Raw genomic sequence first — 72089 nt, forward strand, 5'->3', positions numbered from 1 at the left:
GTCCTTTAGATAAGGGATCGTACAGTCCTCTGTTTAGATATTGTGCGGACAATTTTTACGGAACTAATTATCCAGCAGTTGGTTTCTCGATCTCAGATTCATTTGACACAGAACTTAATTGAACACATCAATTCAGTCCTGACCGGGCCCGGCACATAAGTCAAATCAAATCATCGAGCGGCCGTGATATCGCTTTTACCCTCTTAGGATAGAAGTAACAGATAAACTTCGACTTATATGCATTTACTTATCCACTAATCAGCTATACACAACAATGCGTTTTATAACATCAATTTACTGATGCGGTTTCGCATTATCAATGCACAACCAATTAGTAAATAATAAACCATATATCTAGGTTTTAAGACCATATGATATTATCGTCTTGCGATCACTTTTGTCACGTTCCGTAAAGTGATTCCAGCAAGCGCGGGTTTATTCCAATGCTCAAAACTTGTTCATAAGCACTCATGAACGTTGTAGCAAACCTTTGCTATGTCTAATACCATTTAGACAATCTACACACCAATTCATGACAATCTTCATTCATACCTACTTCCAACATATGAACGATTGTGGACTATTTGAATAATTCGATTATTCCTAATAAACTCAATTATTCTGGAAGTCAAAACATGCAAAGTGAAACAATAGTTAAACAATTAACATAAGACAATAACTTTACTCATAAATAATACTCCTTTATTTAATCATCAAATGTCAATTACATTTATCTATTACATGTTTCTAAAACTATCTAATCTAAACTAGTATCATCCTTCAGCCCAATGCTCCTAGCGTGCTGCAAGTGCTTAACCCTACTCAGTCCCTTCGTAAGCGGATCTGCTGGGTTATCTTCTGATGATATCCTCTTAACCACGAGATGTCCTTCTTCTACTCGATGTCTAATAAAGTGATACTTTCTGTCGATATGTCGAGATCTACCATGATCCCTCGGTTCCTTGGTTAAGGCAACCGCTCCTTCATTATCACAGAAAATTTCCATAGGCTCCTGTATGGCAGGTACAACTCCAAGATCACCGATGAAGTTCTTCAACCATATTGCCTCCTTTGACGCTTCGCTTGCTGCAATATACTCTGATTCGCACGTTGAATCAGCTACTGTTTCCTGCTTGGAACTTTTCCAAGTAACTGCTCCTCCATTCAGGGTAAAGACCCAGCCCGACTGCGAACGGTAGTTGTCCCTGTCGGTCTGAAAACTGGCGTCACTATACCCTCGCACCTTCAAGTCATCACTCCCTCCGAGGACTAAAAACCATTCCTTCGTCCTCCGAAGGTACTTAAGTATATTCTTGAACGCGATCCAATGGGCTCTGCCAGGGTTCCCTTGATATCTACTGACCATGCTCAAAGCAAAGGCCACATCAGGGCGAGTACAAGTCATAGCATACATGATTGAGCCAACTGCGGAAGCGTAAGGTACTCGGCTCATCTCTGCTATCTCGGCTTCGGTACTCGGACTTTGAGTCTTACTCAACTTGGCATTACTCTGTATCGGTAGTTCTCCCTTCTTCGAGTTTTCCATACTAAAACGTTTTAGTACCTTATCCAAGTAAGTATTCTGATTAAGTCCTATTAGTCTCTTACTTCGATCTCTCACTATCCTTATTCCCAAAATATAGGAAGCCTCTCCGAGGTCCTTCATAGTGAAGCATTTCCCGAGCCAGGACTTAACATCCTGCAGTGTCGGGACGTCGTTTCCTATGAGTAGTATGTCATCGACATACAGAACGAGGAAGCTAACTATACTCCCACTGGCTTTGACATATACACATGATTCATCTTCGCTTCGTACAAATCCAAACTCTTTGACTTTCTCATCGAAACAAAGATTCCATCTGCGAGACGCTTGCTTAAGCCCATAAATGGACTTCTCAAGCTTACACACTCTATTCGGATGCTTCAGATCAACAAAACCCTCTGGCTGAGCCATGTAAACATCCTCAGCCAACTTTCCATTAAGGAAAGCGGTCTTGACATCCATTTGCCAAATCTCATAATCATGAAATGCGGCAATTGCTAGCATCACCCTAATAGACTTTATCTTAGCAACAGGTGAGAAGGTCTCATCATAGTCAACTCCGGGAGTTTGAGTAAAGCCCTTCGCGACCAATCGCGCCTTATATGTGTGTACATTTCCATCCACGTCGGTCTTCTTCTTGAAGATCCATTTGCACCCAACGGTCTTACGTCCGGGCACATTATCAACCAAATTCCAAACTTGGTTATCATACATGGATTGAATTTCCCTGTCCATTGCTTCCTTCCATTTCGCAGACTCCGGGCCTGCCATGGCTTCCTTATAGCTTTTAGGTTCATCTAGATTTATTAGTGTACCATCACTAATATACGTATCCCCTTCGGTAGTAATATGAAACCCATATAACTGGGGTTGAACTCTAACTCTTTCGGAACGTCTTAGAGGTAAGGACTTGTCAATTGGTTCAACCGGAGTTTCCTCCTCGGGTTGAGTGCCAGCGGTAGAGGTTCCTTCATCACTCGACTCTTGAATCTCTTCAAGCTTGATTTGCCTCCCACTGTCTCCTTGGCTTATGAGTTCTTGCTCTCGGAAAACCCCTCTCCTTGCAACGAAGACAACATTGTCACTTGGTCTATAGAAGAGATATCCAAAGGATTTCTGCGGGTAGCCGATGAAAATACATCGCTCACTACGAGGTTCGAGCTTGTCGTGAGTATCTCGTCTTACGAAAGCCTCGCAACCCCAAACCTTGATATGTGCCAACGAGGGAGCTTTCCCTGTCCACATCTCGTGAGGTGTTTTGGCAACCTTCTTCGTAGGGACTAGGTTAAGGATATGGGCGGCAGTCTCTAAGGCATACCCCCAGAAAGAGATAGGTAGTGAAGCACGACTCATCATAGAACGAACCATGTCCAACAAGGTTCGATTACGCCTTTCTGCCACACCATTCAACTGCGGTGTCCTAGTTGGCGTCAATTGCGAAACGATTCCGCATTCTTTAAGATAATCGTGGAATTCAAGACTTAGGTACTCTCCTCCTCGATCGGATCGAAGCATCTTGATTTTCCTGCCCAATTGATTCTCCACTTCATGTTTGAATTCTTTGAACTTTTCAAACGTTTCTGACTTTTGCTTGATTAAGTAAATATACCCATATCTACTATAATCATCGGTGAAAGTCACATAGAAGCGGTTCGCATCCTTTGTGGTGGATCTAAAGGGTCCACATACATCGGTATGTATGAGATCCAACAAACCCTCACCCCTTGCACAAGAACCAGTGAAGGGTGACTTGGTCATCTTTCCAAGTAAACAAGACTCACACGTGTCATCTTCCCTAAGGTCGAATGACTCCAACACTCCATCCTTTTGGAGTCGGGCTATGCGCTTCTTGTTGACATGTCCAAGACGACAATGCCACAAACATGCTTTATCCATACTATTGGACGAATCCATGCATAAAACATCATTTCCTAGGTTATCTACAATCATAACAGTTTCATAAATTCCATTACATGGCATTGCTTCAAAATATAAGACACCATTTAGATAAGCACAAATAGAACCATTCTCATTATTAAAAGAAAATCTAAATCCTTGTCTAAACAAACCATGAAATGAAATGATGTTTCTTGCCATTTCTGGCGAATAGCAACAATTATTCAAATCTAAACATAAACCATTCCTAAGCACTAGAGAATACACTCCAATCTTGGTCACATGCGACGATCTTCTGTTCCCCATGATTAGATTTATTCTTCCATGCTCCACATCCCTATTTCTTCTTAGTCCCTATAAATTAGAACAAATGTGGTAACCACACCCTGTATCAAGAACCCAAGAAATAGCATGAGATGAATCATTAGATTTAATTGTGTATATACCTGCAAAAGATGGCTTGATCTTTCCTTCCTTGATAGCTTACAGGTATTCTGGGCAGCTTCTCTTCCAATGCCCTATTTTGTGGCAATGGTGGCACTCTGCCTCCTTTGGGTTAGGACAGGGTTTAGCGGGATCAACTTTGGTCCCACTAGAAGAGGCACCATCTCGGGACTTAACCTTGTGATGGTTCTTAGACGAAGCCTTTCTCTTCTTTCCTCTTCCTTGCCCAATGGCCAAAACAGGAGCAGCGGGTGGATTGGGAGTGGGTGCAACAGACTTGTCCTTGAGGTTGCTCTCAGCAACCCTAAGGAGACCTTGGAGCTTACTTAGGGTGACCTCTTCCTTGTTCATGTGGTAGGTCATCCTAAATTGGTTGTAACACGAGGGCAAGGAGTGAAGAATAATGTCGATAGCCAAATCCTCCCCAAAGTTAGCATTTAACTTGCGAAGACGATCAACATATCTTTGCATCTTTTGCAAGTGCACGGTAAGAGACTCTCCACTTCCCATTTTAGCAGTGATCATATTCGTTATGATCTCATAGCGCTCTTGCCTCGCGCTTTGGTGATATCTCTCCATCAAGTCTATATGCATCTCATAAGGATACATGTCCTCATAGGACTTTTGGAATTCGGAGTTCATTGTGGCTATCATGATGCAATGAACCTTCGTTGCATCACGTTCATGGGTCTCAAAGACAGCCATTTCTTCGGGAGTAGCAATTTCTGGATTGATCTTCTCGAGCTTCTCGTCGAGGACATACTCTTTGTCCTCGTAACGCGCGATGGTGCGAATGTATCTTATCCATTCGCTAAAGTTCGATCCATCGAAAGTCACTTTTGGACAAAGACTCATTAGCGTGAATGAGTTAGCAGCAGCGTTGTTTGCGTTAGACATCTACAAATAGAAAAGGACAAAGTTTGATTAGAATTGAATCCCTAATTAAACACCCAAAATGAAAAATTAGGGCTAGGACCCAACAACATTATTTACATATTAGAAAAGGGATGCCGTAATCCAACACGCAAATAATTTGGAGGTAAGTGAATGACGATTCACTAATTCTTCACCATGAAAAACATAAGCTTAAGTTTTAAATGTATTGAGAATTCCTAGATTTTCTTGGAGATACATTGAACTTTTCAATGGCATGTTTGAATCTCGATATGCCCCTCTCGTTTGTGACTAGGATGCCGAGGATCACAAAGTGGGTGTGAATAACCATGCAAATCTACATGGTGCCTTCATTGTTACAATCACCTATTCGATGTGCCGGTAAACCACACACGCTCCATCGAACTATGATAAACAATGAATCACCCTTTGCCACCTTTGCTTAGAACCAATTAGTGTGCCGGTAAACCACACACGCTCCACTAACTTCTTTAGCAAGGGTGCAAAGTGTAATTTCATGGGATTGCATCAATTTCACTTTTGCCTAAAGTAACTAGGATTGGGAATTTGTAAAAACGTTTAGTTACTTTATTATACTTATTAATGAAGAGTGGATTGCCCTATCCTACCCGTTCGGCTAACGACCCTCCACCAGTCAAGCAAGCGGTGGGTGTGAGTGTACACCCATTAAGCGCCATTTTATAGGCAGCAACCTTATACCCACCTTATAGACGGGCTTCGTGAATGAGGCCTACTAACGGTAAGACTAGCCTTTTAATTATACATATATATTTATTAAGCTTGTAATAATATAACAGTATATGGTGTATTTTAGACATTTCAAAATACTAGGGTTTTAATCTTCAATTTAAAATTTTCAAATTTAATACCATTTAAATTAAAATTTTAAATATTAAAACAATTGATTTAATAATTATCTTAAATTAAACTATTAATTTAATTATCAAATCATAAGGGATTATCTAAATCATAAGGATAATTACCATTTAAACAATTAATTTATCCTAATCCCTTTAATCCCTCTAAATTTCGAAAATAAGGGGATGGGATAATTCCAAATCTTTGATTTAACATATTTAACCATTAAAAGATAATTACAAGATATGAGATTATCCTAATCCCTAAAATTTAGGATCTTATCTTGGGGAAGGAGGCAAATCTCGAAATCTAAGGGTTTGCAAACCCTAGATTTCGAAATCTTGGATTAAAAGGAAAGGATTCAAAAACCCTTTCAAGATTTTCGCAAATTAGGGTTAGGAAACCCTAATCTCGAAATCTATGGCCTCCTGGGGTTTATTGGCTATAAACCCTAATTTGTCAAGTTCATACAATTGAATAATACTAATTGAAAACAAGTTAACCAAAGGCTCTGATACCACTGATGGGTTTTAGACATACAATCCTATGTGTGCATGCAACCCTAGAATTGGATCTATGTTTTCACTATTAGATATACAACATTATGAACACATGAATAAAACCCTAATGTAGCTTGCTATTTTCGAAATTCATATATAAGGTTAGATCACATACCTCTTGTTGTTATATTGCAATAACAACTTAAATCTTCAAACCTTAAGTCTTGAAAGCAAGCACCACAAGTGTAGTGCCTCTAATGGCTCACAAACACCACAAGCAATTGGAGAGGCTATAGAGAGAGAAGGGATAAGGTAGAAATCGTCCTTAGATGCTCTAGGGATCAAGTGGACGAAATCCTAAGGCCTTAGGGGTCTTTATATAGGGTTGAGATTAGAGTTTCAGTCCTTATCCTTATCCAGTTACTTGCCCACCAAGCAACCACAAGATAAGCCTTGAAAAACCCTTATCTCTTGGACCTTGGACGATTTTAAGGATATCCTTATCCTTGAATTCGTCCATCCTTTAACAAGGATAACCATTGCCCTATTTTGCAACTATTACATAATTACAATTCAGCCCCTCTAGTTTAATTAATTACACTTGATCACAAAATTAATTCTTAATTAATTATTGACCAATATTAATTAAACAAATATGATTTCTCCTTTAATATATTATTCTTATAACATATTAATAAATCATAATAACCTCTCTCTCTATTTAATTTCTCCAGTCAAGTTGCTTTGGTGAAGGCAACCCAAAAGGACCATGCACAACCGGGTCAAGTATTTACCAAATATGGTTACGGGCTTAGACACTAATCCAACAATATGAGCCCTAATTTCTCATACTCAAAGGATCTATTCAATAAAACAGGAAAGGTAAGTGCTTCATACCCTGATCTAAAGCTGAAGATGGGGATGAAATAGATCCACACGCTCTCTTCTTGATCCTTGCAACACCCTTGATCTTCTCCCCAAGGAATGACCTCCAATGAGTCCCTTTCCCTCTCTTGCTCACCAATGACTCTAGGGTTTCTCTCAAGTGACGAATGATACTGATGGGGGGGGGATGTCAAGGAGGCTATAAGTGCCTTTAAATAGGCCTAGCCCCGGGAGAATTAGGGTTTCTGCCAACAACGCTGACTCGGCGAGTCATCTCTCCGACTCGTCGAGTCTATTCATTAACCACGTCGCCAAGTCACGACCCTACTCGACGAGCTGAGGCACCAACTCGTCGAGTCCCTCCAAAATCCTTGAATTAAATACTCAAAACAATATACATGGTAAATCGGATGTTACAGTTTTGTTCAAGTCTATCGTTACATTTGTTTCAGTAATGACTAAGAGGATGATTGTTATTCCGACCCTAGTGGTCATATCAAATCGAGTCCGACTAAGAAGAGTTTGTTACGTGGTTCAAAGAACCAAGATCGATGTAACATCTGACTTAAGCCAGAAGATTGAAGTGAAAGATAGTCGAAGCGATCAATAGAAGTATCGCGACCACTGTTAAAGTAAAAAGCTTGTAGCTAGAAGTGCTACATGCTAGATTGTGATTATATCACATTAGAATATGAAGAAAGGTATATTCCAATATGGAATTTGACTCTAAAAGACCTTAGTCTAAGCGTTGCATCATATGATGAGAGGTCGTTAGAACATGACCCATTGGTCTGTTACGATAAATAAAGGAAAGAGCTTATCTTAAGTATTTTAAGAATAAGAAGGAGTCTTCAATAAAGATTGATTTTGTAACTCGAAGGTTACGATTGAAAGTCCAATGCGAGATAGAGAGCGGGAGCAAGATTGAGCATCGTCTGCAGTCAAAAAGTCCAAGACTTAGATACTCATTCGAATGAACATAGAAGTTACGGTTATTACCTAGGATGAAGAGATAACGTATGGAGTCATTATACAAGCCCTTTTTCATTGATGATTTCGGGACGTAATCATCCTAAGGGGGATATAATTGTAACGCCCGCAGATTCGGGCTAGTCAATTTAGAGACGATAAGCGTCAAAAATGACTTTTTGATAGAGAATTATTTAGAATAAATAATCTTAACTAAGTTGTAGTATATGTCACAAGGTTCCCGTACATACAAAGAACACCGAAATCCGAGTTATAACGAATAAGTTATGACCTGTCGAAGTTTCACGACAAAACCTACACCACACCGGGAATCGTAAAAAGTGAGTTTATGATAAACTACTTTTTATCCTTAGGGGTCTAAATGAAATTTGTATAGTATGTTTCCACCTACGCGTGGATATAAAGAACGTAAAAAACGGAGCTCATATGCAAAAGTTATGGCCTTCCGAAGATGTAGCTGTCTGAGAGCATGACACGTGTCAGAAACCCTAATCTGATCGGACTCACGACGTGAGCATGATTTCTCACAACGCGAGGAGTCAAAACGCCACTTTTCAAGGCTAGAATGCAGATGGCAAGTCTACGTTTAAGGATCACGACGTGAGGAGTCAAACAGACACTAATCGATGCTAGAAAACACCTGGGAAGACTACGGGATGAGTCATGGAATCTCACGACCTGAGCATGTGAGGCTCACGACGTGAGAGATCCAAAATCAGCCTATAAATAGCAAGTTTGACCATTTCTTTTCTTACACCTAAAACTTCTTTCTCTCTCGTTTGTTGAGGCCATTTCCGTGTCCCGAGCCTGATGATCACGAACCGCTGACCGTTTCTAGTTAGATTCTATCCAATCACGCTACTAAGGTGAGTGCATATTTACTTTCATCTTACACATAGATATGAAGTATTTTATATAAATTACGTGCTATGTGTGCATATTATCTGTATACTTGCTATCTATGCTGGATGAACGATTTTATACATGTTTTAAATGATTTTAAATTGTATATGTATTTTATATTTACAAGTATGTTGGATAAAACATGGGTAGATGAAATAGTTGGTGTGTGATGAAAGATGAGTTAGGTGATGAGAGATAGGTGATGATAGAAAGGTGATGATAATTAGGTGATGAGAGATAGGTGATGATAGAAAGGTGATGAGAAGTAGGTGATGATAGAAATATGATGATAATTAGGTGATGATAGATAGGTGATGATAAATAGGTGATGTGAGATGAGAGGAGATACCATAACCTTGACCGGCGATGTGGCGATGTAGTCATCTACCAGAGTATAGATGGCGACCACTGACTATTCTAGACAGTCATGTGGAAACACCAGCAGGCTCATAACATGTAGGTGATGAATTACGAGTTCAGACGATGTTGTAACTACGTATTCATGCGATGATACTCTAACCCCTACTATAAACTACGAGTTTAAGAGATGTTGTAACTACGTATTCTTGCGATGATACCCTAACCCTTATTGGACACGTATTGAGGGAGTAATCCCCGAATCAGTACTGTCTATGCGATGTAGGCGATGATCCTTAGGAACAAACATATAAGGAAATGCGATGTAAGGAAATGAGAGGTAAATGCGATGTAGGAGATGACCCTTAGGGTAAATATTTACAGGAAGATACTTAGGAATAAAGAAGATAATGGGGATGGGTAATTGGGTTGGGTAATTGGGTTAATTGTTTGATGATTAAACATAATAATTATATTATTATGGGTTGAAAACCCTATATACTCACCAGGTTTCCCAACCTGACCCACTCAGTTTATTTGTATCACAGGTATCGATACGAAGCTACTTTACACTGAGAGATTAAAGGAGACGTAGATCACTAGTGTAAATAAATGTAAGGTCTGTTTATGCTTATGTTTCAGTATTGACGATGACATCCCAAAGTTTTAATATGAACAAAATACATTTCTTCGGAAATGTTTTGATAATATATTTATCATGTTTTTCTGGGAACAAATTCCGCAATATATTTCTTTAAAAATATACTCTGATTTTTAAATAAAGCATAAACAAATCGGTCTTTTTTTACCGTGAAAATGGGGATGTCACAACGGTGACACAGATGGTTGATGACAACGTGTAGTGGTGGTGATAAAGTTTTGGTTCAACTTCTCTGAATAAGTAAATTAGTGTAAAAATGATTGTATTAAGTTGTGAATTTTATATATTAAATTATAAATAAACTGTATTAAGTTGTATTTTATATAATTTGTGTTTAAAGTATTAATGAATGTATATATTAAAATATTAGACTATAAAAATTACGATTTTGCCATATTCTTACCAAAGAAACAAATATCATGATTTTTAACATATTTAATAAGTATTCACATACATATTTACTTAAGAAATGAGGTTCTTAGGATTCTTAATCTTTTGTGGTTCTCATTTGAACCACACCCTATATATATATATATATATATATATATATATATATATATATATATATATATATATATATATATATATATATATATATATATATATATATAGAGAGAGAGAGAGAGAGAGAGAGAGCTAGGTTTAAATCTGGATTGACATCTATTGTGTGGACGTATGGATAATGCTATTCTGTGAGAATTACAAAGAAAATATGTTGTTTGATAATATGAATACGTTCAATCTTATATAATTTTTTTAATTATTAAGCATTTTCACTAATTAAATCGTCTATAAGGTTATTATACACTTTTTTTTAATTATTCTCATTCTGTCAGAATGTTATCAGGATGTTTATTGAGTCGTATTCTGTAAGAATTAAAATAAATAAAAAATGATGAATGAGAACAAAAATGAATTAGAATTGGTGAGAATCCATTAAAATAACAATAGTTCTGTGAGATTGAACGTATTCACATTACTAAACAGCATATTCTCTTAGTAATTTTCATAAAATAGCATTATCCACACAATAACTTTATAACCTAGCCCTATATATATATATATATATATATATATATATATATATATATATATATATATATTTAATTGTTATAAATCTTACAAGGATATTATAATTTTTATCTTTATTACATGTAATAGCTCGTATAGTAGTATATGCTTGTGCACGCTCATAAAGGTTCGACTTTGAGTGTGTATATATATATATATATATATATATATATATATATATATATATATATATATATATATATATATATATATATATATATATATATATATATATATATACACACATTTAATTGTTATAAATCTTATAAGGATATTATAATTGTTATCTTTATTACATGTAATAGCTCGTATAGTAGTATATGCTTGTGCACGCTCATAAAGGTTCGACTTTGAGTATACAGTCAAGTTTGTTGATTCTTAAGGAATTCATCAGCATATATTTTGGCAAAACCTCCTTATCTATAAGAAATAGAGCAAATTACATGAATGGTCCCTATGGTTTAGGGTAATTTCCGCGTCTGGTCCCTACTTTATTTTTTTAACTCAGAAGGTCATTACTGTTTGTTTTTTTTACGCGCTTAGATAACACAGGGACCAAGCGCGTAACAAAAACAAACAATAGGGACCAAGCGCGTAACATAAACAAACAGTAGAGACCTTCCGAGTTAAAAAAATAAGTTAGGGACCAAATGCACAAATTATCCCAAACCATAGTGATCATTCGTGTAATTTACTCTAAGAAATATAAAACATATATCAACTTTGTATACATAATTTATACCAACTAATTTTATAGATCCAACTATATGAAACTAGTTTAATATAAGTTAGATTTGAACACATAACGTGGAAAACTAGTTCACTTTACTTTCAATGGGGTCATGACTTATGAGTGTTTGATGTAAGTTCACATGGAGAGGTTTCTCCATTTAAGTTACTCGAAAATTTTAGAAGACGACAATAACACAATTGCGCATAGCAAAGAAAGACAAGTAAAATGAGACCACTAAGTCACATGTTTGCTCAAAACCGGCAAACATTTATATAAGAAAATTCAAGAATTAACTCTAAAAAAATTATCATTATAAAGGTTCTATTGGTATGCCTGATTGTAATATTCAGTTTAGGAAGGTTAGAGTGTTTAGTCCCTATATGAAGAAAACAACACACAAGAGTAAATGAGACAATTAAAAGCGAAAATTAGAATTCACAACCGTGGAGGAATTTCAGTCGCACCGCCAGTAACGCTGGCAACTAAAATCACCGATGATGGATCATGATCGAGATAAAAGAAATAACTAAGGATGAGAGTGAAGATTTTTAAAAAACATTTAAGGGAAAGAAAGGTGTTAAACAATAGGAAGCGGAAAATGTCATTCATATGAAATTAACCCTAATCTAAAGAGATTGAAAGTATAACGACTACGGTGTATGTAACGAACTTCCCAATAATGTATGATTCTAAGGAACTTTGGATATTGTGTAAGAAATATGGAGTGGTGGTAGATGTGTATACTGCAAGCAAAGTTTTGAAGCTGGGTTGATGATTTGCATTTGTGAGTTTCCTTTGTGTGGAAGATTAGCAATAGTTATGTGAAACTTGGATTGGAAATTATCATGTATTCGCTTCTATGACACGTTTTACTCGGAAATAAAACAATGGAAACAAGAGCATTCCAGCGATAAAGGTACAATAACGAACTATATTCGATACAAGTGAGATTGATAAGGAGGTCCTAAGACTTTTGTTATTGTGTTACATGGAACAATAAATTATGGGATTGGCAAACAAACTTTGGGTGCAAGAAAACAATTAAATCTTGCGACTAGTGATCTATTGGTAGCACCGAACTCGACGTGTGTGGCGGTAGGAAACACGAGGGAGGCTCATGTTATAGAAAACTTGTTCTAACATTTTTCGAAAAGAAGAATTTACGGATGTATAAATCAATTCGTGGGTGGAACACAGGTATATATGGAATTTAGCTCTCAAAGGGATAATATAATATTCAAGAAAAATGATGATCTTACATGTTCTTTTACGGAATTGAAACACTAATAAGTACTTTGTGGTGCAAGAACATATGATTTAGATCAAAATATACGACATACCACTAAGTGTTTGGACATCAAGTGCTTTCACAAAGGTTGCTAAGATATTGGAGGGAGTTATGTGAATGGACGATGATCGACATATAAACGTTAGTTGTACGACGGTATGTGTAAGAACTAAGATTATGCTCATGGGTGATGATCGGTATAATAGACCGTCGGTAATTATATTAGTGAGTATGATTAAAAATAGAAAACCTATTAATTTACAAATAATCAGCGAAGATTAGCAGCGAGAGCGTGACACAAGCCTCCTGATTCCAACAGACTAGGGATAGATTTTGACAATAGAATGGATTATTTACACAATTTTCCTAGTATGTAAAAGAAAAAAAATTCGGACCCATTAACGATACAGTCTCTTTACGATCGCATAAATCACATCTCCTTAGGGCCTCACACCTCCTTTGGCCCTATTACTATCCCTTTATATAACCTAAAATGTTATGATAAGGGCCAGAAAGTATCTCATTCCACAACTTTTTTTATCAAATGACTATTTTATCCTTATTAAACATCATCTTGTATTCTTTTAGTTATTATTATGATTGTTTTATTTTTTATTTACTTATTTCTTTTATTGGCGGATCCACTATCTTATCCTACCTCGCCCATTTTCTCAATTCCATGCTAAAAGATCACACCACATGTGACGTCCGACAACTGCCACCCATCATCACTCTCAACCACCGCCAAGTCACATCCGTCAATCACCACCAGGCACCTCTTATCACCACCACGAAGCATCGTGAAATTATAGACACATATTAACCAAAATAAAACAAACCACACCAAAATCAAAATAAAAAACAAAAGAAACTTGAACATGCAACCAAAATCAAATCAAACATGATGCGTACCAACAAAAAAATGGTACTTTCATTCTCTATGACCATACATGTGTAATCAAAACATAAATAAAAAACGGATTAAATAGAAAACAAGAAGTCAATGTTTTTTAAATAAAAACTATAAAAAATCAATCAAGAACCAAAACAAAATCGATCGGGACTGATCCAAGCACACGATGGTTAGAAGACGTAACTAATTTTGATGTTGGAGAGAGAGAGAGAGAGAGGGCTGTGGCGGATGCTTTTTCTTCTAGTGAGAAGAAGTCTTTGCTTAAAGGGGTTGACAGAGAAGAAGAACAGACTCAAAAAGACGGTGGAGACGAGTGTTCCAACAAATGAAATGGAGGTGGTGGGAGAATGGAGAAGATGACTAAAGTAGACTCAAACGGGTAGAAGGGTAGAGACGTGTCGTCGATGAATGCATAACTAATCTCTCATGATTTATGAAGCTAATTGAGGAATACATAAATAGGTAGAGGTGGGATGGTGGGAATCAAATATTTTTTTCATTAAATTTGTCTAGTATATTATAAATAACAAGGACATAAATAAATAGGTAAATCCAAATATAGTTATCTTATATCTAGCAATATTTATCGTGTAAATTTAAAACTAACTAAAGACAATTCCAATAAAAAATAAAATATAAAGACGACACAGATCAGACCAAGTTATACGTAATTAATCTTAAAATATTTAATTTATTTATTAGCACTTACTAAAGCATATTATATCGTATAAAATAAAGAAAAGTAAAAGGTGCTAATTAATCAGGAGTATATTGTCGTGGACTCGTAGATTAGGAATCGAGGCACGCAACGCAACAGCATATAATTAAATTTCCGACACTTCAGTCTTTCTCTCTCTCAAAAAGGTTAGAAACACGCACAGTCAAACCAATACTCGCGGCTAATTTTGTTCCATAAATAAACTCAGTCTCGCCGGAAAATAGGATTTTAATCCAGCTGACACCTTCCTCGCCGGAAACATCTTCACTAGCTGCCGCAATTCAACTTTTTTCTGCTGATTCATCTCCCGATCTCTGAGGTCGGTGTGTGTTTTGATACATTTTTCCGATCTCTTATTACAAATGTGTAATCGTTAAATCTCAGAGGCAGGTTTAAGATCTATTGATTTGTTCGGAGAAAAACGTCTGCAATTATCACTCATTTCTACTTGATATTTCTCAGACAGTCATTATTTGTCACTCAAACGGTTTCGTGTGTCTGTGTTTGCATTTAAATGCTTTGCTTAATGTTTGTTTTTTGGGATAAGAGATGCAACAACGGAAGATTTCAAGAAAAAAACTCCGAGACATCTCTTTTCTGGAAGAGGTTTTCTTTACTAAAAATAGAATTGTGGAGTGTTTGGCGCATTTATCATTCTCTGCGTGTGTTTTCATGTCTTTAGGTCATCTGGTCATGATGTTTAAACAATTCTGTTATCTCTCTCTCTCTCTCTCACACACAAACACACTTACAACACACAATCACACGCATAGTTTGCATCCTAGATTTTTATCACATGTCGTTACAATTCACTGCCTGCACGCAAATGGCATTTACAGTTGCTCAAAATTCCAATAGTTAACAGGCTCTCGTTGTTTAGATTAGTAAACGTAGGATTGAAGTTTGACTTTGATGTCAAAGTTATGATTTCATAGATTTGATAGCGAGATGAAGCTATTACATGGTTGATGATGTGGCTTATGCAGTTCAAGTTTGAATCTTTTGCTGTATCTGGGCCCGGATTGTCTTTCTATAAGAGTAATGATTTGTTAGAGGAAAATTTCATACTGGGTGGCATCTTATTTTGTTTCCAGTTTCCCCTGTGGATTGGAGGTACTAAAGTGAAAGACATAATATGATAGCAGATTGTTTTCTAGTGGCTTCAAGTAAGAGTTGATGTGTAATGTGTTGAACATTCATGGAGAAAAGTGTCTGTGGGCTTTCATTGTGGGCTTCTAGGTGATATCTATGTGATGCAAAATTCTTAAATGTAAGAGAAACGGGGATACATTAAAGAGGACCATTTGGAGTATGCTGTTGGCTTAACATGGAAGTCTAATCTATTGGACTTTATATTTACACTTAGAGCTATCTTATATCCATTTATCTATGATCATTGTTTGTTTGTTTCAGACTTCAGTTGACGTGAGTTATTGATATACCCTTCATTCTAACAGCTGCAGTTTGGTATGAAAATATATATATAAACAAGAGCTGTTGATGAGGGAAGCTAAATCATGGAGGAACCTTTTTAGGAAAAGAAAACTCCATTGTGATTTGGTGAGTTTGACTCTGAGACAAAATTCCTGTTAGTTTACATTCTTGAGAATTTTTAAAGGGATTTTAATAATGTAGGTTGTATACATGTAGGGATGTTATGGCATCAGGATGAAACCGTTTATGGGAGCTGCTTGTATCATAATGCTGTATATTGTATATAGAACCACAAATTATCAGTATCTGGAAACCGAGGTAAACATTGCATTTGATTGGATTATTGAAGCCAATTAGAATGGGTAAAGATCATAAATCTTGAAAGATTGAAGTTATAGGCAATGTACTTTATTCAGGCAAACTGCAAGAAATAGAGATGTACTTTACTCTTTTTGCCGATATAACGGGTTAAAATGTTTTGGAAGTTTCAAGCTCATGGCTTCAGTTCACTAATATGAATCTTTTTGTTATCTGTCTCATCAGATGGAGTCAAGATTGGATCCACTCTACTCATCAAAGGTAGATTTTTGAAACCAAGGGAATCTTACTTCTCTCCTTTAGTCTCTGACTCTCTGTACTGTGTTCGTCAATGGGATAAAATCTGACTTTAGGCTCCTTTTTTTTAATCAAGTTAATGTGCTTTCGGTGCTATTTTCTAGGAATATGCGTTAGCTTCCACAAATTTGAAGGGCTTACCTCGTGGTATTATTGAAGCTAAATCTGACTTGGAATTAAAGCCTTTATGGTCCACAAGTAGCTCAAAATTAAAGGTTAGACACTGAACCTTAAGGCTTAATTGCAAGAATTGGCAATGCAGTTTAATTGATTTGTTTATTGTAGAATAGTACAACATTGTACATTTAAAAATCTACCCAATTTAATGTGCATTGTTGTAATGGAAAGAAACAAAAGTAGGATGCTATAATGAACAAATAATGAAAGTACATTGCTATTTCTTGCATTTAGCTCCTAACTTTTAAAAGTTTTAGTTTCAATAACAATAATTTTCATGGTCTTCCAATTGTAGGGCGATGTTTCAAGTACACATAATTTGCTGGCAATTCCAGTGGGTCTCAAACAAAAGCGTAATGTTAATACTGTTGTTCAAAAGGTACAACCATTGATTAACATCTAGGCCCTGTTTTATTTGTTACCCATGACATAACATAAAAAAAGTGGGATTGCACAAAAAAGACGTGAATGCCCTCCTCATTCTCATCATTGAAAAATAGCCCTAGAACGCTTTTCCAGTTATGTTTTGTCCCGTGCAACCCTTAATGCTCTATATTTTTAGTATGTCTTTTGATGTGTGAATTAACATTACTTTTTTTTTTCAGTTTCTTACAGCAAATTTTACAGTTATCTTATTCCATTATGATGGAAAAGTGGATGGGTGGCGTGATCTTGAGTGGAATGACAAGGTCATACATATTGTAGCCCACAACCAAACAAAGTGGTGAGCTCATATCTGTTTGTTAAGGTTAAGGACATGACATGACATGACAGAAAAAAGTTGCAATATCCCTTTTTTGTAATATTATTTCGTCTGTGCAAAAGACATAAATGCCCTTCTCTTCTCATCCTCCTGACTAAAAACAACACTAGAAATATATGAAAGAGAATATGTAATAGTATTTACATTATGAGAGAAAATCCGTGATAGTATTTAGAAATGACGACTGAAAATCATTGCCTACAATTACAATATGAAGAGATTAATAAGAAAAAATGAAAGTAGGATGCTCTAATAAATAAATTGGTATTTGTTGCATTTAGAGCTTTGTGTATATTGTTTGTGTGATTACTGTATGGGATATTATGTTAGGTGGTTTGCAAAACGATTTCTGCATCCTGCTGCTGTGTCCATTTATGATTATATATTTCTGTGGGATGAAGACTTAGGAGTGAATCATTTTAATCCCAGAAGGTAGGTACACCTGTCACATCATCTTTATCTACTTTTATTATTCATAAATGGAATTTTTTTTGTTATCCCCCAATAGAGTAACCATCTGTAGTTTTTTTTTTTTTTTTTTTTTTTTTTTTTTTTTTTTTTTTTTTGTTATATTTACAGATACTTGAATATTGTTAAAACGGAAGGATTGGAGATATCACAACCAGCTTTAGATCCAAATTCGACTGATATACATCATCGGATCACAATACGGAAGAGAACAAATAAGTTTCATAGGTAGATATTTTGAAGTCAATGCCTTAATTAGAAAAAAAAATAAAATTGTCACAATGTTGTTATAGAAAGAAGCAAAGTAGAATGGTTTAATTGGTGTATATTTTGTGTTTGGTATGTTAATGAGTAATGAGACATTCTGTTTTACAATTACAGGAGGGTGTATGATAGCAGAGGCAGTGTGAAATGTTCAGATGACAGTGAAGGGCCACCATGTTCTGGGTAAGGTGGCCAATTCTAGTAATTCATGTCATGACTCATGAAGGTTTTTTGTCTACATTTTAGTTCAAATGTTTTTTATTTGGTTGTTGGTTGTTTCAGATTTGTAGAAGGAATGGCTCCAGTTTTCTCAAGAGCTGCGTGGCATTGTGCTTGGCATCTTATTCAGGTAAATAGAAACACTTTAAAGTTTGATTCGGTTATTTCAGAGGAGTTTCCCTTTCCCATATATACATCTTCTTTATCCAATTATTCTCTGTTGATAAGCCTTACAGACTTGAATGTGTTAACTTCCAGAATGACCTTGTTCATGGATGGGGAATGGATATGAAACTTGGCTATTGTGCACAAGTGAGTTTAACTTTAATTCATTTCCATTTTAACTTTTTTTTATTGTATTTTGTTTTTAAATAACTAGAGACTACTAACTAATCTTTTGTGTTTTTAAGGGGGATCGGTCGAAGAAGGTGGGGGTTGTTGATAGCGAATTTATTGTTCATCAGGGAATACAAACATTAGGCGGGGCTTCTTTTAAAAAGGTTATTCATTTCTACTTCAAAATTTTACCAAACTATAGGAATGTCATCCATGTACAAAGCAATTATCACTGCTAAATTTGGAAGAGTTTTCAAAGGATAATGTCTTAATAACAAGAAATTGAAAGTATAATGCTATATTTGTGTATTTTTATCAAAGTATAATGCCTTAATAAGAAAAAAAAAAGTTGAAAGTACAATGCTGTAGTACAAAGAAATTAAAGTACAATGATATAAGAAATAAGTTAAAAGTACAATGCTGTAATATAAATAAATTAAAGTAGGATTCTATAATACACAAATAAATGAAAGTACATTGCTATTTCTTGCATTTAGTCCTTAATTAAATTATCTTTTTTTTGCAGAGCTCTAATCATGTGGATTTGTTGAAGGTATTGTTCCTTTTTTTATCTTTTATGCAAAGTTCTATCTCCTTCTGTTCAACTGCTATTTATTACATTTAGTCCTTCATATTGTACTCCAACTTTGTTGGTTAAACTTTTCTTATACTAATTAATGGTTTCATCGGCTCTCTTTTTCTTCAGAAACATGGTGTTGATGTGCGAGCTGAGGTGAGCCCCCCCTTAACTTGTTAAATACTTGTAAATATATGTTTCCTGTTCAGATAATTTTGATATAATATTAGTCTGAATTGAAAATCCATCCATTCCATGTTATTGGTAAGATAGATGGTTAAAGTAAATATTTGGTTAACAAACAGATAAGGAGGCAATCGACAACTGAACTTCAGATATTTAAAAAGCGTTGGGAAAAAGCAGTGAAAGAGGATACAGCCTGGGTGGATCCTTTCGATAGAAGAAGAAAACAAAGATGAGAACCAATCACGATTTTTGACCCTTTATTTTAGGTTAGTTTTTATTTTACTCACTCAACATTATTATTTAACCATCGATTTCTTTCACATGAAATTGCTTTGTAACTGTTTTGACACCAAATATTCGATAGTAAATGCTCATTTCTCTAAATCTCCGTATCCATCAATTCTGCATGCCAATATATCATGTATTTAGCTTTTCACTGCAAACTTTATCTATTTATCCATTTAACTATTTTCTAAACTCGTTAAACAATTATACTATAAAGAAAAAATAAAAATACCAGTTCAATAGCTAAGTCGATGAAATGATAGCAATACTTTGTTCTTTCTATCTATTAACTCGATAACCAATAACCGGAGAAAGAATGATTTTTCTAAACAGTCAAAAAACCACCAATGCAAAGCCTTGTAATAATAAGCACATACCTTTCAAGTTTCCACAAGAATGCTGCAAAAACCACCGATGCTTTTATCCAACAACCAAAAAACAAGAGACAATTGAATAGTGAAGATTGTGTTTATTAACGTCCGAACTAACTAACATGAACCCATACAACGTGATACCGGTTTTACTGTTCTCGGTTTTACTGTTCTCGATATACATGCCATTGCAATGTACATATTGGAATCTATTAGGGCTGCTTTTGTTTACACAAAATAAAGTTGGACGTAAAAAGTTTTGTTGGGTTATTTCTTATAACGAGGATAATTATGCTTTTTGCACAATGACAAAGAGCGACTAATTGTCCCATTTTGTTGTACCTTTTCGATTGGATTAAAAAATTACAATTCTTATAGTCTGAGTCATAGTCTAATCCATGTCAACCACATTAAAATTTCTTTTTGTAATGGAACCATAAAAGCACCTAATTTCTACAATATATGTGTAATGTATTGTATTATGAAAGGTGTTTATATACCCTCAAGACAATGTAGATATCTGCTCACTAGCCAAACCCCCAAACTTGTGTGACAACTTTCTCATTTGGAAGCTGATAGATTTTTTTAGGGAGAATTTTTTATATGCCAAAGATATGTGGAAAATAGTTTGATGTAATGTTTTGTAATTCTGTTAGATATTAGATAATATATAATGTTTTGTAAAAGAGTTTATGTAATGTTAAAACATTGGGTTTTAAGATATGCGGAAAAGAGTTTATGTAATAATTTGTAGTTCTGTTACATATTAGGCATTATATAAGCATAAATATTGGGTTTAAAAAATATTTATATCTAAAGGGCAAATAACAAAAAAAAAATTATACATTGGATTTATTACCAAACTACGTGTAAGACCCACGTATTATATGAATTTATATAAAAAAATTAAATACAAAAATTCTAAACATTTGAAAAAGTTTGAATTTATAACAAAAAATAGAAACATATTGAATTATTAAAATGAAAGTGTTTTTTTTCTCTGTTAAATTTAAACAAATAATTTGTGTATATAAAGAAACGAAACTAATAAAGTTTTAATTTAGAAATATTAAAATTAGAAGGAAAGTGAATTATTGAAATTGATATGCGTTTATTATTACATTTATTGCAATTATTACATTTAATATTATGTGAATTTAATAAAATGAAAAAAACTCAAAAAATGCTATGTGGAAAAATTTTGATTGACATTAACCACAAAATGACATGTGGCCAAATCAATGTGAGTGTGACATGTGGCAAAAAGATTTTCATTTATTAGAGTAGATCCTATAGAAATGAAATATAATATTAAAAATACTTAAAATATTTATATAAGATGCCGCAAATAACAAAAAAAAAACATTATAATTTGGCCACAATCCAGTTTAAACATCACATTTTATTTTGTATAAAAACTATCTATGTTTGCAAAAGAAAAAAAAAAACGTGAACACGGTAACCCTGTTGCCAATCCACTTAAACATGTCATCATGAAAATATCATAATTTTTTGACTAAACTACACAAATGGTCCCTGTGGTTTGCTCAAAATTGTCACTTTGGTCCAAAAAGGTTTGGACTAGCACCACAGCTCCAAAGTGATTATTTTGTTGCGAGTTTGGTCCAGTTTGCTTTGAAATTTTTATTAATGACAATTTTGCCCTTACTTTTTATTTTTTTAGTTGTTTTTTTATTTATTTAAAAACATTTTAGAATTTTCGTAATTAAAAATAAAACAAAAAAGAAAATATTACCCCCTATCCCTACCCCACCCTCCCCCTACTCTTTCTCATCCCACTACCAGTTATGCTATCACCACCACCACCACTGTCAGTCACCACCACCACCGCTACCACCACCGTTGGTCACCAACAACCACCACTGCCACCTCCGGTCACCACCAACACCATAACAACATAATTTTTCCATATCTGAATACCAAAACACTCATATAATTCCTGATCTATAATTTCAAATTAAAACTCAAGAACTACCACCACTATCTAATGAATCCAAACATATTTTTTCCAGATCTGAAAACTTAAACATTACATTTTCCTTATCTGTAACATCAAAATCAAGAACAATCTTTGTTAACCCATTTGTGGATATCATCTTCTTCCTCTAAGAAACCCTTGTTTCAGCGTAGATGCACCTTCTTTTGCTATGGTGGTCGTCTGACGAGAAGAAGAGAAAAGAGGGAGATGGAGAACGGCTCTAGGGCGGAGAAGACGTGCAAAACCTGATCGTCGTCGAAGGTGGCTTCAGCCTTCAGTAGGTCCGATCTGAAAACCCCAATAAACATCGAATCGTTCGTAAGCGCCTCCTCCAACCACTTTTCCTTTGTCATCTGATCTATTCCGATTCTTTTTAAGTCACTGTTACAGAGAGATGATTTGAGGAGCTTCACAAATTAGGGTTTCAGCCGCCACCCTTCTAGTTTCTAGGGTTTTAGACGTCGTTTAGGGTTTCAGACGAAAATCTCACGACGAACAGATCTGGGTAACACCTTACATCGATGCTTGAACACAATCTCTATCACCGCTTCTTTTTTCAACCTTCCTCGATCTGTTGATACCCTCTGTTTCCTTCTTCTTCGAGCTTCATCTCTGAAAATCGAGCTACCACTGTGGGATGGGTTTTCAGATATGAAGAGTAGGAGGGTTTTTAGATCGATAGATCTGAAGAAAGTTTTCAGACTTCACCGGCGTAGATCCGTTCTCGTCTAAGGACATCGGAGACCTGAGCTTGTGACTGAAGACTACGGTTGGAGAGATGAGGCAAAGAGGCGTAGAAGAAACATATCTCATATCTGGTTTTGGTTTGATGAGAGAGAGAGAGAGAGAGAGAGATAGAGAGTATTTTATTTTTGTTTTATTTTAAAATGTTTTCTAATTACTGTAATAAAAGAAAAATATAAAATAAAATAATAAAGGGCAAATCCGTCATTATAAACTGTTTCAGAATTTTTGGACCAAACTCGCAACAAAATGAAAAGTTTGGACCCGTGGTGCTAGTCCAAACTTTTTTGGACCAAAGTGACAATTTTGAGCTAACCACATGGACCATTTGTGCAGTTTTGTCTAATTTTTTTACCATTAAAACCATCATATTTTAAAACATTTTCTAATCTGACCACGATAACAGCTATATATATATATATATATATATATATATATATATATACATATATATATATATATATATATATATATATATATATATAGAGAGAGAGAGAGAGAGAGAGAGAGAGAGAGAGAGAGAGAGAGAGAGAGAGAGAGAGAGAGAGAGAGAGAGAGAGAGAGAGAGAGAGAGTTAGGTTCAAATGTTTTCACTATGTATTGTGTGCATTTATGATTGATTCTGGACCAATCATTTTAGTTATTTTAAGAAAGTAATTAATGCATATTAAATGCTGAAGATGTAATTAATACCCATTATATCTTCAACATGTAATATGCATTAATTACTTTCTTAAAATAACTAAAATGATTGGTCCAGAATCAGTTATAAATGCACACAATAGATAGTGAAAACAAAATAACCTAACCCTATATATATATATATATATATATATATATATATATATATTAAACATCTAAGAAAATACCTTTATTAACAATGTTTTCTGATTTTAATGTTTTTTTTAACAAAAAAAAATACTTTATTTTATCAAAATAAAATATGATGTCTAAATAATATTTTTACAAAAATATTGATGAATAACAAAGTTATATGAATTGGTTTATAAGGCCCTTAAATTATTTTTGTTTTCCTTCAAGGTTTAGACTAAAGCGTGTATGCTGCATTGCTACTCTGTCAGGATACGAAAATTGTTGGACAGTATATTTCTATAATAGCCCATATATTCCTTTTTCTCTTTTGTAGTGTTGTAGCGATTTTTTGCACAAGCAATCCACCCCATTGAAGATAATGATCTGATCGTGGTCAAGTCCCCTTGACTTTACTTTCCTCTACCTTCAGTCACTGGTATTTTCTACCCAGTAATTTCAGTCTCTCGAATTCTCTTTTACACTCCATATACAATCATACTTCCAAGTAATTTCAGAACCGATTTAGTGAAGCACAGCCATCACACAACCAACAATGGTCAGCACTAGACGAGATACTCGGTCCACTAAAAAAGTTTCAGAATCGTCTTCTCTACTACAAAGAAACTTGTCCCCTGTTAAAACCGAAGAACCACAGCTTGATGACCCCATACAAAATTCTAGTAAAAGAGTAGGAGAGACGACGTCTGCCGCAAGCAAAAGAAGCTCGGCACGTCTTGATACGCCACCGACACTCAACGCTGAAGATCCTTATACGGTGATGCAAACGGACATTCCTGCTGAGAAGAAGACACCCGAGGGTTCTCATGGAACTGTAGATTTATGGCGTGGGATTGCTGTGGGAAGGGAGGTGAAAGAGCTTCTCGAGGCTGTCGAGCACTGCTACCCACACACATTTCAACGGGTTCAAATTCGTGTTACAAGGTTTTGGTTGGGTAATTTGAATGAACTCCATGTAGCCATAAAACGTTTCATGGAGTCATCCGTGGATGCACTGATGGAGGAGGAGATAACCGGCTTTCATCAAGATTTTAAAGACTTGGAGAGTTTAGGATTCGATCTCACGTGGGCCCACAAGAGGCTAAACATGGTTGCTAGGCTCAAGTTTGGAAACGAGCCTTTACATAAAGAGTTCATGGCCTTAGAACAATCGTTAGGGCCGCTGAAAGAAAGGTGTGATGGAACAAGGAAACAGTTACTGGAATTTCATAATATGTATAAGAAGGCAAGTTCAGAATATGAAGATGCTACAAAGGCTCGAAACAAGAAAGCAGAGGAGGTGGCACAAGAGTTTGGACCCGACTTTGATCGCATATTAAAGGATCGTCTTGGTTTTGGTATGCTGCCAGGTTACTATTCCTTAACTCGCATTGTTTAATATAGCTATTGGATTTTGTGGCACAAAGAAGATATTCGAATTTCCATTATAAATAATGTTGTTAAAATCGGAATTGTGATTGTAGGATCATATGATCTCATTTTAGGTAAATTGATCTCAGTCATACCTGATTTGTTTTTGGGTGAGATTGGAGTATGATTCGTAGGATTGTTACCGATTATTTTTAATATTTTGTCTTGGATGAAGTACATAGAATATGAACCTAATTTTGAATTGATTATTTTTAAAGGATGTACTAAAGATGTACTACTTATTATTAATTGAACGATTAACTTTTTTTTTTAACGGCAAAGTAACTAACCTACTCCTAAATAACCATCTATGTTTCCACCGAGACTTAAACTCATGACATCTCATATGATAGGGTCACTCCTTACTGATAGTCGAAAATATGCTCTTTTATGTTTAAAATGTTTTTGATACAATTTTACCATCACGATCTTTCAAAGCAAAAAATGATCGTATACCCGATCTTGACCACTTTGATTATAACATTTATTTAGAAATAACTAACTTAAATATTAGAAAAATAGACTTGGAGCTTGTTTGTTTCACGGATCAGAATGTATTAGAATGGAAAACTTATTCGAAAATGTGTTTGGTTGATAGACCAATGGAATTAGAGTCCATCAAATTCCATTTAAATCTATGTTTAAAGGTGTCTAACATCTTTGGGGCAGGCCAACGGATTTAAAATTATTAAAAATACAATTTTATCTATTTATTTAAAAAAGTAACAAATGAAATGCAAAGTTTTATAAGATATTTCACAAAAAAAGTAGAAATCTTTGAAATCCGAAACTATCATTTTTAGTTAGTTTCATTATGAAATTAATCAGGTCAAAATTGAAAAGTGTTTTTTGCTCTTATGATTTAGTTTTTATATTTTCTTTAAGACAAAATTGCAAAAATGGTCCGTGTGGTATATATTTTTTTGGGTTTAGTCCAAACCTCGAGTTTTTTGGATTGATGATCCTTTTGAGCTAGTTACATGCAGTTTTGGTCTCTGTTCAAACTAAAAAGACTATTATACCCTTAATGAATTAAATTTTCAATTTTCTTTTACTTTTTAAAATTATTATTATTATTAAATATAAAATCGGGCCCACCTCTATGTGTGTGTGTGTGTCACCACATCCCAAAACGTATACCACCACCATCAGCTTCTTCAATCTCATAACTCAATCTATCTTCTTACCTCTTTATTCGTCCACCTCCTGTATATATATCACACACTTTTTTAATTCAAGAACTAGTACGTATATCTCTTCTCTGTGGAGAGTTAAGACCGACATCTCTATTGAAATCAATCACTCTTCTCCTCCACCTTCTTGTCATCGTTCTTTTGGGTTTGATTATTTTAAAGGAAGGTTAAGAAATAAAGGTACAACCCATTGAAGCACTTGGGATTTTGGTTTCCAAGTCTTGTTTTTTTTTTTTTTTTTTTTTTTTTTTTTTTTTTTTTTTTTTTTTGGTTTTGGTCTCGTAAATGCAACCTCCGATTGGTAAATAAGAAATCGAGTTTGAGCTTTCATCTTCACCCCTGTTTTCCAAAATCCAAAATCTAGAATCACCTTCATTGACCCATCTCTTGTTTCCTTTCATCTTCACCCTTGTTTCACTCACTTCTTAGTTGCCCAGATCTGTAAGTACCCACATCATTCTTCAACTGCAAACGCAAAGAATCACAATTATAAGGAATCAAAATGCAAAGGGCTTACCATCCCCTTATTCTCTTCTGACCGAACTTCTTTCTGAGGGGAGGATAACGAATCCTCGTCGTAACCAGGATGATGGTGATGAATCTGCTGATGATGAACTTTTGATGAATCGATGTGTGGGGGTAGGATTCGGAACGTGCTCTGGCAGTTGAGGTTGAAGTTGTGGCGGCGGTTTGGTTCAAGGGCTCCGGAAGCAGTCTGGCGATGGTGGTCTAGAGTGGTTTAGGATTTTTCTTCAAAAGAGTATTTTTTCTTGTTACGATCAAAGAAAAAAGAAGTATGTTCTTATTCCAGGAAGGATATATATATATATATATATATATATATATATATATATATATATATATATATAGGTATGTTCAAATGTTTCTCACATGTATTATGTGCTAGAATGCACCAATAAGAATTTAGTATTAATTATATGTATATTAAATGTTATCCATACTTATAATTCATTTTTATAGAAACTAATTAAATTATTCATTAATGTCAACAATAATATTCTTTCAGAATGAATTCATATCTAGAAGAATGAGAGTGTCTTCCAGCAGAATGAGAGTGTATTCTAGTAGAATACCCTCTCGTTCTTCATATTCCATGCAACTTTATTGTATTTTAAGTGAGTGAGTCCTGAAACAAAATACGAACTCATATATAAAAACCTAGATGCGAATTTATTCTGAAAGAATGTTATTGCTGACATTAATGACATATTTAATTAGTTTCCATAAAAAGAGAATTATAATTATGGATATCATTTAATATACATATACTTATGGAAATCATTTAATATCTATATTTATTTAATTAAATAATTATTTAATTTACCAAATTCCTATTGGTGCATTTTAGCACACAACAAATATAAGAAACAAAATAACATAGCCCTATATATATATATATATATATATATATATATATATATATATATATATATATATATATATATATATATATATATATATATATATATATATATATATATGTGGGCCCAAATTAGTTATTATTTTCTTTTTCCTTTAAATTAAATAGAAAAAATATAAAAAAATATACCAGAAAGGAGATTTTTGTCTTTTCAGTTTTCCGAGGGACCAAAATCACAAGAAAACATGGTCAAAAGGACCACCAATCCAAAAAAGTCGAGGTTTGGACTAAAACCCCAAAAAAATGCATACCATAGGGACCATTTTTGCAATTTTGTCTTTCTTTAATATTTTTAATTTTAAAATATTAATGGGCCTAAAACACCTCTTTCTCTCTCTCTCTCACACACACACACACACACACACACACACACACACACACACACACATATATATATATATATATATATATATATATATATATATATATATATATATATATATATATATATATATATATAGGTAGAGGTTCATTTGAGACCACCTATATTTTGTGAGACATGGGGACCAAATCTTAGCCGTTGATCAAATTTGATCTTGTGGCTCATAAAAAAAGGGATTAACACTAATTAATCTAGCTGATTAGTTAATTAGGGGTAAATTAGTCACTAGGTTAAATTTAAGATGATCAGGTTAGCTTAATTTTCACGTCATCCAGAAATCATCTCACCTGTTCCGGTTTTCTACCAATTTACTCGATGAAACAACATTCCTTGTTCTTCAATTCAATTTGATCGATATTCTATCTCCAATCTTATATTCTTTCAACCGATAATCGATTTGATTTGGACATTGATCGAACGATGCTAAATCATAGCTTTTAAATTCACGATTTTTGTGTTCTTCGAGTTCATGTTCTTGATTCTTCTACATCTGCAATTGATAAGCTGAGTGATTTTGATCAATTTTAACTTTGTGATCATCGATTTCGGTAGAGGTTCAAGTGTTCAACGATTTCTGCTAATCTTCATCTTCAACAATTGTTTACGATCTTTCAAGCCGTGAATTTTACTCAACATCATGAAATCGTCAATTGATCAAGGTTTGAGTTTTCATCGATTTCACTGTTAGTTGCATATAACGTATTCAATTTTTAACCTAGTTCATGAATTGAATCATCAAGCTATTATCGATTTCTCCAATTTATATTTGTATGATTTGTGATTTCAGCAATCAAACATCATCTGTTGTTGAGACATCCAATTCAGCAATCAAATATCATTTGTTGTTGAATTTGTTTGAGCTAGAAAACAATTTAATCTATAATATGTTATTTGACAATGCATCATCTATTTCATTGTTTGTTTTTTAACTTTCATTCAATCATTATGTTTTTCAGCAATATGTCATCTGTTTTCTTTTGATTAACATCATCTATTTGATTTTCATTAACATCATCTTAGTGATAAGTTCATGATAAGTTCATGAGACTGCATGTTATTCTTATAGAATATTGTACATACATTGATATATCAATAATGATAACAGTTATGGATGATTTGGATATGCATGACATCGAAAACAATCATCTCGATGAAGAAAATCATCAGTTCGGTTCTAATGATTCAGAGATTCTTCATAACGAGGAAAATCAATCGGAAACCCAAGATAATCATTGCTTTCATTGTTAGTTGCATATAACATATTCAATTTTTAATGTAGTAACAGTTATGTATGATTTAGATATGAATGACATCGGAAATGATCATTACGATGAAGAAAATCATCAATTCAGCTCTGTTCAGAGATTCTGCATAATGATGGAAATCAATCGGAAATCCAAGGTAATTCTATTACTGATATCGGTTATTCTTTATAGAATGATGTTGGCGATAAGTTCATGTTACTGCATATTATGCTTATAGAATAATGCACATATAACATTGTGGTTTTTTATGATTACAGTCATATGAATGCAAATTATTCTGATTATATGTTAACATGGTGGTATATTCTTTTTTGTAGTTCAAAGTGACAATGTTGCAGCACAATATGTCTCTTGCAAACAATTCATTGGAGCTGATGGTTCTTTATTTTGGATTCCAGAGGTTGAAGCTAGTTGGATACCTACTGTGGGTTCAATTTTTAAAGATATCAAAGATGCTATTAAGTGGTATAAAGGATATGCATTAAGATCTGGTTTTGATATTAGAAAATCAACAGAGAGGAAAAAGAGTGGAATCACAACTTCGAAATATTTTATATGCAATAGAGGGGGATTGCCAAACACTTCTACCTTAGACACAATTAGTGATGATCATAACAAGCAATTGAGAAATAGTAATTGTAAACGCACAAATTGCAAAGCTTTTGTTGCATTCAAAGTTATACCACATTCTTCAGAAGTTTACCTGTGGCGCTTTGAACAACAACACAACCACAAATTGATCAATCAAGATTGTATGCATCTTTCAAGAGCTAAACGTCAGTTGGATGTTGTTGATCAAGCTTTTATACATAAGCTTTCGAGTGCAAAGGTGGGGGCAACTACAGCATATAGGCTAATGTGCATTATAAAAGGAGGATGTGAATTTGTTGATGGACTAGAGATAGATTGGAAAATTTTTACAAGGGATATAAATTGTCACATCGGGGGCACTGATGCAAATTTGTTGATTACAAAGCTTCAGAATCGTAAAGAGAATGTTACAAATTTTACATACGAATACAGATGTGACAAGAAGCAGTTAAATGCTCTCTTTTGGGCTGATGACACTTCAAAACAAAACTTTGAGTTATTTAGGGACGTTGTTTCGTTTGACGCAACATATCGTACAAACAGGTATTTATTCTAGAATTATAAACATTTTTAGTTATATATTCTAATGGTATTTTTTTGTGTTTTTTTAGGTATTGTATGGTATTTGTACCTTTTACTGGCATTGATAATCACAAAAGGTGCGTCACTTTTGGAGCTGGTTTGTTGTGTAGAGAAGATACAAATTCCTATATTTGGTTACTTCGGTCATTCTTGAAGTGTTTTGGAAAAGCACCAATCATGGCCGTGACCGATCAAGATCCAGCAATGAAAAAAACTATTGAGATAGTATTGCCATACACAAAACATAGATTTTGTATGTGGCATATCACAAGTAAACTTCCATTGAAGGTACTAACATTATTGTTATATTCTTATCAGTATAAATATGACATTATTTTCAATATAAATATGACATTATTGTTCTTTTCTTATCAGAATATTAAATGGCATATTTTTTGTAATTAGAATAATATATTAAATGAAACGCCTTTTTATAGTGTATTATATTCTTATTAGAATATTAAATGAAATATTTTTTGTAATTAGGATAATAGATTAAATGAAATGCCTTTTTATACTATATTATATTCTAACAGAATAATATATGAATTGTTTTTGAAGGTAAGCTGGGAAACAATGAATGAATCAGATTTTAAGACGGACTTCAATAGTATAGTATGGGACTCCAAAATTGTTGTGAATGATTTTGAAATGAGATGGGATGCATTAATGGTAAAATATAAGTTGCAAGACAATAAATGGATGAAAGATATGTTTGATTTGAGAAGCAGTGGGATTCCAGCCTATTTTAAAGATGTACCGATGTCAGGTCTAATGAGAACAACTTCTCGGTCGGAAAGTGAGAATTCAGCATTCAATAGGGTATCGCATCATGGTTATACGTTAAACAATTTCATGAATGCTTTTGAGTCTGTTATGGAAAGGCAAAGGAATAATCAGATCAAATTTGATTTTGATACATCTACTATAATTCCAATCATCGAAACACCTCTTGAAGATATGGAGAAACATGCATCTATGGTATACACCAGGACTATTTTTCTCATGGTGCAGAGGGAGATTCTTCATTCACTTGTTTCTTGTTCACAGAAGAGTGTTACATCAGGCGTTGTTTCTGACATATGCATTGTCAAACATAAAAGGACAAATATATCAAAGAAGAAGGTAGTAGTTGAGAAAAAAGAAAAAGTTGACATCGATTCTGAATGGAATTTTAACACAAGTGAAGGTGATTTTGAGGTAATGTTGACATTTTAGAATATACTTAATATTCTAATAATTTTGAAAAAATATTCTAATTTTTCTTTTTTGAATATACTTATTATCCTAATACTTTTGAAACAGGTTGAATTCAACAGAGAAGATCTAACGGTGAAATGTTCATGCATGCTTTTTGAGCGGTTTGGAATTTTTTGTAGACACATCTTCTGTATTCTAAAGATTTATGACATACAAGAGATTCCGTCAAGATACATTCTTAAGAGATGGAGAAGAGATATTATCCCCACCACAGTTTTGAAAAGGACGTTTAGATATGGTGATTCGTCTGGAAATGTTGAGAAGGTTGCATACAAAGCTTTTTCCATGCTTGATCAATGCTTGTCTTCATTAAGTAATGATGACAAGAAGTTAGAAGAGTTCATGCAGAAGCTTGAAGTTTTTATGACTGATATTGGTGAACAAGGTTCAGACAAATTACCGGTTACAAAAGAAGCTCATATTGATAAACTTTACGGAGCTACTACGAATCCTGAAGTTGTTGATGTTGAAAATCCACCTATGGTGAAGAATAAAGGTTCTGGTACAGGAAAACGTTTAAAAAGTGCTTTGGAGAAGGCTACTATTCAAGGTAACAAGCAATCAAGATCATGCAAAACATGTGGGGTTAAAGGGCATAATTCAAGGAAATGTTTGACATTGTTGAATAACTCCAAGGTACAAAGTGCATAGTTGTGTCTAGAAATATATTTCGATTTTTTTCGTATTTCAATAAAGTTCAATAATACCATATAGATAAAAGTTTGAATTTTTTAGTTTGGACATTTTTCAGTTGTTTTGGTTTGTGATGATGTATGAGACATTTGGGTTGTGATGATGTGTTATACATTTGAGAACATATTGATTCTTCTAATATTTTCAATCTTTAATTTTTTGAAGTATATACGAATGATTGCAGTATAATGCTTTGTTATCAAAATATTATAATACAAGATTATGCATGTAAGAATGTTATATAGGCATATGCAACATCTAATATTATTCTAATAGAATACTGATGCCATTATACATTATTCTATTAGAATATTCTACCATGGTCATTAAGAAGTGATCATAATACCTACTATACATTAAGTATTAATCACCTAATAAACCATATCAAGTTTCTTACATAATACTAGGCATCATTTTTTTTTGTCTAATTTGTTCAAAATAATATAGATATTAGAAAAGGAATTGTTGTTAAGTCACCATAACCACATTTATCAAATTCCAAACTTCTATCAAATTCTATTTACTACCCATTTCCAATTCATCCATTCTTTTGATACCTTCCTCTAACATCTTTTTTCTAGTCGCATGATCAAATTTTCCAAATTCGATTGCCTCTTTGATAACTCTCTCCTTGTGGTTGTTGATTTCATGTGTAGCAATCTTAACAGAATATAAGGCACACAATTTTACAAATTGTACATCTTGCACATCACTGCCTTTTTCCATTTCCACATTCCACTTTCCTTGCTTTTCTCCACAATATTTTTCCATATGTCTCATTAAAAGTGCTCCATTCTCTGTTGTCAACTTCTTTGTGTTCCAGTCAATTTTCATCATCTTCACTGTTGTTGATCGCAAACCTTCGATTTTATTGATGATAAATGTAATTTTCTCCAGATATTGTATAAAGTACAATTTCTGCAATGTATATTAAAAAAATTACATTATTCAATCTATTATATTGTAACTTTAATACATTTAATAAAAGTAAATGAAAACTTACTAATGATGTAGGTGTCATTCCATAAGTTTCTTCTAACGATTTTGTTTGTATGCTGTCTATAATATGAACTTGTGGATATGTTAGGTTGAAAACAACAGCATACATCTGATCACCATTATGTATTGGGAAAACCACCTGCAATTCCAACAAATTGATCAAAAAGTTAACATAATTCCTATCCTTTAATAATGTAATATTTTAATTAATAAAATATTCTTACGAGTTTAAGATCATTGAAATCTACATTTGCCTTGAAATTAGATAGAAACTTATCAACACGAGTCTCAAAAGTTAAAAAACGCTCGTCAAAAGATTTAGTTTCATCTAACAACTCAGAACTCTGTAAACATAGAAAAACAGAAAAATTAGAATATCTTGTTACAATTTACAACTAAAATATAAAAGTTCCAATTGTAAAAGAATTTACCATAATTTTGGTATTGAAGAACAGGCGGTATGGTTTACTTTTTGATTTTTGTTCCTCGTAATTTAGAACAGCAGCCCAAGAATCAATCACACGATGATGTATAACATGTTCAGGCCGCATGCTCTCAAAATCTTGTCTATGCATAATCTCTCCCGTATTTGTTTCAAAAAGTACCTCCCTTAATTTTAAACATGAACAAAAAATATGGCATCAACATTAGAATAAATATACACATGTATTATACCAAGAGTTAGTGACTTACATTCTATTTTTATCCTATGCACATCTTATTAGAACCTGAATCAAAAGAACATTCTGCAAATCGATTCTATCAAATAACTTCACAACTTTATCCATATATGGTGATTTGTAAGAACTTATATCATTCTCCCATGTGTCACCATTTTGAGATTCAACCCTTTCATGTGATCCCTTCTTTTTGTTTTCATTGTTTTGATTATCAGCACTTGAAAAAATAGGATCTGAAAATAACTTAATGAACTTCTCTTTCAATTCATTTGTTATATTGACATCTGGGAACTTTGATATACAATCAGAAACAATTCCATACATGTCCTCCTTTCTTGATGAAACTTTATTGAACATCTTATCAAAGTTATCCTTATATTCCTGAAAAATAATAAAATAATAGAATTATGAGCATGTAATATTTTATCATCTCAGAATATCTAGAATATTTACTATGAACCATAAGCATGTAATATAAGAATATCCAGATTTTTATAAAAGCATACTTTAACCTAATATAAAAAGACATTAGAATATTTTTCTTATATTAAGTTAGGATATAATTAAAATATATTCTAAAACATAATTTAATAATATATTCTACTTAGAATATACCTCAATACGTGTGTCCTGATTCTCATTCACCTGATTTTCATTCTTCTCACGTTCTAAATTTGAACTTTGTTCACTTAGATTCCCAACCCCAAATCCACTAGCTTCAATCTCAAAAGATTGTCTTTCCTTCAACTTATCTGATGTCCACATCGTAACTAATGGTGTTTTACGTTCTATTTTTTGGAGCTTGCATTCAATTTCATCACAGTAAATTAGCTGCATTATTTCAACATCATATTAGATATCCATTTTTAAGAAAAAAATAAGTATATGAAAAAACATACCAATAGCAACAACATTGGGCCTCTATAATAACACTTGGGGTTGTCTGGACGCCATCTCCCTTTTGAATTTTTCACACAGTACAACAAATATGCACACCAATCGATTTTAGAAATGCCATCTACTTCAACAAGTGCTCTAACTGGAACTAAGTTGTTTGTCCCCATAGGAATGGATTCTGCAAACGTATTAACAAATAAAGCTATGAAACCCAGCTTGAAATTCATATCCACTTGTTTGGATTTTTGAATAATCTTCTTGTAGTTTGTTGCATTTGACTTTCCACCTTCAAGTTCCTTCATCCATCCATCAAACACTTGATGATCTTCACTAACCATGTCCAAGTCAAATAAGCTTTTTCCAGTTTTGGGTAAACCAAACACTTTATGAATTTTTTCCTTTGTGATCTTTATTCTTTTTCCTTTAATCAGAATACTGTTTGTGCCTTCATCATAATGCTTAAGCACAAAATGGCAAAGTTTTAAGGGAATACTCTTAATGTTGATCTTCAAAAATGCTTTAAATCCCATCCGTTTCACCCAATCTTTTTGTTCTGATGTCAAAGAACTTACAACATCTGTCATCAATCCAGGTGTCGATCTAGTGTTTATTGAAGGCAACTCCTTCAATATATCTTTCACAGTCTTTTGCTCTTTCATGGTTTTTTGTTTCTTTATTGCTGCACGATTGTCCCCACTATTCCTCTTCCTTTTTGCTTCTTTAATCTTTGTCACTCCTTCAACATATTTTCTATCACCGGTTCTCTTTTTTACATAGATTTCTTCATCAGATTCATCATCTAATTCATTACATCAGTCATAAATGTTAGTAACACCACAAAAATCCAAAAATCGTATATCATTTAATTACAAAGTAATATTCCAACAGAATATTATACATATACACTTATTATATCAGAATATTCTATGAAATTTAATCCAAAAATACTATATCATCTAAGTAAAATGTAGATATTTATTCAAATTATATTATTTATAAAAAATTAAACTCAAATGTTGCAAAATCCTATATCAGCTAAGTAAAACAACAAAAAATCAAGTATTACATGATTTATGATATAATAATATATAGAATGTGTAATATGAACCATAAATATTTCATATCATAGAAACATACTTTCACATCAATAAACAATAGAAAAATACTTTCACATCAAAATACCAAGAATTTCAGTTATGATCCATAAGCAATTCATGTCAAACATAGGCTATGAAAACTATTCTTCGAAACACTCTAATATTTCTATTGTTCCATAATGTTGGAATTGTAAAGTATAAAATCATAATGATGTAAAATGCTTCTGCTAACTCTAATTGTAAATGCCTAATCAATAATAACAAATATGAATTTTACCTATATATGATATTCTTGCTATTAGAATAACATTAATACACAAGATATTATAGTACAAATACAATAATTGATGATATACCTTTTTTTTTCTTTGGCTTTTGCTGTTGTATCGGCTGATTCATCAATAAGCTTCAATGATTTTCTTCTTTCAATTAGTCGTTCGGCTATTGAAGTTTTTTCATGAGTTTTATCCATATACAACCTTCTTGCTGTTTATTGTCATTTTCATAATCAAATTAGGAAATAATAATTGATTTATCATATCCAAATATCTAGAGTAACATTTAAAAATATTCTATTAGAATAAGATTAATAGAACATAGAAAAACATTAATAGAATATAGAATATTTTATTGTAATACATAGAATAACATAAACAAATGAGATAAATATTTTATTAGAATACATAGAATACACAATATATCATTTATTCTTTTATATTCTATTATAATACATAGAATAGTTTATTAAAGTATATAGAATAACAGAAACAAATTAGATTAATAATTAAAAATATTATATTAGAATAAAATTAATAGAATATAGAAAAACAATAATAGAATATATAATATTTTATTATAATACATAGAATAACAGAAATAAATGAGATAAATATTTTTATTAGAATAGAATAATTGATGATGTACCTTTTTTTGTTTTTCTTTTGATGTTGTAGTTGTTAATTGATTGATCGACTTCGATGATTTTCTTTTTTGAACCAACTGTTTGCCTGTTGAAGTTTCAACTTCACTATTTCTACCCAGTGTCATCATTTTTATTTTTGATTTTGTCATTCTTGTTATAATATTAGCTGCATGAAAATAATTAATGTTAAATACACTTTAACTGTAATCTGTAATAGAAAAACACTTACATTTATTTTAAAATTATATTCTAACTCATCATAATACATACACACAAAGAAAACAGCATATAAAGATATACATAATAAATTTAAAGCAAATTGACCAATATGCCCCTGCACTGTTTCTTTATGAGATTAAAATTACTCGAATTTTCTATAAACACAGTTACATACATACACATTAAAAACAGAAGCAAATTGATGAATATGTCCCTGTACATAGTATTTTTTCCATCCACTTACCCGAGTGATGCTTGACTTAACCATGCATAAAGTTTATACAATGATTAAAGTTTTGTGTAAAAGAACAGTTAGAAGTTGAATCACATAGTACGATGTCAAAAGTGGAATGATAACTCTCTATTTTATCAGAAAATGCAGAAAACACATATAATAACTTGATTGTTAATTACACAATTTTGTTTTTGTTTATGTGATGAGTTCTATACTAATTCAGATCAAGTTCTGAATTATTAGAGGACATAATATGCAATTGTTTAATGGAAAAAGTTTATTATTCTTATTCAGACCAAGACCACCAGGACCAATACCATGAGAAAGTTTCTTTTCATATCTGCCTTGAAAGCACTTGTGTCTATTTCCTTTTTCACATACACACAAAATCTCAAAAGTAATAAATAAATGTGTTTGGTTGGAATCAAAACTGAATGCCCCTGCAAATAGATGAAAGGCTAAAACTTTATTTATCATTAATCCAAAGAATCTCACATAAGAATGTATTAAATGTAATATAAGTAGGGGCATATTTTTGTTATAAATACATACTCAAACAACACAAAAACGCTCATATTCTCAGCTGTGAAGCCTTTGTGTCATTGTCTGTGCTGAGTATTTCACTAAGAAACAAGAGCCCGATGCCCTAATTATTAGTATGTAGATATGGAGACTGGAGGAACAATAGAAGGTCAATTCTCGAAGCTATATCGTTGTTTTCAAACGGACTCAAGGATATAAAATGATAATTAACAGAACTATTGAAATACCTGGAATTTCTTGAGAAGTTCTGGTAATAATGGCATTTAGGTGATCTGATGGTGTAGATTCCGAAGCACGTGTTGATGTAGCCATTTTCGTTGATAAGAAATACTCGATAAGAATGAAATTAAGTAAGTTTAGGGTTTTATCGATGTTATCAAGTGAAAATCGGATTCACAACATCGAAAAATGAAATTGATACAGGGAGAAATCGAAGATGACGAGTTCAAGAGCACAAGAAGTTAGGGTTTTGATGGAGTGTTTAAAACCGAAAATGATAAGAAGTTTTGGAAGAGGGTTTTGAGAATACAGATGAAGAAATTGAGTTTTTTTATTTTAATGTTCTTCCATCGTGCATAAGTAGTAATCTCAAAGTTATTACATTTGTCCCTTTTTCGTCCCTGGAAAATAAGTCCTAGTATTTTTAGTCTCTTTTAATTTAAAAACTTACAGTTTGGTTCAAATATTATTTTGATTGTAAAATAAAATTACTTAATTACAAATATTCTAAAACAAATATTTTCATTTATTCTAAAATTTTACTTCTACTAATAGAGACAATGTATTTTTTTTCTAAAGTAAGATGTCCTAAAATATACTAAAATTTTATTATCGTAATTTTTTATTATTGTAACATGATACTAAATCTAATTTCATTTATTCTTTTTATTAAAATATTGTAAAACAAAATTACATATTATATTAAAACGTTTTATTATTAAGTATTTTAATGAAACCAGAATAATCAGAATAATTCACATAAAACAAATTAGAATAAGCTTAATACAATATTAACAATATGTGTTTTAATCATTTATCATTTTACCAAACAATTTTTCAATCAAATAAATAGGCATCATCAAACAAAAAGTTTAAACGCTATATATCATTTACTATTAAGCAATAAATATTTTATCAAGATACCAACTAACTGGTTTAAGCATATCATTTACCAAAATATCAATGGTTTAAGCATATCCTCAAACATAAGCATTTGAAAAAAAAAACAAAATAGAAAATAAAATGTCTGTATGTAATACACCAATATAAGAAATTTTCAAACTTTCTTCATTTCCAAATTGTCTCTTGCTTCACTGCCTTCTTTCACCAACATACACCTAGTTTTCTTATCAAGTTTTGAAAATTCCAATGCTTCTGCAACATTCAATTTTCTCTGCTTGTTGATTTGATGGTTTGCTAGCTTAGCAGCATAAAATGTACGCAACTTTGCAATCTTCTTAGATGTCCTAACACTTTCTTCTCCCAGTTCCACATCCCATTTTTCTTCTTTCTCACCCATGTATTTTTCCATATGCCTCATCAAAAATATACCATCATTATATGTCTTAGTTTTTGTTTGTCATGCCATTTTCATTTTCTTTGGCTTCGTAGATTTAAACAAAGAAACCTTATCCCGCCGATTGTTGTCCAAAAACTTTGAAAAGTACATTTGCTGCAATGCATATTAATAAAATACCATTATTTTTCTAAAATGATAACTATATTAAGTAAATAAATCTTATAAGAATATAAATATTATATTTTATATTCTAATCAGAATTTATTTACTAATACATAGTGGTTTTTTAAAGTAAACAATAATGATTAAAATAAAATTTTTAGATTTATGCAAGAAACATTTACCACAAGTTTAGGAATCTCTCCATAGACATCTTCTACTTTTTTGGTGTATCTTATGTTGTCAATGATTATATGTTCTGGATTTGTAAGGTTGAAAAGAAGACAATAAAAATGACCACGGTTGTGTATTGGAAAAAACACCTGTAGTTCAAACATAAATACAAATGAATTTTTATAAATTTTAATATGAATATGTTATCTTGTAATCAAAAATACATACCAGATTAATAGAATTGAAATCCACTTTTCTTTTGATGTCATATAAGTAATTGTTTACAGCCTCATCAAAAAGTCGGGATCTTTCAACAAAAGGTATTGAAGAATCCAATAATTTTTATGTCTGTACATATAGAACAATAGAAGTATTATAATACATTGTTACAAATTATAATTAGAATATAGAAAATAAATTTAAAAATTAAGTACCATAATTTGAGTGTTGAAGAAGACACGTGGTGGTGATTTTTTGTTTCTCAGGTTTTCTTCTTCAAAATTAAGAACAGCAGCCCAACAATCAATAACGAAAGGATGTATCTTATGATTTGGACGCATACCCTCAAAATGCACCCTATCCATTATGTCTCCAGACTCGGTTTCAAACAGCATTTCCCTTCAAACAAAAATATTGCATTGTAGTTAAAATATTCCAATAAGAATATTACACAATTATGAATTTACTTACATTGGATCTTTGTCTGCAACGCATCTAAACATGATTTGCGCCATTATCTCTTGCTCAGTACTGACTTTTTCACTTAAGTCAATTACCCTATTCACAAAAGGTGATCTAAAAATATCTGGATTAGTCACCTTCCTTTTCCCTCTTTCATTCACATTCTGACCCTTTTTCCCTTTCTCATCTAAAATATGCTCTTCATTCCCTTCTAATTCTCCATCTTCATCATTACCCTCAGAATTATCACCAGTTTCTGCATCGTTCATTAGTTGGGTTATTTGAAGATCAAAGGAAGGAAATTCTGAATTTTCAAATGTTAGCTTTTTTGGAACAGGAGATCTGACAACTGGATTTTGAATTGTATTTGAATCTGGATTTCTGTTTGAGAATATTCTAAGCAAATCCTCATCCATTTTTTCTATGAATGAATCAGACCAAGGGGAAAAATCAATAGATATACCTTTTGGATTGTGTTTTGGTGTAACAATTGAGCTCTCACCTATGTTGTCTCCAACCACCTTCTCTACAATATTCCCCTCCCTAATATTCTCCCCACCAATCATTTCACCACCCTCAACAAGATTTTTGCTCTCAACATTATCTTCTAAATTCTTCTTTCCAATAGTCTCGTCTATATTATTCACCTCTAAAGCCAAATTTATTTTGTCATCAACATTTATGCCTTCAAATTCTATTTGTCTTTCTGGATTATGCGGATGTCTAATCGTTTCCTCGCCAATATTATTCTCAAAACCCAAATTTATTCGGTCATCAACATTCATATCTTGATCTTCTTCTTGTGTTTCTTCATTCTCTGGAAACTTCTGTTGTAATGGTTTATCAGCTAAAAATGCAACCAACTTTGTATTCATTCCTTCATCTTTATCATCATCAGAATCAGAAATGTTTGTCTTATTAAGCTCTTCATCTCTATCTGCTTTGACTTCAGTTCTCTCCTTAATAGTTTCTGATTTCTCTCGACTAGAAAAAAGTGTAGTTGAAAATATGTCTCTAAACTTTCTTGTCATCTCCTTCGTTCTATTGTCTTCAGGGAACTTCGATAGACAATGAAAAATAATATCTTCCATATCATTCTTTTCAGTTGAGACATTGTTGAAAATTTTTTCATACTTTTCTTCATACTCCTGGGAAAAAAAGACATTAGAATATTTTTCTTATATTAAGTTAGGATATAATTAAAATATATTCTAAAACATAATTTAATAATATATTCTACTTAGAATATACCTCAATACGTGTGTCCTGATTCTCATTCACCTGATTTTCATTCTTCTCACGTTCTAAATTTGAACTTTGTTCAATTAGATTCCCAACCCCAAATCCACCAGCTTCAATCCCAAAAGATTGTCTTTCCTTCAACTTATCTGCAGTCCACATCGTAACTAATGGTGTTTTACGTTCTATTTTTTGGAGCTTGCATTCAATTTCATCATAGTAAATTAGCTGCATTATTTCAACATCATATTAGATATCCATTTTTAAGAAAAAAATAAGTATATGAAAAAACATACCAATAGCAACAACATTGGGCCTCTATAATAACACTTGGGGTTGTCTGGACGCCATCTCCCTTTTGAATTTTTCACACAGTACAACAAATATGCACACCAATCGATTTTAGAAATGCCATCTACTTCAACAAGTGCTCTAACTGGAACTAAGTTGTTTGTCCCCATAGGAATGGATTGTTGGATTAGTGTCTAAGTCCGTAACTATATTTGGTATGTACTTGACCCGAGTGTGCATGGTCCTTTTGGGTTGCCTTCACCAAAGCAACTTGACAAGGTAATTTGATATGAGAGAGAAGATATTATGGTTTATTAATATATTATAAGAATAATATATTAAAGGAGAAATCATATTTATTTAATTAGTATTAGTCATAAATTAATTAGGAATTAATTTGGTGACTAAAAGAGATTAATTAAATAAAGGGATATAAACTGTCAAATGTGTGATAGTTGAGTTTTGGGCTGGGAAACCTAATGGACTAAGGGGGAACGAAATTATGATGAGGGATCATCATATTTTCGTCCAAGGGCCTCATTCCAGAAGGTTCCTTGGGTTGCTTGGTGGCTAAGCTATCCATTAGGGTTTAAACTGAAACCCTAGCACCCTACAGTATAAATAGATGCCCTATGCTTCAATTTTAGGCCACTTGATTCCAAGGGAAACCCTAGGGCCGAAATTAGCATCCTTCCCCTCTCTCTCTTAATTGCCTTCTTGCTTCAAGGTGTTTGTGAGCCATTAGAGGCACTACAATTGTGGTGCTTGCTTTCAAGAGTTCAAGAGATCAAGGAAACTAGTTGTTATTGCAATATAACAACAAAGGTATGTCTACTACACTTCTATATGATTTTCGAAAATTATAGAAGCATCCCAGGGTTTATTTTGTGTTCATATAGTTGTATGTCTTATAGTGAAAACATAGATCCAATCTAGGGTTGCATGCACACATAGGATTGTTTGTATAAAACCCATCAGTGGTATCAGAGCCTTCGGTTTTTTGTTTTCAATTTGATTTGATACATATTATGAATTTGACAAATTAGGGTTTATGGCAAGTAAACCCTAAGGCTTGGTGGTTTTCGAAAATAGGGTTAAGAAACCCTAGTTGGCGATTTTTTGTAGGGTTCTTAAACCCTTTTTGCCTAGCCTCCAAATTTCGAAATTAGGGTTATGAAACCCTAGGGATTTCGAAAATCCCTTGCCCCCCAAGACAAGATCCCAAAATTTTAGGGATTTGGATAATGCCATCTTTGTGATTATCAACTTAATTGTTTAAACTAGATAATTGAAGATCTTGAATTATCCTTTCCACAAATTTCGAAATCTAGGGGATAAAAAGGATTAGGATAAATTAATTGTTTAATTTTATGATAATCCTTCATGATTTAATAATTTAAATTAATTGTTTAATTTTGATAATTATTAAACCAAAGATTTTTTTGGTGTTTAAAATTTTAAATTAAATTGTCTAATTTTCGAAAATTTTAAATGCAACAAAGACACTAGTATTTTAAAATGTTTTAAAATACACCCTTATACAATTATGATATTATAAGATTAATTATTATATATATGTATAAGAATAAGCTAGTCTTATCGCTAGTAGGCCTCATTCACGAAGCCAGTCTATAAGGTGGGTATAAGGTTGCTGCCTATAAAATGGCGCTTAATGGATGTACACTCACATCTACCGCTTGCTTGACTGGTGGAGGGTCGTTAGCCGAACGGATAGGATAGGGCACTTAATTCCTCATTATAAGTATAATGGAAATATTAAAGTAACTACATTGTTTTACAAATTCCCACTCTTAGTTACTTTAGGGTAAAATGTGAAAATGATGCTATTCCATGGAATTACACTTTGTACCCCTGTCAAACGTTAGTGGAGCGTGCGTGGTTAACCAGCACACTAATTTGGGATTGACATTGGTGACAAAGGGTGGCTCGATGTCTTATCATAGATCAATGGAGCGTGCGTGGCTAACCAGCACATTGATTAGGTGATGAAGACATTGAGTGCACCATGATGATTCGCATGGTTATTCACAAACTTGTTTGCGATCCTCGGCATCCCAGTCGCAAATTTGAAGTGCATATCGAGATTTAAACATGCCATTGAAATGTTCAATGAATCTCAAAAGAAATCTAGGAATTTTCAAATACATTTAAAACTTAACCTCTTTCGTTTTTCATGGTGAAAATTGGTGAATCGTCATTCACTTACCTTCAAATTATTTACTTTTAGATTACGGCATCCCTTTTCTAAGTTGTAAATAATGTTGTTGGATCCTAGCCCAATTTCTCATGTGGGTGTTTAATTAGGGATTCATTCTAATCAAACTTTGTTCCTTTCTATTTCTGATGTCAAACGCAAACGCAAACAACAACACTTCTGGGTCATTCTCGTTGATGAACCTGTGTCAAAAAGTGACATTTGATGGCTCGAACTTCAACGAGTGGATGAGATACATTCGCATGATAACTCGTTATGAGGACAAAGAATATGTCCTAGACGAGAAGCTTGAAAGGATCAACCCAGAAGAAGCTACTCCTGAAGAGATGGCCGCCTTTGAGGCCCACGAGCGTGATGCAACGAAAGTTCATTGCATCATGTTGGCCACCATGAACCTCGAACTCCAAAAGTCCTATGAGGACATGTATCCATATGAGATGCATCAAGATTTGCTGGACAGGTACCACCAGAGCGCGAGGCAAGAGCGCTATGAGATCATCACCAACATGATCACCGCTAAGATGGGGAGTGGAGAATCCCTAACTGCTCATTTGCAAAGAATGCAAAGATATGTTGATCGTCTTCTCAAACTTAATGTTAAGTTTGATGAGGATTTGGCTATCGACATCATCCTCCACTCCTTGCCTTCCTGCTACAGCCGGTTCAGAATGACCTACCACATGAATAAGGAAGAGGTCACCCTAAGTAAGCTTCAAGGGCTCCTGAGGACAGCTGAGAGCAACCTCAAGGACAAATCTGTTGCATCACTCTCTACTGTGGCTGCTCCTGTGTTGGCAATTGGCCAAGGAAAGGGAAAGAAGAGGAAGGCTCCTTACAAGAGCCACCATAAGGGTAAGACCCAAGATGGTTCTTCTTCTAGTGGGACCAAAGCAGGTTCTGTTAAGCCCTCTTCTGACCCCAAGGAAGCAGAGTGCTTCTATTGCCACCAGAAGGGCCACTGGAAACGAAGCTGCCCTAAATATCTGCAAGATATTAAGGATGGGAAGATAAAACCCACCTTCGCAGGTATGTATTTAATTAAATCTAATAACTCATCATTTGCTACTTCATGGGTTCTTGATACAGGGTGTGGTTACCACATTTGTTCTGATATGCAGGGCCTAAAAGGAAGTAGGGAAGTGGAGCATGGAAGGATAAGCTTGATCATGGGAAACAAGAAGTCTTCACCAGTAACCAAGATCGGAGTTTATTCCTTAGTGTTGAGTAATGGGTTAGGGCTAGATTTAAATAATTGTTGCTATTCGCCAGATATGGCAAGAAACATCATTTCTTTTCATGGTTTGTTTAGACAAGGTTTCAGATATTCATTTGATAATAGTAATGGTTCTATTAATGCTTATTTGAATGGTGTCTTTTATTTCAATGCATTACCTTGTAATGGGATTTATGAATCTGTGTTAGTTATTGATAATTTAGGAAATGATGTTTTGAATATTGATTCGTCCACAAGTTTGGACAAAGCATGCTTGTGGCATTGTCGCCTTGGCCATGTGAACAAGAAACGCATAGCCCAACTCCAAAAGGATGGAGTCTTGGAGTCTTTCGACCTTAGGGACGATGACGTGTGTGAGTCTTGTTTACTTGGGAAGATGACCAAGTCACCCTTTACTGGCACATGTGAAAGGGGTGAGGGTGTATTGGATCTCATACACACAGATGTATGTGGACCCTTTAGATCCACCACAAGGGACGCTTGTCGCTTCTACGTGACTTTTACAGACGATTATAGCAGATATGGATATATCTACTTAATCAAGCAAAAGTCAGAAACTTTTGAAAAGTTCAAAGAGTTCAAGAATGAAGTGGAGAATCAGTTGGGCAGGAAAATCAAGATGCTTCGATCTGATCGAGGGGGAGAGTACCTAAGTCTTGAGTTTCACGACTATCTGAAAGAGTGTGGAATAGTTTCACAATTGACGCCTCCTAGAACGCCACAATTGAATGGTGTGGCTGAGAGACGTAATCGAACCTTGTTGGACATGGTTCGCTCTATGATGAGTCGTGCTTCGTTATCAATCTCATTCTGGGGGTATGCCTTGGAGACTGCCGCCCATATCCTTAACTTAGTTCCCACCAAGAAGGTTACCAAAACACCTCACGAGATGTGGACAGGGAAAGCTCCCTCGTTAGCACATATCAAGGTTTGGGGTTGTGAAGCTTTCGTAAGACGAGAGACTCACGACAAGCTAGAACCTCGTAGTGAGAAGTGTTATTTCATCGGCTATCCACAAAAGTCTTTTGGTTATCTCTTCTATAGACCAAATGACAATGTTGTCTTTGTTGCTAGGAGAGGGGTTTTCAGAGAAAGAGAACTCATAAGCCAAGGAGACAGTGGGAGTCAGATTGACCTTGAAGAGCTTCAAGAGTCAGGAGAAGAAGGAACCTCTGACACTGGCATGCAACCTGAGGAGGAAACTCCTGTTGAACCTATTGACCAGTCCTTACCTCTTAGACGTTCAAGTAGAGTTGTTGTTCCACCCCAGTTTTATGGTTTCCATATTACTACTGACGGGGATACGTTTATTAGTGATAGTACACTAGTAAATCTGGACGAACCTAACAGCTACAAGGAAGCCATGGCAGGCCCAGAGTCTGTTAAATGGAAAGAGGCAATGGATAGCGAGATTCAGTCCATGTATGACAACCAAGTTTGGAATTTGGTTGACAATGTGCCAGGTCGTAAGACGGTCGGGTGCAAGTGGATCTTCAAGAAGAAGACAGACATGGATGGGAAAGTGCACACTTATAAAGCGCGATTGGTCGCGAAGGGCTTTACTCAAACTCCTGTAGTTGACTATGATGAGACCTTCTCACCAGTTGCGAAAATAAAGTCTATTAGGGTAATGCTTGCGATAGCTGCGTTTCATGATTATGAAATTTGGCAGATGGACGTAAAAACCGCTTTCCTAAATGGGAAGTTGGCTGAGGATGTTTACATGAATCAGCCAGAGGGTTTTGTCGATGCAAAGCATCCAAATAGAGTGTGCAAGCTTGAGAAATCCATTTATGGATTAAAGCAAGCGTCTCGCAGATGGAATCTTTGTTTTGACGAGAAGGTCAAAAAGTTTGGCTTTCTGCGAAATGAAGATGAGTCATGTGTATATGTCAAGGCCAGTGGGAGTATAGTGAGCTTCCTCGTATTGTATGTCGATGACATACTACTCATAGGAAACGACATCCCAACATTGCAGGAGGTCAAGTCCTGGCTTGGGAAGTGTTTCGCTATGAAGGACCTCGGAGAGGCTGCATATATTCTGGGAATAAGGATAGTGAGAGACAGAAGTAAGAGACTGATAGGACTCAGTCAGGATACATACTTGGAAAGGGTACTAAAACGTTTTAGTATGGAAAATTCCAAGAAAGGGGAGTTACCAATCCAATGCAATACCAAACTGAGTAAGACTCAGAGCCCGAGTACAGAGGTAGAAATAGCTGATATGAGCCGAGTACCTTACGCTTCCGCAGTTGGCTCAATTATGTACGTTATGACCTGTACTCGCCCTGATGTGGCTTTCGCTTTGAGCATGGTCAGCAGATATCAAGGGAATCCTGGTAGGGCACATTGGATTGCTGTCAAGAATATTCTTAAGTACCTACGAAGGACTAAGGAATGGTTTCTAGTCCTGGGTGGGAGTGATGACTTAAGGGTGCGAGGGTACAGTGACGCTAGTTTCCAGACAGATCGGTATAATTACCGATCGCAGTCAGTCTGGGTCTTTACCCTCAATGGAGGAGCAGTGACTTGGAAAAGTTCCAAGCAAGAAACCGTAGCTGATTCAACGTGCGAATCAGAGTACATTGCGGCGAGCGAGGCGTCAAAGGAGGCTATATGGTTGAAGAACTTCATTGGAGACCTTGGAGTTGTGCCATCCATAAAAGAGCCCATGGAAATTTTCTGTGATAATGAAGGAGCGGTTGCCTTAACCAAGGAACCAAGGGATCATGGCAGATCTCGTCATATCGACAGGAAATACCATTTTATTAGACATCGAGTAGAAGAGGGACTCCTCGTTGTGAAGAGGGTATCGTCAGAAGATAACCCAGCAGATCCCCTCACGAAGGGACTGAGTAGGGTTAAGCATTTGCAGCACGCTAGGAGCGTAGGGCTGAAGGACGATATTAGTTTAGATTAGATAGGTAGGAAACTTGTAATGGATGATCATGTATTCAACATTTGATGATTAAATAAAGGTGTGTTATTTATAAGAAAGTTTCTATCTTGTGTTGATTATTTATCTATTGTTTCAATTTTGCATGTTTTGACTTCCTGAATAATAAGATTATTCGAACAGTCCACAATCGTTCATATGTTGGAAGTAGATATGAAGGAAGATTGTCATAAATTTGTTTGTAGATTGTCTGAAAAGTTTTAGACATAGCAAAGGTTTGCTGCAAAGTTTATGAGTGCTTATGAAATTTGTATTGAGCATTGGAATAGACCCACACTTGCTGGTATCACTTCATGAATGTTATCACAAGTGATCGCAAGATGATAATATCATATAATCTTTAAACCTAGAGATATGGTTATTGTTTGCTAGTTGATTATACATTGATAATGCGAAAACGCATCAGTAACTTGATGTTATAAAACGCATTATTGTGTGTGGTTTAACTAGTAAATGATAAAGGCATATTAGTCGACGTTTTTCTGTTCCTTTTATTCTATGAGAATAAAAGCGATATCTTGGCCACTTGATGATTTGGTTTGACTTATGTGCCGGGCCCGGTCAGGATGAAGTTGATGTGTTCAACTGAGTTCTATGTCGAACAAATCAGAGATCAAGAAATAAAATGCTAAACAATAAGTATTGTTAGCATGATATCTAGAACAGAGGATTATACGATCCCTTATCTGAAGGACAGATTATTGGTCAGAGTTGACAGCGGCTATTGAAAGCTACGATTGCTAATCGGATACGGAAGTCATATGTGAGATGTAGTTACTAGACTTATCTAAGTGGGAGACTGTTGGATTAGTGTCTAAGTCCGTAACTATATTTGGTATGTACTTGACCCGAGTGTGCATGGTCCTTTTGGGTTGCCTTCACCAAAGCAACTTGACAAGGTAATTTGATATGAGAGAGAAGATATTATGGTTTATTAATATATTATAAGAATAATATATTAAAGGAGAAATCATATTTATTTAATTAGTATTAGTCATAAATTAATTAGGAATTAATTTGGTGACTAAAAGAGATTAATTAAATAAAGGGGTATAAACTGTCAAATGTGTGATAGTTGAGTTTTGGGCTGGGAAACCTAATGGACTAAGGGGGAACGAAATTATGATGAGGGATCATCATATTTTCGTCCAAGGGCCTCATTCCAGAAGGTTCCTTGGGCTGCTTGGTGGCTAAGCTATCCATTAGGGTTTAAACTGAAACCCTAGCACCCTACAGTATAAATAGATGCCCTATGCTTCAATTTTAGGCCACTTGATTCCAAGGGAAACCCTAGGGCCGAAATTAGCATCCTTCCCCTCTCTCTCTTAATTGCCTTCTTGCTTCAAGGTGTTTGTGAGCCATTAGAGGCACTACAATTGTGGTGCTTGCTTTCAAGAGTTCAAGAGATCAAGGAAACTAGTTGTTATTGCAATATAACAACAAAGGTATGTCTACTACACTTCTATATGATTTTCGAAAATTATAGAAGCATCCCAGGGTTTATTTTGTGTTCATATAGTTGTATGTCTTATAGTGAAAACATAGATCCAATCTAGGGTTGCATGCACACATATGATTGTTTGTATAAAACCCATCATGGATTCTGCAAACGTATTAACAAATAAAGCTATGAAACCCAGCTTGAAATTCATATCCACTTGTTCGGATTTTTGAATAATCTTCTTGTAGTTTGTTGCATTTGCCTTTCCACCTTCAAGTTCCTTCATCCATCCATCAAACACTTGATGATCTTCACTAACCATGTCCAAGTCAAATAAGCTTTTTCCAGTTTTGGGTAAACCAAACACTTTATGAATTTTTTCCTTTGTGATCTTTATTCTTTTTCCTTTAATCAGAATACTGTTTGTGCCTTCATCATAATGCTTAAGCACAAAATGGCAAAGTTTTAAGGGAATACTCTTAATGTTGATCTTCAAAAATGCTTTAAATCCCATCCGTTTCACCCAATCTTTTTGTTCTGATGTCAAAGAACTTACAGCATCTGTCATCAATCCAGGTGTCGATCTAGTGTTTATTGAAGGCAACTCCTTCAATATATCTTTCACAGTCTTTTGCTCTTTCACGGTTTTTTGTTTCTTTATTGCTGCACGATTGTCCCCACTATTCATCTTCCTTTTTGCTTCTTTAATCTTTGTCACTCCTTCAACATATTTTCTATCACCGGTTCTCTTTTTTACATAGATTTCTTCATCAGATTCATCATCTAATTCATTACATCAGTCATAAATGTTAGTAACACCACAAAAATCCAAAAATCGTATATCATTTAATTACAAAGTAATATTCCAACAGAATATTATACATATACACTTATTATATCAGAATATTCTATGAAATTTAATCCAAAAATACTATATCATCTAAGTAAAATGTAGATATTTATTCAAATTATATTATTTATAAAAAATTAAACTCAAATGTTGCAAAATCCTATATCAGCTAAGTAAAACAACAAAAAATCAAGTATTACATGATTTATGATATAATAATATATAGAATGTGTAATATGAACCATAAATATTTCATATCATAGAAACATACTTTCACATCAATAAACAATAGAAAAATACTTTCACATCAAAATACCAAGAATTTCAGTTATGATCCATAAGCAATTCATGTCAAACATAGGCTATGAAAACTATTCTTCGAAACACTCTAATATTTCTATTATTCCATAATATTGGAATTGTAAAGTATAAAATCATATTTCACGAAAAAAAAAAGTTTAGATTATTTTACCCGTTGACTGTGTATATGATTCTGTCTCTGATTCTGTTGAAGAATCAGAAACATGTTTTTTTCTTTTTGTGCTTCACATCATTATGGATTAATTTGTTGTGGCGCTTAAAATGTTTTTTGACTTTTCTTTTTTTCTTTTTATTTACTTTATCTGCATCAAAAATTATTCTATTAGAAAAATATAATATACTTTTATTGGATGTCAACATATATATTATAAAAGACAACATATTTTACCATATTCATCACTCTCTGTTGTGGATGTCTCTGACTCTGATGTCTCTGACTGTGAAGATGAAGAATCTGAAACATAATGTCTTTTTTTCTTTTCAAGTCTTTTCTTCTTTTTTGTATTTTTTGTTGTATTAAGAAATTTAAAAATTGAAATAAATTAGAATATTTATTTTAATCAATTTAAATGTTCATAATAATCAACCGAAAAAAATAAATCCAAAAAAATTATTTTGTTAATTGTTTTAAAGAATGATTGTTGATACCTTTTTAAATTCTTTTTCTATGCTGTGAGGATGAATCAGAAGAAGAATCAGAGTCGCTTTCAGAAGTAACAACGTTTTTTTTTTTTTAATTTTGTTCTTTGATTTTCCTTCATCTGCCTTGTTTTTCTTTTGATTTACAATTTGCAAATCTTTTATCATGAAATTTAACAATTAAAATCAATTAGAATATATGATAAAACAAAATTAGAATATTCAGAATAACTAACTTAGAAAAATAAATCCAAACATTTGTTTTTTTTTTTATGAATTGTTTGAAAGAAAGTGTGTTCATACCTTTTTTAACCCTATCTTGACTCGCTGAATCTGTATGAAGAAAATTATCAAATAAAAACAATTAGAATATTTATTAAAAGCATTTAGAGGTTAATAAAAGCAATTATAATATTTAATCTAAAAGTAATCACAATTTATACCTATATCGATATAAATTTATTTCCCTGTTTTTCTTACAGTTGCATTTGTTTGCACTTTTTTAGTTGCATCAATAACAACAAATTCCATTAGAATTCATATTAGTTTATGATATATTATCTGGTCATAGTTTTATAAATACATAACAACAAAATTCTATTTATCAATCAACATAAGCTCTGACTTCTTTTTCTTTTGATTTACAATTTGCAAATCTTTTGTCATGAAATTTAACAATTAAAATCAATTAGAATATATGATAAAACAAAATTAGAATATTCAGAATAACTAACTTAGAAAAATAAATCCAAACATTTGTTTTTTTTTATGAATTATTTGAAAGAAAGTGTGTTCATACCTTTTTTAACCCTATCTTGACTCGCTGAATCTGTATGAAGAAAATTATCAAATAAAAACAATTAGAATATTTATTAAAAGCATTTAGAGGTTAATAAAAGCAATTATAATATTTAATCTAAAAGTAATCACAATTTATACCTATATCGATATAAATTTCTTTCCCTGTTTTTCTTACAGTTGCATTTGTTTGCACTTTTTTAGCTGCATCAATAACAATAAATTCCATTAGAATTCATATTAGTTTATGATATATAATTTGGTCACAGTTCTATAAATACATAACAACAAATTACTATTTATCAATCAACATAAAATTCACTAGAATACAAAGATTTTTTTTGGCTAAACACTATACTACAATCATAATAAGAGATTTGTGTTACCAAAATCTATAGTATTAGACAATTTATGGATCTAAATCTAATTAAATGATGAACAATTAGTTAGAATAACATAACATCTTTGCTGATTTTGATTAAGAATATTTAGATCAAATGAAATGGGGAATAATTAGAACACTCTGTAGAGTTAACATTTAGATACATAGACTCTATATAATTCACACACTGAGATTTAGGTTTAGATTGCATGCTTTATAATGCTATATTCCATTACATCCTGACTTCGACATATAAATCGTTAGTGAACTATCTCGATTATTAGACATTTATTGAAGACACACAACGATTTAAAGTGAAAAAACTTTCTATAATAAGAACAGATAGGTTTATTGAGTAAGAACAAGAGGTTTATAGTATTATACTTACTTGGAACAGCTGTTGATACAAAATCAGAATCAGAATTTGTAGAATGAGCCATTTGATTTGATATCAAATTCAAAATCAAAAGGTTTTTAATGTTCTAGTTGATTATCGAGTGGTTTTTGTGTAAGAATCGGAAGATGAATTTTAGGTATAATCAGAATCAGAGTCTGAAACAATGATCGAGATTTGGAAGCAGAACGATGATCGAGATTTGGATCAAATGGGTTTTAGTGTTCGTACCGGGTGTTTTTGTGTGTTGAAAGAAAAAGAATGCAAAATTCCATTCATTCCTCTCCGTGTCTTGATCTAATCCCAAAGTTCCATTAATTTACAAAATTGCCACCGCCTATTTTATGGTTTAATCTGAATTAGTATCAGCCTTTGATTATTTAGGATGAGTGGTCAAGATTTGGTCTCCCCGTCTCACAAAATCAAGTGGTCTCACATGAACCTAACCCTATATATATATATATATATATATATATATATATATATATATATATATATATATATATATATATATATATATAAGAGTTCATTTGAGATGAACATAATTTTATGAGACCGTGAGACTAAATTGTTTTATTGAAATATTCTAATATACAATTGTTCGTAAAAATAGAATATGCAATATATATTCTAACATTATATGTTTTAGAATATTTCAATGTAAAATATATTAAAATTATTGTTTTAGAATATTACACATATTTAATTTTTATAAACACTAGAATATTAGAATATTTCACTAGAAAAAAGTGGTCTCACGGTCTCACAAAATTAAGCAGTCTCATATGAACCTAACCTTATATATATATATATATATATATATATATATATATATATATATATATATATATATATATATATATATATATATATATACACACACACATATATGGGGATAGGGAATATACATTACAGTCTCACCTAAGCTTAGGTACTAAACCTATAAAATATGTTGTTTTAACTTAGTTAATATACCCGATTTGGTTTTCATTTGGTAAATATATCATCCTCGATAACATTTCTTTCCTCCATCATCGTTTTACCATCCCTATTTTCTTTCCCCCATTATATTTTATTACTTCACCCCAGTGAACATTACTTTTTCCCACTGTCAGTAAGATCTAAGATTATCAATATTTTTGTTTCCTTATCAAAACTATTGTGTCGATCCTGAATCTACATCTTCAATTGTTAATCGTGAATTCCCTAACTGTAATCTTTATATAGTAAAACAACGTATTTTCATGAGGTTTAGTACCTAAGCTTAGGTGGGGCTGTAATATATATTCACTTTTTCATATATATATATATATATATATATATATATATATATATATATATATATATATATATATATATATATATATATATATACTAGTCTTATACCCATGCGTTGCGAAGGAGCAATATTATATGATAAAAATGTTGACAAATCATATATGATCATAAAAACTTTAGATGTAATCAAATATACAAAAAAGCTAAATATAAACTGTCTTCACAACTCACAACAAATATTATGTATTAATAATAAATATTCATCCAAAACTCAAACTAAATAACATAATTACCATTTGAAGTCAATTATATATAAATAAACCAACATTAAAAATACGAAAGAACATATTACATATATGATTTCAAAATTTCAAATATAAAAGAAAATAATACGTACTAATAATAAAAGAAAAGTTATCTATAAGAAACATACTTTTGTAGATTTTTAAGATGTTTTTATCATTTTTTATACTATTTTTAATAATAATCAAGTTTCAATTAGGGCTGAGCATGGCCGGGTTGGGTCGGTTTTGGGGTAAAACCGAACTCAACCCATGAATTTCAGTTTCAGGGTTTTAGAACCCGTTGGGTTTAATTTTTGGTCGGTTTCGGTTTCTCGATTTCCTGAATCGGTTTCATCGGTTTTGGGTTCAACCCATGGGTTGATGGGTTTTGGGTTTAAGCCCGTGGGTTTTGGATTGTAACCTATTTTTCAGCAAATCTTTATAACTTCAAAAATGAAACAAATTTACTAATTTAGCAACCTAGATTAAAGAAACTAAAAAACCAATTTCAACACCAACACAACATCAAAAGTATGTTGCTAAAAGTTTACAACAACCAAGTTTAAAAACAACCAAATTTAACAAGTTTTTAGAAACAATCACCAAGTAACAAACAACCAAATTTAAAACAATCAAATTAACATTACTAGGGTTGTTCACAATTTGGATAAAACCGAAATGTCCAATTGGACAATTTGGATTGGACTATTTGGTTCGGATATTTGGATTTTTTGATTGGTTTTCAACAAAACCGAATTATTATTTTAGATTTCGGATTGGTTTTGGTTTATAAAATAAGAACCAAATAGTCCAAAAAACCGAATAACAATTTATTATTTATTTAATTTTAATATATCTATAATTATTTATTTATTTTATAATTTAGTTTTTCAAATTAGTTCAAAAAGTTTCACCTAATAAAAGATATTAATATGCATTTTATTTCAAAAGTTTTTATCTATTAAATATTAAACTATAATATACCTTCTTACTTGTTAATAGTTGTTTATAAATTTTAAATCACAACTACATAATTTGTTTTTGTTTCTTCTATAAAATTAGATAATATTATAATTATATGTCGTTTTTAAATGTTCTGGTTTTTGAAACCGAATTATAAAAACAGATCCAACCGAATTGTAAATGGATCGGATCAAATCGGATTTAAATTTAGTTTGGACTATTCGGATCCTTATTTTGAAAACCGAAATCAATTCGGATTTACTTAATTGGATCGGATCGAACCGATCCATCCAAACGAACACCCCTAGTCATTACAAACAAGTTCAATCTTCAATCTTCATCCATGTGAATCACTTCATCATTTCCCAATTCATCTACAAATAAAAAATATGATTAGTATTGAATTATAAACTTATAATTATGCAAAAATACTTACAATTTTCGCCAACTTATCTTCCAATTCTTCCACATATATAGCCATCATGTTTTAAATTGAATATAAATCGGAATGGAACGTATCCAATCCTGGGTGCAAATCAAAACTTTTGCGATCTTCTCTGTAAGGGTGATTCTAGTTTCATCAATCACCCTCCCGTCAATACTAAATGCCGACTCAATAGAGATCGACATTAAACACGTCTCGCCACTTGAGAAAGTATAGGAAAATTTATGGAATTAACTTTCCACCAGTTTAAAATCTGAAAATCCTCCATCATCTTTTTCATTCCATCTGATAAATAAACTTCAACCTCTATTTTATTCACCCCTTGCCCACGTTGTTTCAAAAACCTTGCAAAATCATCTTCCAAATCAACTCCATCCCCACCACCAAAATATAACTAGTTGTCTGTCCTGAAGATGATGCATCCTTTATCTTTTCACATCTTTCTTTTTGTGCTTTGTTCTAGAAGTGTTCACACAACTCCATCAACGTCTTATTGACACGCTCCAAAATATTTTTTTTGTTTTGAGAGAGTCCTTGCCATAAATCAACTCTAAGCAATACTCAAGATAAAACATCATATTTCACATTTGTCACACCATCGGTCGGCCGCGGAAACGTCGGGTTGTGCAACGAAGGGATATTGGATCACGGTGATAGGTATATTGAACAATACACAAAAGTATAACGCATACATTACTTTTTATTTATTATAATTTATTTAAGGGTTACATTGTTTGGAGTTCAAGCACACATCCTATTCATAATTAGGGATAAGACAAACATAAATGACTTCCAACAACTTCCTTGATGACTTACTTCCTTCAACAGCTACTCTCCACACTCATCTTCTTGAGAATACATTTATTTTGAAAACATCAACATAAAGTTGGTGAGTTCACATGTTTTTATAGTTTTCTGCTTTATCCTTTTATTTGATCGGAAACTATTTATGTTTTAAAAATCTTTCTTTTAGGATGTATTATTTATCAATATCTTTATAATTTTAATCAAATCGAATCATAACTACTTAAAGGTGTCCTTCTAGGCAGTTTAAATTAAGATTTTCCGAAAAACATTACCATGAGCCACTATGATCGATGATGTAGAACGATAAATACCCCACACGACGCTTCATCGGAAATCGAAAAATATTACTTTTATACATAAGAAAGTTATCATGCTGGGATTGTAGCTACCAATCGCAGGTGGAGGTGTCAGCCCCATATATATATATATATATATATATATATATATATATATATATATATATATATATATATATATATATATATATATATATATATATATATATATATATATATATATATATATCTTTCTGGCTCTCGCAAACTTAACAATTATAGGTGCAGGGTTTAGCCTAATTTAATTAGGCTATAGGATGAATAATAATAGCTCACTAATGCGTGTTGACTTAATGTAACACCGTAATTTTTCAAACAGATTTTTCATTTTAAAATCACATACTTTTCATAACATATTGTATAGAAATATAGTTTATTCAAATTACAAAGCACAAATCCATTAATAATCCAGGATCCTCAAAACATAACTCTTTCTCTGGTGTGTACAATCAAGCCGGTGTCGTCCCGCGGTCCTAAGAAAACCTGAAACACATAACACATAGCACGGTAAGCACAAAGCTTAGTGAGTTCCCAAAAATACCACATACAGCACATAGCCACTCGAGGCTATAACTCGGTATGACCCTCCGGTCAATGTGTCTCAGCGGGACCCTCCAGTCCCGTAGCTCGTTGGACCCTCCAGTCCGGTCTAGCTCGTTGGATCCTCCGGTCCGGTCTAAATCGTTGGACCCTCCGGTCCGGTCTACTCGAGGACCATCTGGCCTCGTAAGTCGTTGGACCCTCCTGTCCGGTCTATATAACACATAGCATACATATATCACAATGCACATAAACTCAAACATACACATAACACATAAGACCCTCCGGTCTACACATAGTTACCACTCTAGGTAATGTATAGTGAGAAGACTCACCTCGACTAGCAGGTGAGCAAATAACCTCGCGCTCGGATCTCGAACTAGCCTCCTCCTAACACAGAGGATGAATATCTCTTATTAATACTCTTTTCACGACTCAGATAATCGAAGGCGGTTATTTCTCTTTCTAACTCTTTAAAGTGGGTAAAAGACCATTTTACCCCTCCAAGGTCTCTATCACATATGTTGACCAAAACCCCAAAGTCAACAGAAGTCAAACTCGAGTCAACAGTCCAAGTTTGACCCGACTCATCGAGTGCACTCCTGCGACTCGTCGAGTCCCCTCGTATCCTCAGAAGTCTCAAAAGTCCAGCTCAACTCGTCGAGTTCACCCCCCACTCGCCGAGTTATCGCACAATCAATCCATCGGGACAAACCCTCGCCGACTTGTCGAGTCAGGACATGGACTCGGCGAGTCCCTTTGATCTGATTTCTCATTCAGACGATTTCAACCAGATCTATCACTCTAAACTATAGATCTATCATCCCAAGGCTCAATAATTACGTAAAGTTTCGATCTTTACGTTCATACATGATGTTATTGCTTCAAAATGCCAAAACATGCTCTTCATGAAGGTTTTTGCTCATCAACCCTCATTTGGACCACTAAAACTGAGACATTTAGACTCTAAGGACCTTAGGAGGTCCAGATCTGAGGTTTCCAACCACAGCCAGGTCTCATTCGACTCGTAGATTCAAAAGGATGGAAGTAAAGCCCTAAAACTACCAAAATGAGATCTAGTACAAGGAATGACCAAGATGAGGACTTTGTACCTTCTCTTAGTGTCACACCTCGAAACCGATGGCAGAAACGTTCTGGGGCGGAGGACGTCATGTATAGCATCACAACCAATGAATAACAGCAATCATAGCAACACAACCATTACAGTGAATACTTAAATAAAATGTTTACATCAGTTTGAAACTTTGTCTAAAACTTTGTTTGAATTACATCCAATAGTTTTGCATGAATATAAACATTAAACTCTTATTGCTGCCATTCCCCAAAAATCCAGCAGGTACCTGTCTACTGATTTCCTGAGAATACAAGCAGTTTGAAAATATCAGCATAAAGCTGGTGAGTTCATAAGCAGTAATTTGTAATGAAAACTTGTTGTTGAGCTAGCCAAAAAGTTGTAACGTTTCAAGAAAATCCGATATTTTCTTTAGTGAAAATGTAGTATTATCAGTTCTGAAATAAACCATGAATATCTGTATGCTTCCAAGAAAATCCGATATTTTCTTTAGTGAAAAAGTAGCGTTATCGAGTTCGTATAAAACCATGAATGTTCGTTACTGAAAACTGTAGTGATATGCGAAAATATTACCTCATGTGACTAGCTAAAGCTTAATCCTGATGTATAAATATTTTATATGTAAAACCATAGCATAATTAGTTCTGTTTGAAAACCCTGGCTTGACCAGTATACGTAGTGAGTTTTAGTTCTATTTAGGATAAATAAAACCATTGAAGAGTGCCAGGTTGTAAACTAAAGGTGATTTATACATAATGTGATTCGTATAACCATGCTTGATATGACTAGTGACCTTTCCAATGTTCTTCAGGCGTCGAGTTAAATGACATTTGTACATCTCAGGCGTGCCCGCCTAACTGTAGCTAGCAGTCCAGATGTGGGATTGTCAGTCCCGAATAGATCTATTCACAAATGTCACGCTCTCCCTCCAGGCGACTCTGGTTATACAGTGGTAGGATTTATCCCTGTACACCTAAGGGTACAGTAGTGAAGTAGCGCCTCACAGTATCGTACAATCTAGTTTACATGTAGTGTAGTAGCGTTCTACCGTAGTGAAAACCCGTATGTATACCATATATAGTGATAATTACCGTATATAATAATAATTATAGTTATGAATACCATGATAAAGTGGTGATGTAAATTATAAACGGTTTCTATCTCAGTACATATGTTTAGTAGTGAAAGTTTCTATACTTGATAAGTTTTAGAAAAATCCCAAACTATACCGATTATAGTTTGCATGTAAAACGTAGCGAATAGCGTGTCCGGAAAAACTATGCAATTTTAGTGAAAACGTCCCTTATGTTCAGCATAGTACAAAAGGAAATTAAAGTATGAGATTTGCATAAGTTTTATGTATATTCTTGAAAACATTTATGTTTAGCTTGTATTCCCTCCTGAAAACATTAAAAATGCGGAAAATGTAGGGGTATGAACTCACTGTTGTTGCGTGAAATCGATGACTGAAATGAAGATCCCCGAGTTGTTGCACGTGACACTTAACGAAATCCTATTATCAAATAAATACATATATGTATCTAAATTAGTGATTTCGTTAGATAACGTGTTAGAAGAACACTTGTATTCGGTTGAGGAATGTTACCGGGACTTGATCGAATCGATGAAAATGAGTTTTCAGCCAAAAGCACCACAAAAAAGGTGTTTACGGCCGTGAACAAGAGTTTACGGTCGTAAACTGGGGTTTACGGTCGTAAACTAGGGTTTACGGTTTCTGAAGGCTCAGTGAGTTTACGGTTTCTGAAGACTGACCGTAAACTCAAGAACAGAGTTTACGGTTTCTGAAGGCTCGGTGAGTTTACGGTTTCTGAAGACTGACCGTAAACTCAAGAACAGAGTTTACGGTTTCTGAAGGCTGACCGTAAACTCAAGAACACTAGTGCTGATTTCGAAGAGATAATCGTTTCCAGACGTTCCAAAGTGACTCCAAACGTGGTTTCTCGATGGTTTCCGAAGTTTGAAGGCGTTTTGAGTGTTTACGGTTGAGGTTCTTAGAGAGAGGAGGAGAGAGTTTTTGGCCATAAATGTTCTAATGAAGGTGGAGGTATCGTATTTATAGGAGTGAGGTGGGGGTCCACTCTTTATTAACCGTAAACAGGTTTATGGTCGTAAACGAGTTTACGGTCGTAAACGAGTTTATGGCCGTAAACATGTTTACGGTTGTAATCTCACTTAGACCAGAAATGTTTGATTTTTCGAGATATTCGGGTTTCCGCGCGATTTTTGGTTACGACTCGCAAATAATTTAATTAAATATAACTAGATTATTTTCTAAACCAAAAAGTTTGACGGAAAAGTTAACGAATTCGAAATTTTATTAACGGAAATCGCATAACGGAAACGGAAAAAGTTTCGGGTTGTCACATCATCCCCCCGTTAGAGGGAATTTCATCCCGAAATTCGAACCTAGAATACAAATCATGGATTAGGAAAGAGTTGCGGATACTTCTGTTTCATCTGGTCTTCGCACTCCCAAGTGAATTCAGGTCCCCGCTTGGCATTCCAGCGAACCTTCACTATTGGGATGCGACTTTGTTTCGTGCGTTTGATCTCTCTGTCCATGATTTCGACCGGTTCTTCCACGAAGTTGAGGTTCTCGTTGATTTCAATCTCGTCAGACATACACTTCTTTAGGTTCAATACATGGAAGACAGGATGGATATTGCTGAGCTCTCGGGGTAACTGAAGTTTGTATGCTACGGGACCGATCCTAGCAAGGATTTCTAACGGTCCAATGTACCTTGGGTTTAGCTTTCCACGCTTTCCAAAGCGTATCATGCCTTTCTAGGGTGAGACCTTCAGAAGGACGCGGTCGCCAACCTGGAACTCCAAGGGTTTTCGTCTTTTATCGACGTAGCTCTTTTGTCTGTCTCGTGAGGCTTTCAGCCGCTCTCAGATTTGCACAATCTTTTTAGTTGTCTCTAGGATGATCTCAGGACCAGTGAGAGTACTATCGGGAATTTGACCCCTGGCTAGCTGCGTGTCACCCACCTCAGCCCAGCACAGAGTGGATCTGCACTTACGGCCATAGAGGGCTTCAAACGGCGCAGCCTTGATGCTGGTATGGTAGCTGTTGTTGTAGGAAAATTCAACCAAAGGAAGATGAGTGTCCCATGATGCGCCGAAATCGATGACGCAGGCTCTCAACATGTCTTCCAATGTCTGAATTGTTCTCTCACTCTGTCCATCAGTCTGCGGATGATAAGCCGTGCTCATATCCAATTTAGTTCCAAGAGCTATCTGTAGTGACTGCCAGAACCTCGATGTAAACCTGCTATCTCGATCGGAGATAATGGATGCAGGTACACCATGAAGGCGAACTATCTCTTGAAGGTAGATCCGTGTGAGTCTCTCCATCTTGAAGTTTTCTTTGATTGGAAGGAAGTGGGCGGACTTCGTCAACCGATCGACAATTACCCAGATGGCATCGTGCCCACTCGGAGATCTGGGTAACTTGGTGATAAAATCCATGGTTATCCTTTCCCACTTCCACTGAGGTATTTTCGGCTGCTGAAGTAGACCTGAGGGCTTCTGATATTTCACCTTCACCTTGGCGCAAGTCAAGCACTTTCCCACGAAGGTTGCAATCTCCGCTTTCATGTTTGGCCACCAATAGAGCTGTTTGAGATCCAGATACATCTTATCCGAACCTGGGTGAACGGAGTATTTAGTCTTGTGAGCCTCATTCATGACAACCTCTCTGTAACCACCGAACTTTGGGGTCCAGATTCGGTCCATGAAATAATAGACTCCGTCTCCCTTGATCTCTAGATTCTTTTCCATTCCTCTCAAGGCTTCACCGGACATGCTCTCTGGTTTTAAGTCTTCCAGCTGAGCCTCTCTGATCTGCGCGGACAGGTGGGAATGGATGGGCATTGTTAGTACCTTCACTTTACGCCCTGAATACTCCTTTCGACTGAGGGCGTCTGCTACCACATTGGCCTTGCCGGGATGATAGCGAATTTCGCACTCGTAGTCACTGAGTAGCTCGACCCATTGTCGCTGTCTCATGTTTAACTCCTTCTGATCAAAGATGTGCTGCAAGCTCTTATGGTCGGTGAAGATAGTGCACTTGGTTCCATAGAGATAGTGTCTCCAGATCTTTAATGCAAAGACCACTGCTCCCAACTCCAAATCATGAGTTGTGTAATTGACCTTGTGTGTTTTCAACTGTCTCGAGGCGTAGGCGATAACCTTTCCTCGTTGCATGAGCACACAACCTAGGCCCTGATTGGATGCATCACAGTAGACCACGAAGTCTTCCGTCCCTTCGGGCAGGGACAAGATAGGTGCGCTGCACAGGGTCTGCTTCAATGTTTGAAATGCAGTGTCTTGCTTGGCTCCCCAACTGAAGGTTACACCCTTCTGTGTCAGGGTAGTTAAAGGCTTAGCGATTCTGGAGAAGTTCTGGATGAACCTGCGATAATAGCCCGCGAGACCCAAGAATTGCCGGATTTCTGTGGGTGTCTTTGGTGCAGACCAGTTCTCAATCGCTTTGATCTTGGAAGGGTCCACGTGTATTCCTTCCTTGCTAATCACGTGTCCAAGGAAATTCATCTTCCTGATCCAGAAGTCGCACTTCGAAAATTTCGCGTATAGCTTTTTTGTCCTTAACGTTTCCAACACCTGCCTTAAGTGCTGTTTATGGTCATCCTCACTCCGCGAATAGACAATTATATCGTCGATTAACACAATCACGAACTTGTCTAAGAAAGGGTGGCATACCCGATTCATCAGGTCCATGAATACTGCCGGTGCGTTGGTTAGACCAAAGGGCATTACTACAAACTCGTAGTGTCCATAGCGAGTTTGAAATGTTGTTTTGGGCACATCATTTTCATGAACTCGCAACTGATGGTACCCTGATCTTAGATCTATCTTTGAAAAATAGCTGGCTCCCTGCAGTTGGTCGAAGAGATCGTCGATCCTGGGTAAGGGATAACGGTTCTTGATTGTCAGCTTATTCAACTCTCGGTAGTCAATGCACATCCGAAAGGATCCATATTTCTTTTTCACGAATAAGATCGGAGCTCCCCAGGGTGAGGAACTCGGCCTTATGAATCCTTTGCTGATCAACTCATTGAGCTGACTGGATAATTCTTGCATTTCCGCTGGCGCTAAATGGTAAGGAGATTTAGCTACATGAGTAGCTCCGGGGATCAAGTCGATACGAAACTCGACTTGGCGTTCGGGAGGGATTCCTGGGAGATCTTCAGGGAAGACATCAGGAAAGTTGCAGACTTCGGGGAGACTCTCGAGGTCTCTAACTTTTTGCGTTTCGTTGACAACATGAGCTAGGAACGCATGTCACTCCTTTCGCAGATACTTCTGGGCCTTGACACATGAAATGATACGGAGGTTCGAGGTAGGCTTATCTCCGTAAATCATGAGGGCTTTGCCAGAGGGAAGATTGAGACAGATAGCCTTCTCGAAGCAAAGAATATCAGCATGATTGGAGCTTAACCAGTCCATGCCGATAATGACGTCGAAACTCTTGATGACTACATGCATAAGATCGATGGGGAACGAATAATTGTCTAGAGTAAGAGTGCAGCCTATGAATACGTCGTTAGTGCTCTCCTCTTTTCCGTTAGCCATCTCGATGGTAAATGTTTCGGTTAGAGGTTGGGATTTACATTTGATTAGATGTTTGAATGTATGACTAACAAAACTCCTCTCCGCACCAGAATCGAAGAGAATGCATGCATAAGAGTTGTCAAGGAGGAACGTACCCGTAACAACGGTAGGATCAGCAACTGCTTCTTCCTGGACCATCACCAGAACTCTTCCTGTATTGCCACCAGTTGTTGCCTTGGGGCAGTTTCTCCTGAAGTGCCCAACCTCTCCACATCCATAACAAGTTTGACCAGCGCCCGCTCCCGGAGCCTAGTTGGTTGGTTGAGCCGGTGTCTTGCAGTATCGAGCTGTGTGTCCCTTCTTCCCACAGCTGTTGCAAACCAACTCACAGCAGGGCCCGTGATGATGGAAGTTACACTTGTTGCACAGGGGTAGCTTTCCAGCATAACCACCCGTAGGAGATTGGGTGGTTGGAGCAGCAGTGGGAGCAGTAGCAGGAGCAGTAACATCATGAATTGCCACTATTTGCTGTTTCTTGGAGGGCTCCTGCGAAGACTGACCCTTCCGTTTGTTACCAAACTTCTTCTTCTTCCCACCTCTTTCCTTTTGTGGCTCGGAGACAGCTGCCACCTCATCAAGATCGATTCCATGATCGATCAGAGTCTATGCCAGATCCTTGGCGCTTTCAAAAGTAATCGGTCTAGCAGCGAAGACATTCCCTTTTGTTGGTTGTGTCAGTCCCCAGATGTACCTTTCGATTTTCTTGCTTTCCGGGGTGACCATTCCCGGACAGAGGAGAGCCAGATCATAGAATCTCGCGGTGTAGGCAGCGATGTCGGAACCCTTCATCTTCAAGTTCCAGAGTTCGTGTTCCAACTTTTGCACTTCGCCCCTCGGGCAGTATTCCGCGAGCATGAGCTCCTTCAGTCTTTCCCAACCCATGGCGTTAGCCACTGGCAGGGTTAGGGTTTTGACTCGGCCATTCCACCAGGTCAAGGCTCTGTCGGTGAAGGTGCAGGCGGCGAACTTCACCTTGTTTGCTTCAGAACAGACGCAAATTTCGAAGATGGATTCGATCTTCTCGAACCATCGAGTCAGGGCGATGACACCTCCATTTCCGTCGAAGGAATTGGGTTTCGCAGTCATGAAGTCCTTGTAGGAACACTCTTTTTGATGTCCCTGACTTCCATCTAGTCTCTGTGGGTTGGTTCCACCTCCAGCCCCACCAGCATTCACTTGTGTCATTGCTGCAGTCACGGCGGCGGTAACTGCTGCCTGGAACATGACGGGGTCGAACTGAGGGGGTGGGGGTGGTGGCGGAGTGTCGTTGTTCCTTCTGATGGGTCTTGGTCGGGGAGGCATCTTGTTCTAGAAACAATCAGGAAGAAGAGGACGGTAAGTCCTCGAGATATATATAAAACAAGATATATCTCATCCTGATAATAAAAGTATACTACCGAGCGATAAGCACAGAAAGGTTACTAACGCAAGTAAGTTATCGCTTAAGGGAGAAGGGGTAGCAACACTTAGAGTGAATCTGTATACCGAGTTTGGATCTAGCTAAAATACTCCTATAGTATTTTATATGAGATGATTTTGGTAAGTTTTAGGCCTGCTGTAACACCACAGTCACTCCCAAGCACATGTTGATCATGTCTCGACTGAATATAGTTGATCAGGCTATATTCACCCTAGACATGATTACATAACTGCCCAGGTTTAACCGCAGCGTTCCAACATCCAAATACTTTTGTTTTGCTCTACTAGTGACACGAATCCTGTTATGTATGCATGCTCGTATACGGTTGAGGTTCTTAGAGAGAGGAGGAGAGAGTTTTTGGCCAGAAATGTTCTAATGAAGGTGGAGGTATCGTATTTATAGGAGTGAGGTGGGGGGGTCCACTCTTTACTAACCGTAAACAGGTTTACGGTCGTAAACGAGTTTACGGTCGTAAACGAGTTTATGGCCGTAAACACGTTTATGGTCGTAATCTCACTTAGACTAGAAATGTTTGATTTTTCGAGATATTCGGGTTTCCGCGCGATTTTTGGTTACGACTCGCAAATAATTTAATTAAATATAACTAGATTATTGTCTAAACCAAAAAGTTTGACGGAAAAGTTAACGAATTCGAAATTTTATTAATGGAAATCGCATAACGGAAACGGAAAAAGTTTCGGGTTGTCACACTTAGCAGCTGAAACACTCAACACCACAGATCCACTGCCTTCTTTTTTTCCCCATCATGAAGCTCTTCATCCTTCTTCATAGAAATGCACCAAGAACCACAATATGAGCTTCTCTCTCACTCTCTAGCTCCAATAGAATTTAGGGTTTTCTCTCAGGGGAAGGTAGCCGCAAATGAGGCTATAAATGCCTTTAAATAAGTCCCAAACCCGGGAAATTAGGGTTTCTCTGCCCAGCACCTACTCCGCGAGTCCCTCCCCTGACTCGTCGAGTCCATTCATTAAATCCACGCGAGCAACTCGACTTGACTCGGCGAGTTGGTCCCTCAACTCGTCGAGTCCCTCCTTAGATCTCAAGATTAACATACACAATAATGTCCCTGAAAATCCAGATGTTACAATTCTCCCCCACTTGAATTAGATTTCGCCCTCGAAATCGCTCCTCCACAATATATAGATCTAATCATATAACCAAACAGCACCATCGAAAGGGTCTCATACCACACAACTATCTTCCTTTCTGGACACCAGAATCCAAACAGGAACTCCTCCCTAGAAAAGGACAGACCCATCTGCCACTATGCTACCCCTTCTGACTCTCAAGAATCTGGAACTCTAGTAGCCTGACACACAGCCAGACCGTCATCTCCAGATGTCACCATGTTATTCGCTCCTCGAATAACAAACCCCGATAGCTCCCTGCCCCTCTGATTCTCTAGTGGGGACCGATAAAACAAGTCCATGCCCAAAACTGGCTACCGATCAATCGTCCCAGACATGATAAACAATCCAGATCATATACCAAGGAATGGAAGGATCACATCACACCAGGGACTCATCCACTGAACTGCAATCAAACCCCAACTCCTTTTTCCAAATCCCGTTGAACACTGAGCACCAGGTCATCTCCCGACCTAGCAGTTGAACCTCCAAGGGTTACCCATTGCATACCTCAAAATGTCTCACTGACTTCCTTCCCACACTAGGTATCTCGGCCCAGTGTGACACACAAGTCACGAAGTTCGCTTTTCCTCAAGCGAATACGAAACTCGTATCACTCTCGACCCCTGTCGTCTACTAATCATTAGTTCCATACGTTTCACAGTTTTCTCACACCAACGAATTGACCCACTCAGGTCTAAGGCACCAGATGGAAGCAATACCCCCTTCCAAATGAAATTCAACTCTGAATCCGGAATCTCATTCTGCCTACTCAACACACTACCAGAGCCAAACTCAAACTCGAGAGTTTGATCTGATCCAGAGTTGGAACCACTCGCCCCAATGAACCACTCAAATCATGACTCATGACCCGCAACCCATGCGTACCTCACTGATCCACTTCCCTTTTAGCCACGAAAACCACTACTCAATTCAGATTATAACGACTTCCGACAAACATGGAGACCCCAGTCTCACCCCTGGTTTGACCCCAGGCTTCCACAAACTCAAATATTAGGGCTACCCAAGCCTAAAACTCTTCTGCGTCAAGCTCTGATCAGAGAGCACTTCCTCACAACATTCTCTCGCTGACTAGTGGGTACTATGACTCCCTGCAGTATCACAACGACCTCTTACTGAATAGTGAGTACTACGGCTCCCCGTAGCGTCATCACAACCTCTCACTGAATAGTGAGTACTACGGCTCCCCGTAGCATCACCACAACCTCTCACTGAATAGTGAGTATTACGGCTCCCCGTAGCATCACCGCAACCTCTCACTGAATAGTGAGTACTACGGCTCCCCGTAGCATCACCACAACCTCTCACTGAATAGTGAGTACTACGGCTCCCCGTAGCATCACCACAACGTCTCTGCACTGACTCATTGAAACTGCAGCTCCTCGCAGTCTTACCGCACTTACTCTTACCACTTCACAATCTCATCCTCACCTTGACATCACACTGCGATCATTAACTCATGCTCTGCGGCCCAACATAGATAGGTACACACACACCCATCCAGGCTCAACATCACTACTTCGGACGACCACCGTCGTGACAAAACCTCTTTTCCTCACTGCAATTCACATTCTCAAATAAATCCATTTGATGTCAATTAGCTGAAGGGCCCCCACCGGAACCATAGACACTTGATACACCACTCGTCATTTCAAACTCAAAACTCAAAATAATCCGAGATTTAGGACATTAAACTCGGATACCCCGGAATACCATCACAACGCCTTGCAGTGTCTTAACTCTACCACTGATCTCATACTCATGGCATCATACTCAGATACCGCATTGCTTCCTCGGAACTTCGCAACCGGTCTTTCTCTCGTGCCACTTGTAACCTCGGAATACTCCATCTCCCAAATTAAAACACGGATAAATTGCCAACGACTCAGAACACGAAGATGACAATCCGAAACTTCCTCCTCTATTGCTCAAAAATCATGCAAGAATACTCATAACGACCCTGAAGTTGGTTGCCCAATCAATTTCTTCCCTTCCCATACTGCATATAATAGCCCATACTCTGAACCAGAAATTCTCAACCGCCGAACTAACTTGCCGTGGAGACACTCGTCCTTTCTCAAACACGTACCACATGCACTATCTCACTCTGCACCTCTCCTTGACCACCGATAATCTTGGTCTCAGGAATCTGCACCGCAGGCCTCTCTATCCAGTTCTCTAACCGCTCTTGAACAAATCTCGGATCTCCTCAAAAGTACCCGGTTCTCCCCCACTCAGGGTTCGAACCATCACCAATTGGTTCGCCAACAATCTAACCCACAGACTGTTTTTACCAATAACATCGCACCTACTCTTGCAGGGTGATACGCAATGCTCGATTATCTCCCCGATGGAGGTCAAGCAATTCCAAATACCCCAAATCTCCGATGAAATCCTCAGAAACCTCTCATCATGACTACCTCTAGTCATTCCGAATCTCGTACTATCCCACTACCAGACATCTCAACTGTCCAGTCGTAACCCTGACTCTCTGAAAGAACCCCTTTCTATACTTTCATATTTCTAAAAGACCCAAACTTTCATACTTGACAATATAGTTACTCCAAAACATGCTACATGCATATTTATAAAATAATATTTTTACATTGATAAAGTGATTACAAAAGATTGGATACAAACCGACTATGTTTTAGGATTTTACATAACTACCCAGGATATTGTAATTTTATACATACATGAACTGAAGTACAAAAGTATTATTACAAACTATTCTAAGTCTTCCAACTATACTGGGTGCTTATTGCCTGCATTATGTTAAAACATTGGGAGGGGTAAGCGATAACGCTTAGTGAGTTCAATAATAGATACAATATAACGTTATGCCATATATATACCAATATGGCAGAAGCAAATAGGAGCAAGGAACAACAAAGGCATAATGTGATAAGCTTTCCCTAACAATCATTGATTCAAAGATATACAATCATTGAGACATAACAATTTCCATACTTGATATACATCAATAACGCTTTGGCCCAAATGGCACAGAAGACATACAACTTCAGATTAACCTTTTGGTAGATTTCAGGTTTTCACGCCCTGTCTAACCCTTTTTTCCAATACCATAGAATAGAAATCATTCTCTTACAGAGACATGTTCTACATGGCCCAGAGGCTACATACCAGTACCAATATGAATCTAAGTCCTTTCACTGATCACATGGTCAAAGGTATTACATTGCTATTAAACGTAGGGAATAAAAATTTACATGGGAAAATACTCAGGAATATTATTCTATCGAAGCCAAAGTGATGCCTATGTCATACACTTCATGGTCAACGGTTCATACCAATACCCAAGTGATGCCTATGTCATACACTTCAAGTCAGAGGTACAGCCTTGCTATAAAAATAGCGGAAACAACAACTCGAGATGATAACATGGAAAAGCACATAGCACATATAACACATAACATACAATTGTTCCTATATATTAAACTCACCGTGAAATAACCGGGGGTTAAAATAGTAATTTGGGCCGCACTTCGACTCTAAATATGACTTTCTTCGTTGGAAACCGGGCTCTGCGAAGGTAGAGCTTCGAAACCGAAAAGATAAATTTTTCGGGCTTCTCGGGAATCTCAGGGGGCGCTTCGGACTTTGGAATAAGTACCGGGGCTTCGGGGGAAGTCGGAATGTAAGAAAATGTTGAAAAGGGGTGAAAAAGACCAAAATTCAAACATCTAACCGGGAGGTCTCGCACCCCTTATATAGGTGCGAGCCTCGGATCCGAAGCGAGGAGAGGGGGGCATGTGTGCGAGGCTCAGAACACGCGGCAGCAGGGCGAAGCTTCGGTCGGAGAGCTGGCTGCTTCGGATTGGGCCTCCTCCTCGGTCGAATCAGGAGCTTACACGCGGGTCGGATCACGTGGGTGCATGCGAGGATCACATGGGTGCATGCGAAGATCACGTGGCTTCCTTCGAACACCTGTGCGACACGCGTCGCTTCTCGGACCTACCACGCAGCAGCTTCGGACACGTGGCCAACTTCGAGCGAGGGTGACGTGGCAATCACTATTCATGCGATTTTTCTCGAAAATTGTGTCAAATCTTGTAAAATCCATAACTTTCTCATACGAGCTCCGTTTTTGACGTTCTTTATATGCACGCGTAGAGAAAATTATGCTCTACAACTTTCGTTTAGACTTCGTCGGAAAATTTTGATTTATTTTTATATTATTATTTTTAACAGACCGGGACTGGTAAATCCGTTAAAAATTCATAACTTCTTCATCCGACGTCCGTTTTCGTCAGACTTTTTACCATTGCACTGCTAATGATGAGACCTTCGATTCTCGTTTAGGTTGTGTCGGCTAAAAATCACTCGATCTAAAATTCGAGTTTTTAGCTGTCTACTGTTAAGCTGAAACTTAGAAAAATCATAACTTCCTCATATGAAGTCAGATTTTG

The 72089-nt window shown here is 35.2% G+C and overlaps 2 protein-coding genes across 3 annotated transcripts; both read left to right on the forward strand.

The window, feature by feature from the left end:
- Nucleotides 1–14767: 14767 nt before the first annotated feature.
- On the forward strand, nucleotides 14768–20992 carry LOC145147939 (lysine ketoglutarate reductase trans-splicing-like protein (DUF707)). 2 transcript variants are annotated; one of them, XM_079075109.1, is made up of 17 exons: nucleotides 14768–14994; nucleotides 16133–16235; nucleotides 16326–16427; nucleotides 16653–16688; nucleotides 16829–16939; nucleotides 17197–17280; nucleotides 17507–17625; nucleotides 17995–18096; nucleotides 18244–18360; nucleotides 18514–18579; nucleotides 18679–18745; nucleotides 18874–18927; nucleotides 19026–19115; nucleotides 19478–19504; nucleotides 19658–19684; nucleotides 19834–19980; nucleotides 20859–20992. In XM_079075109.1, the coding sequence occupies exons 2-16, from the start codon at nucleotides 16176–16178 to the stop codon at nucleotides 19945–19947; spliced, it is 1176 nt and encodes a 391-aa protein (XP_078931235.1). In that variant the 5' UTR covers nucleotides 14768–14994; nucleotides 16133–16175; the 3' UTR covers nucleotides 19948–19980; nucleotides 20859–20992. The 2 variants fall into 2 exon arrangements, with proteins under 2 accessions (XP_078931235.1, XP_078931234.1); XM_079075108.1 differs by lacking the exon at nucleotides 20859–20992 and having other exon boundaries at nucleotides 19834–20098.
- An 8473-nt stretch (nucleotides 20993–29465) lies between these two features.
- LOC145115652 (protein FAR1-RELATED SEQUENCE 5-like) lies at nucleotides 29466–32939 on the forward strand. Its single transcript, XM_079051997.1, has 9 exons — nucleotides 29466–29613; nucleotides 29671–29771; nucleotides 29893–29902; nucleotides 29953–30769; nucleotides 30838–31096; nucleotides 31370–32008; nucleotides 32114–32704; nucleotides 32820–32827; nucleotides 32927–32939. The coding sequence occupies exons 1-9, from the start codon at nucleotides 29466–29468 to the stop codon at nucleotides 32937–32939; spliced, it is 2586 nt and encodes an 861-aa protein (XP_078908123.1).
- Nucleotides 32940–72089: the final 39150 nt, after the last annotated feature.

The sequence above is a fragment of the Lactuca virosa genome, chromosome 1, assembly GCF_052849685.1.
Source record: "Lactuca virosa cultivar CGN04683 chromosome 1, Lactuca_virosa_CGN04683_v6, whole genome shotgun sequence".
Taxonomy (NCBI): Eukaryota; Viridiplantae; Streptophyta; class Magnoliopsida; order Asterales; family Asteraceae; genus Lactuca; species Lactuca virosa.

Coding starts and splice junctions, on each gene's coding strand:
- LOC145147939 (XM_079075109.1), top strand. CDS start 16,176: ATGAGGGAAGCTAAATCATGGAGGAACCTTTTTAGGAAAAGAAAACTC. Junction 16,236..16,325: donor GAAAACTCCATTGTGATTTG/GTGAGTTTGACT, acceptor GTATACATGTAG/GGATGTTATGGCATCAGGAT. Junction 19,505..19,657: donor ATCATGTGGATTTGTTGAAG/GTATTGTTCCTT, acceptor CTTTTTCTTCAG/AAACATGGTGTTGATGTGCG.
- LOC145115652 (XM_079051997.1), top strand. CDS start 29,466: ATGATAACAGTTATGGATGATTTGGATATGCATGACATCGAAAACAAT. Junction 30,770..30,837: donor GCAACATATCGTACAAACAG/GTATTTATTCTA, acceptor GTGTTTTTTTAG/GTATTGTATGGTATTTGTAC. Junction 31,097..31,369: donor CAAGTAAACTTCCATTGAAG/GTACTAACATTA, acceptor TTGTTTTTGAAG/GTAAGCTGGGAAACAATGAA.